The sequence below is a fragment of the Erythranthe guttata genome, chromosome 5 (genome assembly GCF_056151865.1).
Source record: "Erythranthe guttata isolate IM_541 chromosome 5, IM_541, whole genome shotgun sequence".
NCBI lineage: Eukaryota > Viridiplantae > Streptophyta > Magnoliopsida > Lamiales > Phrymaceae > Erythranthe > Erythranthe guttata.
In genome coordinates this window covers 13,889,675-13,961,763 of record NC_142537.1, presented here as the reverse complement: position 1 = coordinate 13,961,763, position 72,089 = coordinate 13,889,675, and the positions used below count along the sequence as shown (strand labels likewise).

At 34.6% G+C, this 72,089-nt stretch overlaps 2 protein-coding genes and 1 long non-coding RNA gene across 5 annotated transcripts in view; 1 reads left to right on the top strand and 2 right to left on the bottom strand.

The window, feature by feature from the left end:
* The first annotated feature begins 30,230 nt into the window (after positions 1-30,230).
* Positions 30,231-39,066, top strand: LOC105954503 (kinesin-like protein KIN-UB). 3 transcript variants are annotated; one of them, XM_088817719.1, is made up of 19 exons: positions 30,231-30,757; positions 31,493-31,593; positions 31,754-31,876; positions 32,259-32,444; positions 32,544-32,765; positions 32,880-33,036; positions 33,386-33,535; positions 33,697-33,785; positions 34,064-34,267; positions 34,507-34,566; positions 34,975-35,109; positions 35,211-35,342; positions 35,906-36,044; positions 36,154-36,246; positions 37,280-37,405; positions 37,501-37,626; positions 38,074-38,217; positions 38,431-38,559; positions 38,648-39,066. In XM_088817719.1, the coding sequence occupies exons 1-19, from the start codon at positions 30,538-30,540 to the stop codon at positions 38,809-38,811; spliced, it is 2,700 nt and encodes an 899-aa protein (XP_088673845.1). In that variant the 5' UTR covers positions 30,231-30,537; the 3' UTR covers positions 38,812-39,066. The 3 variants fall into 3 exon arrangements, 2 of the variants coding, with proteins under 2 accessions (XP_088673845.1, XP_088673846.1); XR_016031103.1 differs by having other exon boundaries at positions 30,377-30,757; positions 37,501-37,687; positions 38,040-38,217; XM_088817720.1 differs by having other exon boundaries at positions 30,377-30,757; positions 33,703-33,785.
* A 17,719-nt stretch (positions 39,067-56,785) lies between these two features.
* LOC105951104 (AT-hook motif nuclear-localized protein 24) lies at positions 56,786-58,446 on the bottom strand. Its single transcript, XM_012974494.2, has one exon. The coding sequence runs from the start codon at positions 58,070-58,072 to the stop codon at positions 57,143-57,145; it is 930 nt and encodes a 309-aa protein (XP_012829948.1). The 5' UTR covers positions 58,073-58,446; the 3' UTR covers positions 56,786-57,142.
* Positions 58,447-71,546: 13,100 nt separating this feature from the next.
* LOC148770691 (uncharacterized) overlaps positions 71,547-72,089 on the bottom strand; it is a 1,503-nt gene continuing 960 nt past the window's right edge. The window contains exon 2 of the long non-coding RNA XR_016031102.1: positions 71,547-72,089. This exon is cut by the window's right edge and continues 98 nt beyond it. This is a non-coding gene — a long non-coding RNA (uncharacterized LOC148770691).

Genomic DNA, 72,089 nt, shown 5'->3' with positions numbered 1-72,089 from the left:
TATATAGAGCTGCTGCCCCCCTCATCTATATGCAATTATGCACCAAAGAAAATAAATTGTTAAATAAAATAATAATATATAGTAATAAGGGATGATGAAAGGTCTCAATTCAACTGCTTTTAATTTCTATATGTAATTAATTATCTTATTTGGCTTCACAATTGAATTTTATACTACTCTACAAGAATTGGGATTTTAAGACTTGTTTGGGGGTTTATTTATTGCATTTAGTCATTAGCAGAGTCGGGATTTTAAGTTCAGGGCCGAATGCATAAAATTAATTCTGAAGTGAAGCATTTAATGCTTGTGTGCATATTTTTTTTGCTATATAAACTAATAGAAATTTGAGAAATGTTGAGGGGGCTACGGTCTCTCTGATCCTATACTGACTCCGCCACTACATCAGTATTCTGTGTTGTTTACTTCAATTGTTACAAACTATCCATTTTATTATTGTATATTTAGATGGTTTTGTGCTAGAAATGTACATCGTGGTATGAATAGTTTTGCTAATATTAATAATACGACGATTTTCTTAACAATTCCATATAACACAAGGTCACTGAACTCAATAACTCACTTTTCTCAATATATATATATATAAAACTCAGATATTCAAAGTTTCTGCTACTAAAAACCAAGGTTGTAAAAATCGGTAATCGGGTCCGAGTCGGTCAGACACCGACTCACGATTAATCGGTGCGGCGGTGATTAATCGGTGATAAATCGGAAATAAATCGGTTTTTAAAATTTAATATAATATATTTGTAGATATTATTTATAAACACTCAAAACATAGATAAAAAATATTTAAACATAGTTATATCTCCATCATGTATATATATTCTAAAACATAATAAAAGTTTAATAATAATAAGATCATATTACATAAATATCCTTATAAAATATAAATAAAAAGGCAATTTTTTTTGAATTTACATACATTCTTGGCATACATCATTAGTTCTTTAAAAATAATAATTAACATAAACAAAATAAAGCATAAACTCTTTTTTTTTATTAAAATCCCAACTTTTATTTTGATTTATAAAAAAAAAAAAAACGGATTTTTGACCGATTTTTTGCCGATTTGACCGCCTCGGACCGCCTCAGACCGCCTCGGACCGCCTCAGACCGCCTCGGACCGCCTCACAGGCAAAAAACCGATTTTTCAAACCTTTACACTAAAATCGTAAAGGTTTTGGACCGCCTCCGCCTCGGCGACCGATTAATCGGCCGCCTCGGCCGATTTTTAGAACACTGCTAAAAACATACAAGTTTATATTCAAACAATCTAAAACCAGTGGTCACCATGTGGATTCGAACCCGTGATATACAACTTGATGCGCATTTTTTTTTGGGTACGTTTACTGATAAAAGATAAAAAAAAATATAATTTGCAAAAATATATAATATATAATTTGTTTCTTTTTTAACTAGATTCAGAAGCTTTCACAAATGTAAAAGAAATCTCAATTCTCTTCTTCATTTTTTTTGCTTTGAGTTTGTGTGTGCATCATGTGGGGGTAGAGAGTGCATGAAATTAAAGCAGTTGATTGGTTCATGACTAATCCAGGATTAGTGATTGGTTTATTGACAATATGATTGATGTAACATAATGACGAAACCTTAATTTTGATTAATTAGTCAATAACTTTAATTAACTATATAGCTCAAAGTTTTGTTATCAACTTCTTTATATCCTTTTCTGTCACTAATGGAAAAGGTGTCTCTCATGAACTGAACAATGGCAAATCCGGTAAGGGTGTTCAAAAATTTATAAAAAAAAATATATTATTATTTTCTTTTTAGTTAATAATAATAATAATAATAATAATAATAATTATTATTATTATTTTATTTTTATTTTTATTTTTATTTTTTCAAGAGATACAGTCAAAGTCAAACGCATCCATAGTTACTTCCTTTGTGACTTGTGAGACGACATATTGGGAACTAAATGTTTTAGGAGAAACAAAATTTTGAGCCGACATATATCAAGCTTTTAATGCAACAACCAAACATGTATATGATGAATTTAGATGGACAGGGACAAATTAAATTATCCGTATTGACACATTCTTGGTATTTCAAGGTTCTTAAATGACATTGGTAGTGCAAGTTTTACTAACTTGATTCGTATTTATTTCATTTGTAGCTTTTTTTTAAAAGAAACTTGTAATTCTCTCAAACACTCTCAAACCCTTTTCAAACTCCCATAAATTAAACGAGTAATTCCTTCAATGATTTGAGGTAAAAGATTAATTCTTTACGCAAATTTAACGTTTTATTGTTGTTTAGTTAATAAACTGCATCGATTAAAAAAGTTTTTCGTTGAATCGAAGAAAAAATTCACCTTTGCTTCGTGCTACGAAGCATGAATTGGGCTCATGCATTTCGTGCTTCATAGCACGAAATGGAAGATTTTTCAAAAAAAAGATAAAAAATTGTGGGTATGTTTCGTGTAGATTTACACAAAACAAAAGCTACAAAGCAGAAGCTTTTGTTTTGTGTAAACCTACACAAAATGGTTCAAATTTTGAAGTGTTTTGTGTGGATTTGCACGAAACAGAAGCTTATGTTTCGTGTATATCTACACGAAGCACACCCTTTTATTTCGTGTAAATCCACACAAAACATACCTATTTTTTTTTATTACTTATTATTATGTATACATTGGACTAATTTGTTTAATATCTTATTTCACACATGACAGGCAAGTCGAAAGCACTCATGCGAGCAGCTGCTTCTGATACCGAGCAGTGAGCACGGGAGCAGATGACTATGGTTCGGTCAAAACTTGTTTTAAAATAAGATCTATTACAAATAATCTCATCATTGGCTACTTATTCATAAAGAGGTTCACACAAAATACTCTTTTACAAAAGACTAAAATAAGTACCGGGGGGCTTAAATAAAAGCGGGTAGAAAATTTCGGAAAACAAAAATTAAAAAAAGTCAATGCCGGAAACCGGCGTAAAAAAAAAGAAAAAAAAAATTAATAAAGAAAAAGTTAAAATTGAATTTTGTGTTCAAAATTGATGAAATTGAAGTTAAATTGGGGTTACAATTAGAAATTGAGTTTAAAGGGCTTGGGTAATTTTGTCATATAAATTAATTTTTATTTATTTATAATACATATTAAAGTGACGAGCTTATTAGCGAAAGTAATATAACCACTGAACCTAGAAAAAAAGATGATTGGTCAGGAGAACTTATGCATAAAACCCCTTAAAAATAGACTCGTGCTATTTCCACCTCCATATTATCGTAATTCACCACCAATATTATATAAAGTATCATACATACCCTGTAAATTTCTAATCTACCGCCTTCCCTTATACTCGCTTAATCCCCCTCCTTTATTCTAAGTTATTTTTTCTTCCTTTTTTGGCAATGAAACCTAAAGAGTAAAACAAGATTCTAACAATCATTCAAGTTGAATCAGTTTCTTGGCACATTGTGCTGAATGAAAAATAACTTATTTTTGAAATTTTAATCCACAAAAACTACAATATCAAAAATCTATGTTTTTTTCTTCTACAAAAGCGTTCTTAATTTATTTTTCCAAGAACGTGAATTCCTGCTATTTTGACATTCGGGTGTTTTTATCTGACGAATGTATCGTTCACATAAGGTGGAGAGGGTAGGATTATGTGGCAAAGATTCTTGTGGGTATATGATAAAACCCCTTGTTCAATTTTGACTTATTGATAAGTCCATTTATTAAATTGTTATTTGTCATAAACCCGATCAACCCAAAATACCTTATATGCCACAATTAATTGTTCTAATAAATTAAACAAAAATTATGTTGATATATTCAAATCATATCCTCAATCTACACCCAAATCTTCTCAAAAAATTATGCCTTCAAATCACACTTCAGATTTTATGCCCAAAATAACGTTCCCAAATCAATTCAAAAAATCTCGTTTTTATTTCTTTTCTTATTTTCAATTTTTTCATAAGAAATTTTTTTTGTTTTAAAAAAAAATTATTTTTCAATTACAAAATTCAATTACAAAAATCCATTATAAACTTATCAAAAATCACTACATGTCTTTGTGTTTGTTTATATAAATTAAACAAACCAAACATTTAAGGGGGAAAAAATGCAGGCCGAGAGAATTGGAAGATGGCCAAGAGAATCAACATATGGATATGTCCAGAACCCCAAAATTGATAAACCCGTCATCCGTACCACCACCACCAACCATGAATGTTCCTTCAGCCACTGCAATTATTTTCGATGCAAGGCCTCCATCGTCATGTGGTGTTGGACCCCCGCTTGAGGGCGGCGCATCTGGCGTTGGAGAGATAGAAGGGGGACCGCCGATAGTGTAGAGGAAAAGGGCTTGTGGTTGTTTGAATGAAAGAGATTAGAGAAGGAGAATCCTCAAGAGAGAAGATGATAAATGTGAACAAGAGAGATGGATAATAAATCAAACGGTGGCTAAGATTACACATATATAAAAAAAAAAAAAAATAGAGTTATTTCTTAGTTAGGGGTATAATAGTGATAATTAATTGTACTTAATTAATAAAAGTTGTTTTACATTTATCTTAAAAATAAGAATTAAAATTGAGTTCATTATAACGACACTTGTGTAATTGGGGGTTTCGTCAAATTTTCCCTAAATACTACATATGTCCAAATAAAGAGTATTTTATTTTTTTATAATCGGGGCGTCTAAAATTAATAGATATGTCCAAATTGTCCCCTTAATTAATTATAATTCCTAGGGCTAATTCCCCTAAAACAAATTGGCTTATTAATTTACACGCACTAATTAGTGAAGATTGAATTATCCATGTACTTGAGTACCATTGTTTATATTGATCCCCAATTAATTATTTGGGGTGACGAAATTGACACTGAATAGTGCCAAATTCAGGTGAAAGGACTACTTTTCATTACGTTACTGACATTTATATTTCAAATATTTACTGCTTTGCTGCCATTTGGGACCTATTTAATTATACGAATTTTCAAATATTTTGTTGTAGCATATGAATTTATTGATCTGAGAGTACTACTACATGTACATGGTTGGTGTTCGTAAAAAACATTGAGTAGTTGTAAGTACATGTATCTCAAAACTTTATTCATTATTATTTAGGGTGCAAATTTACACCGATGGTCTGTTTTAATAGGAAAATCGGATGTCATAGGATGATTGACACGTTGATACTTTAAATAAAAATATAATTAGTATTCTAATAATTGGAAGAAGAAAAAAAAATTAAAGAAAACCCTAGCATAACCCGTAACCCCTCTAACCCTAATTATAATCAGCATAATTTATTAAGAGTTAAGAATTAAGAGTGTCACATGTCAAAAAATTAAAGCAATCCGATTTATATTAAATATCGACTGATCCGCTCGGAATTTAATCTCTTATATTTAAATGGTGGTTTGCATCTCATTACATAAAATTCTATTAGTTCAACTTCTAATTTTCCACTTCACAAAAAAAAAATATATATATATATATCTGAGATTCTTCTATAAAACGAAAAAGAAAAATCATTTGAGATAAATCATCTAGTTGAACTCCTGATACATTTAATCTTCCTCAATTTTTATTAATATTGGTTTTCTGTTATTATAATACTTATAATTATATATATTGAATCTAATTTAAACTAATCTAATTGATATGAGCCATGACTATTAATGTGCCTCGATGCATCTGCGGCAAAGCAAAATTTACAGTACCTAGTTGAAGGATCATAAGTAGGGGTGAAAATTGGACCCAATTTTTCTGATTTTCGTCGATTCTGATTCGAAATTTTCCGATTTAAGAGCAGTATCTTTTAATCCGACTTCCGATTCTTTTTCAAAATTATTTGAATCAAAATCGAAATATATATAAGATTCCGATTTTCGATCGGAGTATAATGATTTTGAAAGTGGTCCTAGCTAATTAATGCATGGAATATCATCATTGATGCATGTGAAGTACGTCAATGCATTAGTGATTAAATCAATTCGGCAGAGTTGCCATTGTGCAATACACTTGATCACAAACCTAATAGAGGAGAGAGAGAGAGAGAGAGAGAGAGAGAGAGAGGAGAGAGATAATTTTTTTGTCTGGTTAGTTCTTAGAGTAAAAGAGTGCGATGTCTAATAAATTGAGCGTGATTTTCTCTGTCAATATTATTTAAATTGCGTTCGTCACACGAGGTCTGCCTAATACAGTCTATCTACATTCTCTAATACGATATGTGGATATTACACGAGAACGAAGTTTATCCAGTGCACATGTATTGTTGCCCCGTTCGTCTGTCAACAAGAAAAAAAAGAAAAGGAACTTATTAAAAATCTCATTTTCTCGTTGACTTTATACAATTACTCTCCATTTTCATAGAGGCATGATCGGTAGTACTAGCTAGTAGTTGTATTAGTAAAACAAGCCATAAGTAGCTAAAGGATTTGATTGATGAGTTATTTTCTTGCTCTTTCTTCAAAATTCCATTGATTATTAGATGAACCCATATATAATATATACGGGGGAAAGTTCACTCTGGATCCCTGAATCATAGGATATACCGTAAACACTCCCCTCAATTGCGAAATACACCATTATTATTTGTATTCCATTTGAATATGTTGACATCGCCTATTGACTTGTTGTCCTCTTTTTTGGACCTTTTTACCCCAATTGTGTAAGGGTTCAAAGTTTACACCTGCCTTATTTTTTTACTTTTATCCTTTCTCATTTTCTTCATTTGAAATTAGTTCATTTTGGTCAATTTTTTTCTTTTAACTTCACTATAATGTCCAACACTAGTTGTTATCATGAGCTCAATTTTATATAACAATCATAACCAAACCACATTAGCAACTTGATACATGTTTTATTTATTTACACCAAGTATCTCAAAATAGGAGGTTAAATCAGGGTAAACATCTCACTCAATGTAAGTCAAACCCCTAATATATTCAAACTCAGTAAATAGGTCTTCATAATGGATTTTAATTACAAAATAAATGATCTGCCATTATAGTCTACATAAAAATATGCTCAACTTAATAAGATATTAAAATAAGCTAAACAATTGCTTAAATAGTAATCCAAGTACTATTTGCTAGATGAGTTATGTTGGAAAAAAATGAAGAAAATAGTGACTTTAATTTGTATTTTTTATTTTGAATGAAATATTTCTAAGAACATAAATTCACATATATTTTCCAACAAAAAGTGGGGGTAAAATTGCAATTGCTCAAGAAAACATTACAAAATTAGTGTCTTTACATTTTTATAAATCTGACCAAAAAATATAGGAAGATATTGGTACGTTTCGTAATTAAGAGGTGTGCATGCAACACAACCCATAGTTCAAGAGTGCAAAGTAAACTTTGCCATATATATATATATATATATATATATATATATATATATATATATATATACACTAATTTTGTTTATTATGTTTGGGTGCTTTACTGTATGTATAAGTTGAAACTGCGATTTCTTGCTATTGATTGAGTATCTTGGAACCCACACAACCATTGCTTGATGAATCGACGAGAACTGACAAGGCAACGGACAAAGTAATAATTATGTATTTATTTATTCATTAATTATTAATTAATAAAAAATATGCTATACTTATATTTTTTTTTTGAGTAAATTCAAGTCCATTACAAGGGGAATGGGGATTCGAACCCTAGACCGTTACTTTAGAACTATTGGTATATTTATTGTGGTACAGTAATATATTAATTACAGTGGTGTAAAAAAATACAACGCCGCTACTATATGCTATAGTTCTAAGTACTTATTACCGTTCGATTGTGGTTACTACTCATTTGGTAAATTTTGTGGTATAAAAATACAATGCCGCTACTATATCCTATAGTAGCGCTAAGGTGCTAATTACCGTATCGACTACAATGGTTACAGATCTTTTGGTGAATTTGATTAGTATGCACTGGAATGGTACGTAGCACGGACACCGAAACGGCGATACGAGGAAATGGCATGTTCCAAAAATGGGGATACGGAAGCTTGATGGAAGTGTATAAATATTAAAAGTATAGGGGTACATAAATATGTTATTTAAATATATATATATATATATATATATATATATATATATATATATATATATATATATATATATATATATATATATATATACACACACACGCTTTTATTTATATATAATTTTTTTTTTATATATTCTCATACAAACATATTCAAAATAAATTATTATTAATTTGCATTTGATCATTAAATGATCATGTAAATAATTATGGAGACAACAAAAATATTTTAATATTTGCAATTCGAACTTGTTTCTAAACTTTTAGAAATTGCAAAATGACCCATGAGGTGTCCGGCGAGTGTCCTCGAGTGTCGGACACGGAACGTGTCCGAAACATGCGGAACATTAAGAAATTGAAGTTTTCGTGAAATATAGCTGGAAAGTGATAATTGGTAAAAGAAAAAAAAAAAAAAAAGTCCTACAATCTATGCCAAAATGACCAAATTTACTTCAAAGGACCAAAAACTGAAACTTAATAGGTTGGCTTAATTCTACTTTGTACCCTTGAAATGTAGCACATAGGCATTTTACATCCTTGAAAGAAATTAATAACATTTTGCACCATCGAAACACAATAAAATATTTAAAGTGCATCATGAATTGAATTTTAAAATTTAATGAAGGAAATTTCATTTTCTAGGGTTCAAAATAATAAATTAAATTTTCGTAATTTGACCATATCTCAGGGCTGGTTGTAATTTACCCTATTTGTATAGATCTACGGTTTAAAATCAGGCAGTGTATTTCACCGGATCGAGCAGCTAGATGTCTCGAACCGTTGGGCCACATACCTAATCTTTCTAGGGCATGGGCCGAATCGTAGGAAGAAAACGCTTACCATCGAAAAACAAATGATTCCCCAATTCAAGCACGCTTAGCAACAAGAACGTATGAAAAAACACAAGTGCATATAGTTATTATATCATGTTTGACATATTTTCCCCAATTCAAACGGCATTTGATCTACACAAATAGAGGATGGAAATAATTAGGTCCATTCCACTTAATTTTGTACCCACTCATCTACTTGCACAATTCAATTGAGTGCTCTACGAATTTGAGACTATATATGCTCATCTTCATCATCAACTCCTCAGAAAAAAAATTGCAATCCATGTTATAATTGTCACTTTGATACTCGAAATTTCATATTTGCTATTAAATTCAACACGTAGATAATGAGAATTGAGATAGAGATTATTCGGTACATACTTCGAGAGTCTATAAAATGACATATGAGTATACGTTGGCGAAACTATATTTAGGATGTGGTTAGGGGTGTAAGGTGGAACGGAAATTTCAATTTCCGTTGGTTTCGATTCGAAAAGTTCCGACTTTAGAATAACTTTTTTTATTCTAATTTCCGATTTTTTCCGATTAGAATTGAGATTATGTAAAAAGAATTTGTAATTTCCAATTTTCGATAGGGATGACATTGGGGCGGGTATGGGGCGAGCTTTGCAATGCTGTTCCCCGCCCCGCGCTCTGAAAATCTCCATCCCCGTAAAAATCCTCGGATTTTATGAATTGGTAACCCCATATCCGCCCCATAAAATCCGATCCTCGTACTCTCCCGCCCTGTAAAATCCCCGAATTATTTTTAAATAAAAATGCAATCTATTTATAATTTAACAACATGGTTCAATAAAACATACCAACAAAATACAAATGTAACTTCAAATCACAAAATTCAATAAATTATTTAGGGTTAGTAATATTTAAATATTATATTATTTATATTTTAATATAATAAATAATGAATATATATAAATAATATCATGCTGGGTGGGTCTACGGGGCCGGTACCTACAAACCCGTCCCCATCACCGTACCCGGACAAAAAAAAAATTTAATCCCCATCCCTGCCCCATACTTTTTCGGGGCGGGAAATACCCGTAAATTTCGGGGGAGGGATCCATCGGGGCGAGCCAAATTGTCATCTCTAATTATCGATCAAATTTAATTTCCAAATTAATTCCTAAAAAAAAATTCCGATTTTTTTTTTCGAATAATACACCTATTAATAATATATATTATATAATACTTATGTTAAGGTTCTTTTTTTTTTTTCCTGAAATAGTAATTTGATTTAAGTTTTGTTTTTGAATTTTGACATATTGAATTGTTGTTAGAATTTTTATTGGATATTATGATATAGTTTATTTTTATTTATTCTTAATTAACTGAAATTTAGTAGTTATTAGTTTTACTTTTATCAACGTGGATGTTCTTATTTTTTAAAAATTATGGAATTTTCAGAAAATTTCCGCTAATTTTGAAATTTTAAAATCAATGTGATTTCGTAAATTTTTTGAAATTCCAAAATTTCCAGTCGTTTTGGAATAGGAATAAATTTTTAAATTCCAAAAACTTGGAATTGCAATTGATTTGTATTTACGATTTTTTTTCCAGAAAAAACTAATTTCAATCATATCCATCCGACTTTCACCCCTAGCTGTGGTATTCTCAAGAAAAGGAAAAATATTAATACATTATTTTTCTTTAATTAAATTTTACATTCTTATGTATGAGTCCCTTCAAAAACAATTTTTTTTTTTTTACTATTCAACTTTCTATCAAATCTTATTCGATTAAATCATTCTTTCAGTATCTAAACAGCAAATCTTTCTTAAAGCCCATGAAACAAAAGAAGAAGTATATTTTTCTGTGATGACAATTTTTCAATTATATTTGGTTCTTAATCTATAAATTTCTATATGCTCCAAAAAAATTATTTTTTTAGTATACTAATCTAACTTATATTTCTTAATTATATTTTAAGAAATTCTAATAGTCAATAATTATGGATATGCTATCTTTTATTGTTTTGATTAAAGTTTACAAATATATACTTATTTTGTGCTATCATCAACAAATATTCTTCACAAACCGTAAATTTCATGTTCATCCTTTAAAATTCTCGGCACCCAAAACCAGAATTTCCTAGTTCCACCCCTGACGTTAACCTTGTCGTTGAGAGGTAACACTCTGATTTCATTTTTAAAGATGACGGCAATGAGTTTGATATAAAGTGTTGCAAAATCTATCGTAGATATTAATATTAAATGATGATTGAGGCAGTATGTATATATGTTAATACATTGGGAATGCTTTCTTTTTCTTTTTCTTTTTTTCAAATTTTAAAATATGCACACATGATTTTTGATCCTTTCAAACTCATCAAACATCAAAGATTCCCTCGTGTAACCAGGATATATCTAATTTAGTTATTGCACTTTTTCATCTGAACTTCTCATGATTTTTCAATTCCCTATATTCATTTGTTTAGAAAAACATATATTTAATTATATATATATTTCTATGTTATTTGATATTTTCTTTATAATGTTAGGACAACAAGAATAAGTTGATTACAATCATACTACTTTGGCATGGAAGCTACTTTTAGTAGTCGAGATAAATTAATTAAGTGAGCAAGGGTGATTTTTTAGAAACGATTATAACTCCACAACCATAGGGCTAAACAAACGTATAAATAAACGAAATATTTAACATAACTAATACTGAATTCTCTCTTAATATTGGTATATGTTGTATATGTAAATCCTAGATGTGAAAATAGGCGTAATTCAGTTCATCTATATCTACGAAATAAAAGGTTATAAAAAATCAAAAAGTATAGGCTATAGGCGGAAATCACTATGTTGAAAAAAAAAAGCCAATAAGATAGATATAATGAATCGTAATATAAATAGAGTTCAATTGATTCGAACTCCATAGAATATTTTTGAAAGAATTTATGGTCCCGAATTCGTTTAATACAGAGATGTTATATTAAGTGTTATGATACTTGTATAAACATGCAGCGGAAATATAAAAACAATACTCAGATTTAAAAAATGTTCACAAGTAAACTTGTGAACTTGCCCTTTAAAGGACGTAAAACTTATATTAAAACAGTATTACAAGAATACAAAGAGAAGAAGTACAAAAACTTCTTCGTTATGAATGAATCACTAGCTTGATCATTCTTACAATCAAATTTAGAAACAAAAATATAAATACTAAAAATTCTAGATTTCAAAGAATGTACTCGTGAGGAGTACGTACAACAGATTCTAGAAACACACTAAAACTCTCATGTATTCTTTTTAGCTCTCGGTTTTTGTTTCTTCGAATTCTTAAATTTCCTTGAGTCTCGAAGTCGGTATTTATAGACAATCCAAGCTTCCACTCCTCAGCCCATGATCTGCAAGAAAACCGACTACAAGAGCATTCAAGAACATGGGTTTGTGGGTTAGTTTAGTAGTTGAGATAATATCCACAATTTAGCCCACTAAGCACTACTTAGCCCACTAAGCACTTAACCATAACTAAAATTTAGTTTGAAAAATAAGAGAGTTAAAAACACATTGTGAAAATCCACGTGTTTCAAACTCCCCCTTTTTAACTTTCTGATCAAAACTAAATTTTAGCTTAACTCCCCCTGAGTCATTGCTTGAACTCCCCCTGAATTTGATAACAAACACAGCAAATAAAAAATATTGAAAGATCAGATTCGAAAACAAATTCAGCAAAGATAGTCCAACACAAATCAACAAATATAAACCAACAAAAGTGCAATCCTAACATAAAAGTTCAGAGGGAAAATAAAAAACCGAACAAAACCAAATATTGTTCATAAAAAACTTTAAAGTAGAATATCCAAGGTCTCCTCAGTATCAGCTGCTGTTTCTCCATCACTAGCACTGGACCCACTGCTTTCCTATGCTCCTTCAGATTCATCCTCATTCTTTTCTTCTTCTTCAATAACTCCATGCTCTCTGCCTCTGGCATCCAAAGGATGCGAAGTCCCTGCTTCAACTTCATGACTAGCTTGTTCTCCCCATTTTTTATCATAAAGAGCTTTCTGGAGCATCTCCACCATGGATTGATGATAGGTGATCTGAGCTAGGGAGTGAGTAAGCTGTCTTAACAAAAGATCTCGAGGAACAGAAACAAGAATGTCAGGGGTGTTGTCAACATGAGGAGCAACACCTTCAGTACCAAGATTATTTTGACCTGATTCAGTTGGGAGAAAATTATCTCCATTCCATGGAAGATCTTGGACATGAGGAGCTTTGAGAAAATTTTGAGAAACAGTTATCATGCCAAGTGGAGTGTGAAGATATTCTGATTCATCTTGGCCCAAATTTTGAGAAAGCGGAATGGAGTAGATGAGAGAAGGGTAGGGAAGATGAGTAGAGGAAGAAATTTTCTGGGCAAGATGACCTATGTTGTTGAAGAAAAGTTTGCCAAAATCAACAGGTAACCCCATCCCCAATTTGTACATGAGTACTGCATGAGGTTTAGTAATCACAGAGACATTTTTTGATGGAATCCAATTCATCACTGTGAGTCTGAACAAGACAGAGTAAAATGCAGTAAGTTGAGAAACTTTGAATTTTTTGGGGTGGGCAGGCCAAGAATTTAGACGATTTCCAGAAAGAGTCTTACAAACCTCAGTAAAATCACCATAATTATCCTCATCAATCACAGTAGGAGTTTGTAAGTGAGAGTTGATAATTTTGGGAGAAAAGGAGAAAATAGAATTTAGCACAAAAACTTTTCCAAAGTTTGGAGAATTTTTCTTTAAAAATTTGGTTTGTAAATTGGCATAAAATTCATTCACAACAGAGGGATCATAAGGACAGGCAATTTCAACTAGACTATGGATGTTTCTTTGATCAAGAAACGCAGTGATCCTATGTCTATCAAACTCATCTTTGGAAATTTTCTTTTCCTCAATGAATTGGCAATTCATGATTTGAGGACCCATGTTTAAATCAGATTCAAAATAAAATGTAGGACTGAAAGCATTGTTTACCTCAAAAGGAATTGACAGATCATTCCCATCCAAGTCTAGCTCTTCATCCTCTGAGGGTTCCTCTTCTTCTGAGTCTTCAAGCTCATCTGGGATGTATGCTGGCTCAGGTGATGCAACAGGTGGAGCAACATCTTCTTCCATCTGAGATGAGTCCTCAGAAGAGTCACTATCTGACTCTGAGGATGGTAAATTCTTGCGGAAAGAGGCAAGGGGCACTTCCCAGCTGTCATCACTTTTCTCTTCCTCTTCAACCTGGGAAGGTGGTGCATCCGCTTGAATAGCAGCCTCTGCCAGAGTTTCCATAGGATCTTCATTTGGAGCCGAGGGTGTAAGAAGTGAGGTTTCTTCTGTGGTGGCAAAGTCCTGGGCATCAACAGTAGGGATATCTACATACTCAGCAGATGATATCCCAGAAAAGTCTGGCATTTCCTCATCTTGGTAGGGAGCAGCATCCTCAGCAGCACTTTGAGGGGCATTGTCTGAGACAGTAGGTGCACCAGCATTTTCAGGAACATGTGCAGCAACATCTTAAAAAACAGGATGTTGAGAAGATGTTGCTGCCATGCTAGGCTGAAGTGTCTCCCCCTGAGTTGATGCTAGTGAAGTCGAGTCTTTGGAAGATGACTCAGTGGAGCTTGAGGAGAGAGCTTGGGCTTCTGGTTCTGCAAAGGTAGGATCTCCTTCTTCATCATCTGTTTCTTCATCAACCAAATGGAGACCTCTTGGTGGGTTTGGTCTAACTGGAGTACGACCGCCTCTGCTGCCTCTTCTTCCACCTCTACCGCCTCTGCTGGGAGAGTTTGCTCCCCTTCGGCGTTGTGACCTAGTAACATTCAGATCTGGAAAGGGATTCATGCGCTTAGACCGGCGAGCAGGAAACCTTCCTGCAGTGGAAGAGGGACCCAGGTTCTGGAAAACGTCTGGGTCAATCGGATTCAGCTCGTCGCCGGGCTCAATGAAGCTGATCGGCATGGCTTCAAGGTTGACAGGATGAACGATGATGGCTAGATTAGGGTCTGCTGGTTCAGGTGCTGCAGCATCGTTGTGCACATCATCAACGGCCGGAAGAGGATTTCTAGGAGGAGATGCCATGGTACAGTAGAGAGAAAGAAAAATTGAATTGCTTCTTGTGCTTTTGATTTTTGAGGGTTAGTTTTCGAAAAAGAAGCAAGAAATTTATAAGCCCAAATTTTTCAAAAAAAAATAATTGAAGTGAAGAAAGTGAAGAAGTGGCGTGCGTTTTTCTTGGAGAAAGTGTGATTAAGGAGAATAAAAGTTTATGTGGCAGTTTAAAACAAAACATAACACATGACACAATAAGGAATGGACTTAGTGGAAGGAAAAAGACTAACCCATGTACCCCATGACCCATATAAATAGTGATAATTCAATAATAAAAATAATAATAGTGATAATATTATTTAATACTCACGAAAATTTATACATAAATAATAAACACATCTTTTAGTGATTAATAGTGTGAGAAAAAAATGGCTAACATGCATATATAAAATATATATATATATATATATATATATATATATATATATATATATATATATATATATATATATATATATATATATATATATATATATATATATATATATATATATATATATATATATTTAATAAACTCTTATTTTCAAGTCAAACAATTCACATGGAACATGATTCAAGTGTTCAGTTTGAAAGTTCCTCAGTTACTAAGATATGACTATTCAAGATAGAGGAGTTGGGCTTATGTGATTATGATTGTTCTCAGAATGTTTACATGAAGCATGATCACGTTTCAAGGTGAAAGACTTCCAGTTACTTATTTAGAGAATAATATATCATAGTGAAGCCATTATTCAAGGAAGTTAAGCTTCAGTAAAGTATGTTGCAGCTTAAGATGTTTGATGAGGTGCTGCAACATGTTTCAGGACATGTTTATTGAGTACACATCCCGAGAGATTTTCTAAGTTTAGAGAAGCTCTCATAATCTAATGCATTTATAAAGATGTCAGCCAGCTGATCTTCTGTAGGAATTTACTTTAAGCACACTATATTTTTCTCAACTATATCACGAATAAAATGATGTTTAATATCTATGTGTTTAGTTCGTGAGTGTTGAACAGGATTTTTTGAAATATCAATAGCACTTGAATTATCACAATATATGGTCAAGGTGTCACTGGTTAACCCGTAATCCCCCAACATCTGTTTCATCCAAATTAGTTGGCCACAACATCCTCCAGCAACTACATATTCTGATTCAGCTATTGAGAGTGATACACAATTTTATTTTCTACTAAACCATGAAACCAGGTTATTCCCCAAAAAGAAACATGCACCTTATGTGCTTTTTCTGTCACTAATATCCCAACCCAATCAGAATCACTAAAACCTATCAAATTTGTATTAGTGTATTTGAAAAACTGAATACCTAAGTCTACTGTACCTGCAACTTACCTAATAATCCTCTTCACAGCTTTTAGATGAGTAACTTTGGGATGAGCTTGGTACCTGGCACACACACAAACACTAAACATAATGTCAGGTCTGCTTGCAGTTAGATACAAAAGGCTTCCAATCATGCTTCTGTATAGGGTGTTGTCAACATCCTCAGCAACATCGTCCTTGGACAGTTTTTGACTTGATCCCATTGGAGTTTTCATGTGCATGGCTGACTCCAACTCAAACCTCTTGACCAGATTGAGAGCATACTTCTTTTGGTTTACAAAAATTCCTTCACCTGTCTGTTTAATTTGGAGTCCTAGGAAGTAATTCAACTCTCCTATCATGCTCATTTCAAAAGTGCAAGACATAGAATCTACAAAAGACTGTAATAGGTTAGCACAAGTAGAACCAAAAACAATATCATCAACATATATCTGTACAATAATGATATGGTTATTTGTTCTTCTAACAAAAAGAGTCATGTCTGCCTTTCCTCTAATGAACTGTATTTCAAGTAAAAAGTCAGTGGGTCTTTGATACCAAGCTCTAGGAGCTTGTTTAAGACCATACAAGGTCTTCTTAAGCTTGAATACATGATTAGGCTTGGAAGAATCTTCAAAATTCTTGGGTTGCTCTACATATGCTTCTTCATTTAATACACCATTTAGAAATGCACTTTTGATATCCATTTGATACAATTTGATTTTAAGAAAACATGCTATAGCAAGAAGTAACCTAATAGATTCAATTCTAGCTACTGGAGCAAAGGTCTCATCAAAATCTATACCTTCTATCTGAGTGTAACCTTGTGCTACTAACCTAGCCTTATTTCTAACAACTGTACCTTTTTCATCAGTTTTGTTCTTGAAGATCCACTTAGTTACTATCACATTAACATGACTTGGTCTAGGAACTAAGTACCAAACATCATTCCTGATGAACTGATTCAGTTCTTCATGCATTGCATTGATCCAAAACTCATCATTCAGTGCTTCTGCAATATTCTTTGGTTCGACTGAAGATACAAAGCAAGTAGTTCCAGTTAGTACACATTCAGAAGATAGATTTGCAAATCTTACCATATCTCTGTAATTCACCCTCTCTTTTCTTCTGGTCCTTATCCCATCAAAGATATCTCCCACAACTTGAGTAGAGGGGTGATTTTTCTGGATTCTACTTGATGGTTCCTTTCTGCAGACATCATGAGTTGGCTGCGTTTCAGCTTATGTGTTCTCCGTAGGAAGTATTGAGTCAGATGTGGGAACACTTGGCTCAACACCCTCTTCACTTGACACTGGACTATTTATATCTGGAGCATCTGTGGCAGTAGTGTCTCCACCGGTTGTTTCTCCTTCAGGAATCAGATCATCAACTTCATCTTCAGCTGTTTTACTACGGAGATCAGCAAAATCATCAAATACCACATTTACAGATTCAATAATGGTTCGAGTTCTTAAGTTATATACTCTATATGCATGACTATTATTAGAGTATCCCACAAATAAACTCAAATCACTTTTTGAATCAAATTTAACTAGATGATCTCTGTCATTTAGGACATAGCAAACACATCCAAACACATGCATGTATTCTAGAATAGGTTTCTTACCATAAAGAATTTCATATGAAGTCATCATAGACCCTAATCTTAGATACACACGATTTGAGATGTGACAGGCTGTGTTGGCAGCCTCAGCCCAAAATCTTTTAGACAGATTTTTTGCACTCATCATTACCCTAGCCATCTCCTGGATAGTTCTGTTTTTTCTTTCAGCAATACCATTTTGCTGAGGAGTTTTTGGAGCAGAAACTTCATGATTTATGCCCTTTTTATCACAAAAAGTAAGAAATAAAGCATTCTCAAATTCTTTTCCATGATCAGACCTTATTCTTCGAATAGTAACTTGAAATTGAGTTCTAACAAACCTGTACAAATTTATGAAAACTTCAAAAATATCAGATTTTTCTCTTAAAAAATACACCCAGGTATATCTTGAAAAATCATCAACACACACAAATACATATTTTTTACCACCTAGACTTTCTACCTCTATAGGACCCATAAGATTCATATGTACAGGTTCAAAACAAATGGTGGTACCAACGTGTTGTAACACTTTGTGTGGCACTCTAGTTTGCTTTCCCTTCTAGCACATTCCGCATATAGGAATGTCCTTGATCTTGAGATCTGGAATTCCTCTTATGGCATTGTACTTGTTGAGTAGCTTCAGATTTTTGAAGTTTGTGTGCCCTAGTTTCTGGTGCCACAGCTCTACTTCACTTACTCTTGAGCTCTTGCATGAGATGGTGTCACCTGTTTGATAACAATTATCTATTGACCTGGAACCTGTCAGTACACAATGATTTTGATTATCAAACACAGAACAACAGTACTTATCAAATTGAACACGTAGATCATCATCACACAATTGACTAATACTGATGAGATTTGACCCCAATCCTTCAACAGGTAAGACATTTGAAAGTTTTGGAAGTCCCTCAATATTGAGTGTTCCACGTCCAACCACTTTGCCTTTAGCTCCTCCTCCATATGTTACACGTCCACCATTGAGTGTATGGTAGTTTGATAGAAACTCTTTAGTTCCAGTCATGTGCCTAGAGCATCCACTATCAACGTACCATGAATCTGAAATGTGAAATGTTAGCATTTAAAGAAGTGTATACTACTTTGCACATAAGTTTACCTTTGGGAGTCCATATTCTACACTCCTTTTTGGTAAACTCTACATTTTTCTTGGAGGTGTTTCCTGGAGTGATGTGACTCATTGTGTACAACATTTTGTCACTACTTAGTTTCTCACAAAATGGATGGATATGTCCTGGTGAGAAACAGTAATGACAAATGTATCCCATTATTCTGGACTCTAGGGTGGTGATTGTGGAATTTCTGCATTCTTTTCCATTTGAACCCTTCTTCTTTACAAAGACAATTTCCTTCTTCTTTACTGGCTTGTGTTTCTTCACTTGTTTTTTGAACCCTAGACCTTCATTTTTGTTGTACTTCTCCAGTGACACAATCTCTTCGAGTTTAGTTGTGCCGATATTCATCCTCTTGATTGCTAGAGTTGCTTCTTTGAGTTCATCTTTCACCTTTGCCAGTTCAAGATCCTTCTTGGTGATTCCAACCTCCAAATGAGTGATTGTTTCTTTAAGGGAAGAATTTTCCTTGTTGGCAGCATCTAGAGCATGAGTCTTCTTCTCCAAGTCGCTAAACAATTTCTTATACATTTCTTCATCATCTCCCACTGCTTCTTTATTGTATTCTGCAGTATTCAAAGAAATAGAGTTCAAACATGTATAATGACTATTATCTAACTCAGAAATTTCAGTTACTGAAAGTGTTTCAGAAAGTGTTGCAGCATCTAGAGAAACTCCCTGTGATTCTGTTTCAGGATAATTTTCAGTGATATATCTGACATAAAGAGCATGTTTAGTGGGTTGCTGCTCCTCTGTCTGTTCAGGTTGCTCTTCCTCCTCATCACTGACAGCACAAATCAGGCTCATTCCTCTTCTTCTCAAGGTATTTGCACATTCATTAGCATAATGTACAAATCCTGAGCAAGCCCTGCATTTAATATGATCCAAGTTAGGTGGTTCAGAATTTGAACAAATAAATGGAGAATATTTTAAAGTGTTTTGAGAGGATGTTTGAGGAAATGTTCTCTGTGGAATAGATCTGTTCCGGGGCTGAGTTTGTCGATTTTGTGGAGAGCCATCTGGAAATAACTGTCTCGGCTTAATTCCACTTCGTCCGTATGCTCTATTAAATTTCTGAATCTGAAATGCCACATTGTTGAGACATTCCTCTGCATCATCATCATACTCCGGAGCAACTTCTTCCTTTTCTAATTCTGCCTGAAGTGCATTTGAGATGGCCTTACCTTTCTCCTTTCTCTGATCTTCAAAGTGCATTTGGTATATGTTGTATATGTAAATCCTAGATGTGAAAATAGGCGTAATTCAGTTCATCTATATCTATGAAATAAAAGGTTATAAAAATCAAAAAGTATAGGCTATAGGTGTAAATCAATATGTTGAAAAAAAAAAGCCAATAAGATAGATATAATGAATCGTAATATAAATAGAGTTCAATTGATTCGAACTCCATAGAATATTTTTGAAAGAATTTATGGTCCTGAATTCGTTTAATACAGAGGTGTTATATTAAGTGTTATGACACTTGTATAAACATGCAGCGGAAATATAAAAACAATACTCATATTTAAAAAATGTTCACAAGTAAACTTGTGAACTTGCCCTTTAAAGGACGTAAAACTTATATTAAAACAGCATTACAAGAATACAAAGAGAAGAAGTACAAAAACTTCTTCCTTATGAATGAATCACTAGCTTGATCATTCTTACAATCAAATCTAGAAACAAAAATATAAATACTAAAAATTCTAGATTTCAAAGAATGTACTCGTGAGGAGTACGTACAACAGATTCTAGAAACACACTAAAACTCTCATGTATTCTTTTCAGTTATCGGTTTTTGTTTCTTCGAATCATTAAATTTCCTTAAGTCTTAAAGTCGGTATTTATAGACATTCCAAGCTTCCACTCCTCAGCCCATGATCTGCAAGAAAACCGACTACAAGAGCATTCAAGAACATGGGTTAGTGGGTTAGTTTAGTAGTTAAGATAATATCCACAATTTAACCCACTAAGCACTACTTAGCCCACTAAGTATTATACTTAGCCCACTAAGCACTACTTAGCCCACTAAGCACTTAACCATAACTAAAATTTAGTTTGAAAAATAAGAGAGTTAAATACAAATTGTGAAAATTCACGTGTTTTAATTTTATATAATATATAATATAGATGTAATTGTCTATAATGATAGACAAATGAAAAACTGTCAAGATTCTTATTCATCCACTTGAGATTTTCAAAACAGCTTGGTTGAGCTTTTAAATTCACTCATTTAAATTTAAAAAGTAAAAGTTGAATTAGATTCGATTGGATGGCACCAACGAAATCAAGTGTTAACTCCCATTTCTTATTGTAGTTAATATTAAAAAAAAAAATCTTAACGAGTGGAATCCAACTATTGTTTAACATCAAAATTTGATCACCGGTGATGGAAAAACGGCGCCAAGAAGCACTCCTTGCGGTCGAGACATAAATCTGAGAAAAACCGAAAAAGAGATAGATGAGAAATAAATTTGGAATGGAGAACATGAAGAACGATGAAGATTGAAAATACATGGGAAAATTAGGGATAAAAGATAAATTAAAAAATTGGATCATATTTATTTTTTAAATACCTGTTAGTGAAATGTATCATTGAATATTAATATCTCCAATACGCCCCTCATGTGAGTGCATGTTAGTGAAATGTATCATTGAATATTAATATCTCCAATACGCCCCCTCAAGTGCAGGTGAATTACATTTGAAGTCTTACACTTGAAATGTTTTTAAATGGGTGGCTGTGGGATTCGAATTCAGGACCTTTCATTTGGCCTGGCTCTGATACTATGTTGAATGACCATCTCAACCAAAAGTTTAAGCTGTTAGTGAAATGTATCATTAAATATTAATATCTCCAATAATATTAACCCTACTTTAATTAACCAATCCTATCTCAAAAATCAACCAAAGCCTTAAATGCAATTTCTAATATTTAATCTAATGCCACCAAATTGTTATTTGTATTTTACTTTAGAAAAATATCACCAAATTCAACAACACTAAAAGTTAATGGGCCAGACTGCACTTTAATTTTCACGTAGTGGAACGAAACAAATGGATGGGCCAATTTATAACTTTTCAACATGACTACGGCTGGTTAGTATTTTGCATAGGGGTGTGCGCGGGCCATAAACCCGCGGGTTCTATCAAAACCCGCCCTCGTCCCGTCAAACAACGGTTCTTGATTTTGAAGAACCGAACTTGTGGGTTTTTAACGGGTTTATGATAGGCGGGTCCATGGCGGGTTTGTAGTAGGACCACCCAACCTTTACGGGTCGAAACCCGTTATCGTCTAAACTATTTTTTTTTATATATAATTTATAAGTTTTACGGGAGAATAATTAGAAACTAAAATGAATAACCTAAAATTTTAAATTGAAACCAAACATAAATAATGTAAATTTCAAGAGTAAATAAAAATTAATATAAAACTAAAAATAACTAATTCATAACTTAAAAGACAAAATTTAAATAAAATAAATATAGTTTTTTCAAGCATAACCAACGCTATTCAGCTCCATTCAACACCATTTTCTTCCTTTTTTTTTTCTGCCGCGTGTTGACCGTTGTATATATATGCTTTTTTTCCTACATTTTCTTATAGATTTTCATAATCTTTATAGCTATTACTTCTACAATTATAGTTTAGTTGATTTATGTATTTGATACACTAGAGATACTTTATTTATTCATTAATATTATTAATTTATTATACTATATAATGTAAACAAAACGAAGTCGTTTTGTATGGCGGGGCGGGACGGGTTTCACGGGTATTAAAAAAAATTGAACCCGTCTAAGACCCAAACCCACGGTTCTTCACCATTTTAGGACCCAATCCTATGGATGGATCTATCCGTCCGGTCCCAACGGGGCAGTTTTTCACGGGTTTGACGGGTGTAGCGGGTTGATGGGTCCGACTTGCTCACCCCTAATTTTGCATATGATTTATAACATAGTATTTTGAAACAAATCTTTATTATTATTAACTTTATATAGTTTAAAAAAATAATTAACTTATAATGTAACATTTTATAATTAATTGTTTTGATCTAAGACTATTTAATTAGTCAAATAAAACGAAAACCTCTTGCAAAGAACTTATTTGGAGATTCGTCAATTTAGACGACGACGGGGACAACGAATGTAATTCATTAATTAGGTAGATTTATTATCATCCCTTTGATACGATCTCAAAAGTATCGACAGTGTTTTCTACGCAATTTGCAAGAAAAGACTAAGAAAAGAGTTTTATTATTCTGCATAATCCAAATAACGTAGGGTTTGAGCCCTTAAATAACCAAAAGACCTAATTACCTAATATGACTCTAACTCTCCTAACCTAATCCAATCTAAGTTTACGGCTGCACAAATGACTTGTTACTCAATTAACTATGAAAACTAGGACTCTTTAACTTATAAAGCAAACCTAAACACGCCTATACTAACCTAACTATAATACTATATTTAATTAATAAGTAAATATCAACTAATCTAATAATTAAATAATATATCGCAACACCCTTGTTATTTTTCTACTATTTATTCTTGTTGTTTTTCTATTGATGTACTATGTCATCTTGGTGTTTTTTTTATTGTTGCGTAGATTTGAAACTATTTCTTGAAATATTTGTATTATTATTATTATTAGGGTAAATTACATACACCCCCTGAGGTATGGTCAAATTACTAAAACACCCCTCTTGTTTGGATAATTACAACCACCCCCTCAACTCATCAAATTTAATGGAATCTTCGAGATTATATGGAATATTATCACTTTTGTACCCGTTTTATCCCATTCAAACGCTACATTATGAAGCAAGATGATCATAATATGTGATTTTTAACTTGTATATATATCAGTTTGTGGTGCATCGGAAACTGTATTTTTACACAAAACGAATACAAACTAGAGCACATTTCACGAAATCTAGATGATTATGTTGAATTTGGCACCATAAGGGTGGAGGTGTAAGAAAAAATTATAGTTGAGGGGGTAGATGTAATTATCCAAACAAGAGGGGGGTTTTGTAATTTGACCATACCTCAGGGGGGTGTTTGTAATTTACCCTTATTATTATTATAATTAGAGTCGGAGTGCGTGCGAAAAAAATATAATTCAAGGTCTGAAAGGTTGGAGACGAGATAGGGAGAAAGAGGCAACCATGGAGACCCCTCGGTTGGAAATACTATGAAGAACCAAACACTAGTTTCTTTTTTTTTTCTTTTTTATCGAAGATAAATAAATATATTAAAACTAGACGAAAAGGAAATTACAGGAGTCGATGATGGGAAACCACCATCACAAAATAGGAAGATAGTTAATAGAGATAGACACGTTACAATTTAAAGATTTTTCCAAATAGCAAGATTGTGAGTGGCGAAGTTTGCTTTTCTTGAGGGGGAGTTGATAAAATCAGTTCAATTTTATGAATACCGTTTCGATTTTTAGAAGCTTTCTCTCTTGTTTGAAAAAAAAATCATTTTATCTTTTGCCTATCCACGCCAAAAATGGTTGTGAATAGTGCGCTTCACACCCAAAACGGGTGAAAAAAAGTATGATCCACGCCCATATCGCGCATGTGAACCATAACTTCACGTCCAAATTAGGCGTGGAATCATGGTTCCCACGCCCTAATTGGGTGAATTTTTTGCTTCTTTTTTCTTTTATATTATCCACGCCAAAAATAATTGTGAAAGTGAAATTGTAAATATAATTTCAGTTCTTGAGACAAACTTGAATCTCTCTCCACATGGGCTAGAAAGCCCGACCACATGCTAGTTGAGGCCCGAACTTTAAAATGAAGTTTCTAAGTCAATACAAAGTAGGAGTAACTACAAATAAATAGTCCCCACTCTCTTATTGAGCAAAAGAAGAACATGACTACAATGGTAGATGTGAAATCTCTATCAATCAACCTATAACTTATCTTTCATCCAGGCTTCCTTTAAGGCTTCCCCACCTTCTCAACTAAAGAAAAAGGTGTACATATTTACTTTTTCAAAATTGTGGTTGGAAAAATTCATGAGTCCATCCACCCCCTATCAAAATAAAATAGACAACCATTTAAGTTATCTTATTTTAAATATTTTCAAGGATAAATTACAGCCACCATGAGATAAGGTCAAATTACTTAAAAAAATTATGTTTGGTAATTACAAGCACAGTCTGAACGATGAATTTTCTTACACGTCCATCATTGCGGTGTTAAAATTAGTGGAATCTTTATTAGATTATGTGGAATATTCTCCAATTTGTACCCGTTTTACCCCATCCAAGTTTCACATTATGAACCAAGATGATCATAAAATGTGTCTCTTGACTTGTAAATATCATATTGTGGTGCATCAGAAACTGCATATTTGCACAAAACAAGTACAAACTAGAGAACATTCCACAATATCTAGAAGATTATGTTGAATTTGACCCCATAAAGGGCGGACGTGTAAGAAAATTCATAGTTGAGCGGTGGTTGTAATTACCTAAACATGATGGATTTTTTTTTTCGTAATTTGATCTTGTCTCAGGGGTGACCGTAATTTACCATATATGTATATAAGCACACTCGTACAGTTTGTGGTAGACAATCCCTTTTTTTTAGCTACATAGCTGGTTTTTCAAGATTTGGAGGTCACATTGCTTGTGTATTTAGCATGTCTTTTAGGTGCAAAAAAAATATTTATGAAGTTAGGTAATATTTCATTTCATGGCTATTTATTGAAACAATGGTTGCATTAAACACTTAGAGTTGGTGACTTTGGTTATAAAAGAATGAAGACTGTTTTCCATTCCCTTGTTCAAAGGGCATTGCCTCAATTTCACCTAAATATTTTTGCATCTAACAGACATAAAAGCGCTTTTGCATTTCCAATAAAAGCGCATCTTTGTATTCCCGCATTTTATATCTGTGTTAGTAATATTTGTACTGCAATTAGTAAAAGTTATTTATATCCATTCATTTCAATATGAATAATCTTCTTCCTCTTCGTTTCTTTCTTCTTCTCTTATCAATGTATCTTGTCAATGTATAATTAGAATTGATAGCATCTTTAAAAATTGGAAGAAAGTTTTATTTTTTTATTTTTTTGGGTAAATTACAACCACCCCAGGTATGGTCAATTTATGAAAAAACCTCTCTTATTTGGATAATTACATCTAACCCCCTCAACTATGATTTTTTCTTACGCCTCCCCCTTATGGTGTCAAATTCAACATAATCATCTAGATTTCGTGGAATGTACTCTAGTTTGTACTCGTTTGTGTAAAAATACAGTTTCTTATGCATTACAATTTGATATATACAAGCCGAAAAACACATATTATGATTATCTTGCTTCAAAATGTGAAGTTCGAATAGGATAAAGCGGGTACAAAAGTGATAATATTCCATATAATCTCGAAAATTCCGCTAAATTTGAAACCGCAAGGATGGACGTGTAAAAATATTTATAGTTGAGGGGTGGTTGTAATTACCCAACAGGAGGGGTTTTTTGTAATTTGACCATACCTCAGGGGGTGGTTGTAATTTACCCTATTTTTTTATTTATATGATATACTCTAATTCATTACTCAAAAAACGGGACACTGCTTCGACTAAACAAGTGCAGCTTTATAAACTTATCGGGCCAGGAAATGGGGCCCCTGGGACGAAAATTTTCACTTTTGGTGTTGAGTGTAGCTTTTTAACGTTAATGCATAACGAAAGAAATACCTAGTCATTTTGATTGCATTCATCCAAATTCAATGCACACTAGCAATATTGTGTGACAAAATTGAGTAGAATGAAATCCATGACCCACCTCTATTATTTCCTTTGATTCTTATAAACATTGGAAAAATGAAATTTCATCAAAAGCATGAATTAGTACAACAAATTGCACAAGGTGGACCATTAATTCGAGAGCACTTTTTAGACGGTGGTCTCCTCTTGCCCTTTTTAATAATTGAGCTTCACAAATTACATTTATATCCACTCATTATTTAATATATAAACCTCCTCTCCCTATGTTTGTATTTAAGGCTACAACTAGTAATGCCACCGAAATTGGAAATAAATAAATAAAGCCACGTTAATTATAGTGTAATTTCTAGAATGTGGAGATCAAATGATACAACAATGAAAAGTTAGTTAATTTTATTTTTCTTCGATATATATGAAAATGGAATAATCTAGGCGCATAAATTTTGTAGGTAAGATTTTCTTAGTGTGCCTCGACCACAAATCTCATCTCGATCGATTGTTTGAATTTGACATTGTCGAGAGATTAGAGGTGTAAATGAGCTGAGCCAGCTCGTGGACCAGCTCGACAAAAGCTCGACTCGAGCTTGAGTTCATCCTTAGTTGTTATAAGATCACGAGCTTTTCTATATATTTTAATATAAATATAACTAATATATCATAATAAATATATTTATATATATTTAAATAATAAATTTAAATTCTATTTTTTATTCCATAACTTTTTTTTATGTTATAAATATTTTATAATAAAATATAATATTAATATTATGTCATAATGAACAAAAATGAAAAAAATAAAATAAAATAAAATGAGCTGAGCTCGAGCTCGATAGGCTCGACTCGACTTGAGATCGAGCTCTTATATTGAAAGCTCGACGAGCTCGAACTTGAGCTTGAGCTCGGCAAATTTGAGTCAAGCTCGAGCTCGAAAAATTTGGCGAGTTGGGCTCGTGTACACTCCTGGTCGAGATTGAACCATCAATAATATATATTTTTATATAAGATGCATTAGTTTCTTTATTGAGGTACAAAAATTAAATAAAACATGGTTGCACATTTTGTTTGAACACAAGTATATAAAAAATAAAATACGTGTAGTGGCTGTCAAGTTTGCTTTTTAAGTTGGAGTCTTGGAGGGGCCCTTCCGTCATTTGAACAAATACAAAAAACTTGAATGATGAGTGAAACTAAACACTCTATTGGCGCCATTCAACTTTCAACTTCTAAATACAAAACTCCTATTTTGCTTCTTTTCTTTTTCCCCTACTATTTCTCTACTTCACTTTTTCTTATTTTATTATTTGTGTATGATTGTCTCACTTTTGCATGTTAAGTAGGGTGTTCATCGGTTCGGTAAACAAATCGAACCGTGTCGAACCGAAAAGTGAGGGGTTAGTAGTACTAAGTTACTAACCATTTGTTTTTTAATTTAGTAACACTCATTAGTTCTAATTTTTATTTGAAATAAACCCAAAGTTTTATACCTCTTATTTTTTGAAACCATAATTAGGGATTTCTTTTCTTTTGAAAAAAAAATGATTTATTTATTTAATTTTTTTTTTCTTTTTTTTTTTTAAAGTTTCGTCGACAATGGAACCATGGAGCTCTGATCAGTTAACTTCATATTAATTGAGTTGATTTAGTTGACTAATTTTTCCATAGAGTGGTACGACGACTGGTTAACACATTACTCCTCATATAAAATATATTAAATGAGTTAGTTAATATGTGTGCCTAAACTTGTACCAAAAGGCGAAATCCCTCGTTCCCAAGGCTCTCAACCCTTGGTCCGACAAGTATTTGATGGAGGAATGTAAACCATGGTAACTCAACGGTCCGTCCGTTAAGGTAGTGGACCTGGATCTGGTGCCCACAAGGAACCAACCCTCCAGAACCAGTTGTGCGCCTAAACTTTAAACGACAAGTAAAATCACAAGAAAGGGTAGTAAATATGTAAACAGTAATTTGCATCCATCTCCCCTAAACGTCGACCATTTTATAACAACATCCCAAATATTTAAGCTTTCGACAACCACCTCTTCTTAACTACGATATTTTGTAACCGTACCCTCAGATATTTAAAATTTTGTTATTTACTTCCCTTAGACTATAATAATTTGACAATCACACCCCCTCCATATTATCATATTATTTTTCATTATTTATTGTGTTAGATAGTTATGCATGAACATAATAAAAATAATGAAAAAAGAGTAGTTTTTAAAATAAGGAAAAAAATAAGTTATTTATAATAATGTAAAAAAAATATGCTAGAATGAAAAAAATAAAAATGTCAAAGTCTGTAAAATAAAAATAAAATAAAATATGCTAGATGAAAAATGAAGATATTAAATGCATGAGAAAAAAAATAATCAATGTAGTTTGAATTTTATTTAAAATCATATTTCGAATTTGTAAGTGAAGAGCCATTTTTGGAATGAAATAACTCCCTCCGTTCCTAAGCCATTTTTGGAATGAAATAACTCCCTCCGTTCCTAATCTCAATAAATATGTCTTGATTTTAGAAAAAAATAAATATAGATAGACCAAAATATCATTGTTTAATAATTAAAGCAGAAAGAGTGTTGGAGAGTTAATAAATGTATAATTGTAAAATATGTAATTAATGCAGCATTGAAATTGTAAAGTGACAGATATTATGTATTAAAGTGAGTAATAAAATGTGAAACAAATGTTTAGTTTGACTTGTCATTTAATTCTAATAAGTTTTGTCATCAGTGATCTATATGTTAAGACTCCTAATTTGGAGGATACATTGAAAATCTAAAACATCCCTTTTCATTTAATGATGTGAAAAAAGAGAGTTAATAAATAGACTTGAATTTATAAGAGCAAAATAATAAGAACAAAAAAATGTATATAATGCAGTATTATAAACCTAAAGTGACATATAATATTGAACAAATGTATTTCTTAATATTGACAGTTATTACTTAAAATTGACAATTACCAAATGAGAAATAAAGTTTATGAAAAATGGATGTCAAAGACTCAACTAAATATTTTTTGGGTAGAATTGCCAAATAACAATAGTTTGGGGACAATAGATGCTAATTACCCAAAATATAAAGGGTTAAAATTCGAGTTATAATGGCAAAATAAAATAAAAATTGATGATCCATCACCGTTACTAATGATTGCTCACCCAATACTACATTAATGGTGAAGTAATATGTAGTTAGTGCTAATAAAAGACTTGTAGTTGAAGAATCATATATGCATTTATTTGTCTGTTTTTTTTTGTTTTTTTTGGTAACTAAGGTAATTTATTTTTCTCAAATTAAATTCTGTAGATACATGTATTTATTTATTTTTGCTGACGAAAGAACTCGTAGTTAACCATACCGTCCTGTATAGTAGATTGCAAATTTTACGAGATTTATGTGTTATAATATCGGGTGACCCTGAAATTAGAGTGTTTGAATTTTAATTGTATAATTAGAATAATTTTCCATAATCTTTGAAAATGAATTAATTAAAAAAATGAATTAAAAAAAATAAATTAATTAAAAAACAAAGCGACGTTTGAGATAGATAAATAATCCGAGTAATCCCACTATCTGCCCTTTTTTCGCATTTTCAGTTTTTATTTATTTATTTATTTTTGTTTCAACTGTCAGGAAATTCCAAAAGCCAAAACCTTTCTCCCCATTTTCGAATTTCTCCGATCACTTTTCTCTCAAGTAAACCATAATAAATGTGAAGAAAAATCGGTGGAGGAAAATGTCGAGCAGTAGCTACAGAAATGGCGGCAGCATATCCAGAGGCGGCGGCGGCGGCGGCGGTGGTGGTGGTGGCGGAGGAGCTGCGAAGTCTGAGAATTATAGTTCTAAATACTCTCCGTCGTCTTCATTCAAGTCAAAGGTGCAACATCAGTCAACGGCTTCTTCTTCTTCTACTCTCCGCCGCAGCAGCACTGGCTCGAGCCGAGATGATTCTACTGGTAATATACCTTTTGTGTGATTTAGATTTACGGATTTTTGGGTTAAAAAGTTGTGGTGAGAATTTTTGTTGTTTCCTGCGCAATGCGTGTGATTTTCATGCTGTTTTGATTAATTATCTTGTTGGATTTTCATTTTGATTTTGATTTTTTTTTTTAATTTTCTAATTTTTTTGTTTGTTTGTTGGAAGAATGTGAAGGTTTTGATCTTCAATTTCTTATACCGAGAGCATAATTGAAGATTGTGGTAATTTTTTTTGTTTGTGTTTTTGGATTGCAGTTTAGTTTATCTTCAATCAAATAATGGTAATGGCCAATTGCATCAGAACTAAATTAGTTGATTTATGGATAATGCTCTCGTAAATTGCGATTATTTGCTTTAATGGTTTAACTAAACCTTCTACATGGAAATATTTATTATCTCTGAAATGGCAGGTTTTGCAACAACTCTACATGTTTTTTTTTTTTTTTTTCTTAATTGGGATTGTGATGTAGTTGTGATTATTTATTTCCCTTTTCTCTTGGGTATTTACTCCAATTTTTCTAGTCCATTGGCAAGAGTCAAAGCTTCCGTATTTTGTTAGATTATTCCCGCTCATAACATTCTTTTCCTTGATGTGGCGCGTTTCCAAACAACGTGGTCACTTGTCCTTTTATGCATCTATCAAGGTAGTAAAATAATTTTATGAAAAAGGTTGAAGACTAATTGCATGCTAAATATTACATGGTGTGATATAGTGTCTGGGAGAGTGCGAGTTGCTGTCAGATTACGTCCTAGAAATTCAGAAGAGATGATGGCAGATGCTGATTTTGCTGATTGTGTGGAATTGCAACCGGAGGTACACAACCATATATCAAATATCATTGTATTCTAATGCTTCATCTGTCTATCACCAGGAGACTATTTTATTGCTTCGGCAATTGGAAATATACTCATATAGTTGAAGTCAGAACTTTTTTCTTGCATCTCAAATTGTGGTTTTCTTGGCTTTATTTCAGCTCAAACGGTTGAAACTTCGGAAAAACAATTGGGATTCTGATACTTTTGAGTTTGATGAAGTTTTAACCGAGTTTGCATCTCAAAAGCGTGTGTACGAGATTGTAGCAAAGCCAGTAGTTGAGGTAAACAAAATCTTACTTATTTGTTGATTCTATTTACTTGTTGTGTTCCTATTATTTCCAAAACCAGAGCTCTTATTCTCTATACGTGAAATAGTTCTTCATTCATTCTTTTTCCTTGCAGACATATTTTCTTTTTCCTTTAAACAAATTGATTGAATCCGTATGTATATGATTTTTGTATGAGTTTCTATGTCACATCAAAAACCTTTTCCTAGAGATTTAGGTACTAAAGGATGGGAATAAGTTGGTTCTTTCTTTTAAAATATATTGATATCTGATATCTGATATCATGAGTAATCAATATTGATTATTAATTTTTGCAATGTATGCTAAATCTTTTGTTCGATTTAATGAATAGATGCATTTATGTTGTTTTCTTCAGAGTGTTTTAGATGGTTACAACGGAACTGTGATGGCATATGGGCAGACTGGTACTGGAAAAACCTATACTCTGGGACGACTTGGAGAAGAAGATGTTGCTGATCGTGGAATTATGTTGCGTGCAATGGAGGATATATTGTCAGAAGTATCACCTGAGAATGATTTAGTCTCTGTCTCTTATTTGCAGGTTCTGTTAACTACGAATATTCATCGCCTTTTTACGGAATTTTGTTTCAATTCTGCAGTTGTATCTGAAAATTGATTTTGTTTATATATATTCTTGCAGATTTACATGGAAACGATACAGGACCTCCTTAATCCAGCTAATGATAATATATCTATTGCAGAAGATCCAAAAAGTGGAGATGTTTCTCTACCTGGAGGGACTTTGGTAGAAATTAGGGATCATAAAAGTTTTATGGAACTGCTACAATTAGGGGAAGCTCATCGTTATGCTGCAAACACGAAATTAAATACTGAATCCTCGCGTAGTCATGCAATTCTAATGGTGAATAAAATACAGTCTATTTGTGATATTTTTTTGGCATTAAATTATGCGGGCTCATGGTATTGATTAACATATTTTATGACTATTATATGTTGGGATCTGTTTCTTTTGCAGGTGCACATAAAGAGGTCCGTCAAAGGAAGAAATTCTTCCTTTTCAAGTGAAAATGGTAACACGACTCTATTGGGTAAAACATTGAAGCCTGCCATTGTACGAAAAAGCAAGCTAGTTGTTGTGGATCTTGCTGGTTCCGAACGCATTAACAAGTCAGGTATTTCTCTGGTATTGTAAGGGAATATGCATTCAGTTTCATAATTATGGAACTGATTGACCTATCTATGAATTTTGCATTGTTCTTGAAAAGAAGTTATTTGCGTAGCTGTGGGTTAAATTAATCAGTTTTTTCTATAATATCCGCCTTATTCTGTAGTTACTATAATTACTTCATGTGGTTATGGCATTTATCTTTCATCTGTAGGTTCGCTAAACAACACATTACTTCATAGTATACTTCCGTTACTTATTTTGAAAGAAGATATTGCTTTGGCATTTATAAGCTCCAAAATGTAGTCCTTTCTTCTTCCTACTTTTAATAATCATTTGTTTCCATCTGGCGGCAGGGAGTGAAGGTCATACCTTGGAGGAGGCCAAATCTATCAATCTCTCTTTGAGTGCACTAGGAAAGTGCATTAATGCTTTGGCAGAGAACAGTGCCCATGTTCCTGTCCGTGATTCAAAGCTTACTAGACTGCTTCGAGATTCTTTTGGAGGTGATAATTTATGTAAATGAGGCTGCTATCATCAAATTATTTATATGCAAAGAACCAATTATTATAAATTGAAAAAAAAAAACCAGGAAATAGTAGAGTAACTAAAAGATCCAATGAAACGAAATGTTTATTTAATACAGTGAACAATGTCCAACTCGTAGGTACAGCAAGAACCTCATTGGTTATTACTGTTGGGCCATCACCACGTCATCGAGGGGAGACATCTAGCACCATCATGTTTGGACAACGGGTGAGTTCAATTTTTCCGCTGCATTTCTTTGAAATTTGAGCATTAAATATCTAGACTTATCTAGTTACTCTTCTTTGTATTTACTAGGTTTCATTTGAAGATAACTGTGTATATCTAACTGTCTCTATATAACATTGTCTTAGATCCTCAAAATGATAAATGGAAGTTTTAAAAGTTATTATGAAACACTGTTTATTGGTTCCAAAAAGAGTCTAGTAATATACTTATTATTGTAGTTGTTGTTGATTCATTCGTTGTTACCATATTGATTTATGCAGGCTATGAAAGTGGAAAATATGCTAAAAATCAAAGAGGAATTTGATTACAAAAGTTTATCAAGGAAGCTCGAGATACAATTGGACAAACTAATTGCAGAACATGAAAGGCAACAAAAAGTATTTCAGGACGAGATTGAAAGGATAGCTTTGGAAGCACAAGAGCGTGTTGATGAGGTGGAACAAAACTATGCAGATGCATTAGAGGTATGTGAATGCACTACATGCATATGATCGTGCAAAAGTATATATATATATATATATATATATATATATATCATGTTATTTTTTCATCTTAATTTCGTTTGTTATAGTTCCATATACTTTTTTGGTAATATGTAGAAAGTCGTTCGTAAATATGAGTCTTCTATGAGTTGATATGATATAAGTCCATATGCGTGGTTAGACTTGCACTTCAAATCTCTAAGTATTGTTATCTTTTTCAGAAGGAGAAACTGAAGTATCAGAAAGATTACATGGAATCCGTTAGGAGGTCAAACACAGAGGTATGCACAATAAAATCCCTCACGTGATGCTTTTAGTTGAGGATTGGTATGTTAGGCTGCTAAAGTTTGCATACAGTGTAACTAAGTAGTTGGAGATAAAACTATTAATCCAGTCGCAATATAGCACGACGCTTACACAAAACTTTTCATTAGTTCCTAGGGATAATTTAACTTTCGAAAGACATGAATTAATTTTTAGAATGAGTAAGCCAGTTTGAGTTTCTTGACTCTCTCAGATAGATTTTTTTTTTGTTGAAGTTTCTCCTAAAATATGTCAAATTGACTTTTGGACTTGTCTAGGCTTCACAAGTATTTTTAATAAAGATGGAGGGTTCACTAGTTAAAATTCCAATTTTATCTCTGTCGGAGTTTTTAAAATGCTACTATTTTTTTTTCTATTTCCTGTAGCCTACCATGCTATTGGCTTTAGGTGAAGTTGCGGAGATTAAACAAAAGCTTCACAATGAAATTGCCTTGCGCAAAGCTGCAGAAGCTGAAGTTGACAATCTTGAAAATCAATTGATTCATTGGAAAAACACTGAGGTGTTTTATTCGTTAATTTCTTAAGTTATTATCAGAACATTTGTTATTTCTTGTTAAATTTTGTATCTTAGGGTTTTAATAGGAATTAGTTGTGTTACCAGAATGCCAGAAATGCCGAATTCTTGAAGCTTCGTAAGATGCTGGAAGATGAAGAACGACAGAAGGCAAAACTCGAAGACGAAATAGAATTGCTACAAAGTCAGCTACTGCAAATAAGTTTTGAAGCAGATGAGGTAAGCCCTAAGCAGTTTGTCATACCAATTAAACAAAAACAAGTTCAATTGATCCCTTCCGTTCAACATGCATGGCAACTCTTGCAGTTTCCGCATGTCAAACACTTTCCAGTTTCAGGAATGAATTTTTTGATACCTGCCAGAAAATAATTTTTGAAAACCAAAAATGCATTTCAATGGCAAATTCCCAAACATTTTTGTTGCTTCCTTAATTATTAATATTATTTGATAATTAATTGTACATTGATAGTAATATTTAATTGAATATATTTTATAAAGATATATGAAAATTATAATCTATAAATAAACAGAATAAATATATGTATATAATTTTATGAATATGCCCTTATAGTTTTAGTATTTTACACGTTTCCCCACGTTCCTATTTTATGGATATGTTACTATTTCATGAATTTAACTTCATTAGTCTCTAGCAATGTTGTATGAGCTGAATTTGGCCGGTAAGTAATACATGAATTTCCCGTTTGCCAATAAAATAAGTATGTAATTTCCAAATGTCGTGCATGAGAAATTATCAACATTCATTCTTAACGACTTTGTAGTCAAGAAGAAATCTTGATAGAGGTTTGAGTGGAGAGATACCTAGTCCCGTGGATTCTCTCACCCCCGAGTCCAACCATCAAGAGCCCAGAGAGTCCGGCAATGGAGAGAAAACTTCGATGGTGAAACTTTTTGAACAAGGTGGTTGACTGATATCCTTTGAACTTTTTTTTTAATTTTCTATTTATTGTAATTATTATTTTTTCCCTCTTTTGTGTTCTGTTTTCTGATATCTGACATATCGCAACAGTGGGATTGCACAAAATCTTGTCATTACTTGAATCAGAAGATGCTGATGTACGCATTCATGCTGTTAAAGTAGTTGCAAACCTTGCAGCGGAAGGTAGGATCTAAGTCATTTCCTATTCGTTTGGTATATATTGTTTTCCATGTTTCTTCTGCCTTTGTTTGGTTTTGATGATTTAAATGATCCGTATGAAACGAGATTGTCTTCTGTATCTTAAGAACTTATTGTCAGTTTGATTAGGTTCGTGTCAGTGGCATATACAACGATTAGTTCCGATTTGCTAATATTGGGAGTTAATCTCTTCATTCTCTGCTATATTAAGTGCTGGATCTGGAATTCGAGCCTGGGTTCCATTGGAGCTTAGATGCTTTTTTCTCTGTGAACATTTTCCCCTTGCCCTTACAGTGTTATGGCTAACAGAATCTTTAGATTCTAGGGAATATTGTTATTTTTCTAGTTATTCATCCTTGCACGTGTCATGTCACTACCTAAATATCCTTAGTGGGTGTAATTGTAAGATTTTTCATTTCCGAGGGGGTTTATTGTAATATTTTCGAATAATGTGAAATTTGACCTTTTTAGCCATTGGTTTAGACTTAATTTAATCCCAAGATGGCCTTTATCTATCGTTGCTCCATTCATAATTTCTCTCATTATGGTTTTATGGAAACGAAGGAAGATGAATAGACAAATGATTATGAACTCTTTTACATCAAATATATCCATTTTTTTTGGTATCGGGGTATAATAAATATTTTGCATTAAGATATTTTAACCAGTTTTTAATTGATGGACGATTTAGACATTTCACTTTTTTTTTGTTATTTCTGTTATTATTTTAACAGGCTGCCGGTTTGAGGGGGTAAATAAATTTTTGCTAAGTAGTGTATTTTTGCAATTTTGGCATGCATCAGGGGATTATTTGTAATTTACCCAAAAAATATATATGAACTTGGATGGAAAAGAACCATTTTGCTAAATCATTGTGAAGCTCTCTCTATATAAAGCTGGTGTTTATCTTTTTTCATGGAGAACTTCCATGTCCTACAATGTTCATTCGATTGTTCGATCCTTCAAACTGGGGTTGCTTATGAATTTTACAGCTCATTATTATTTCCTTAATATTCAGAGTCGAACCAGGAAAGGATTGTGGAGGCCGGTGGACTTACATCTTTACTTACACTCCTGAGAAGTTCCACTGATGAAACCATACATCGCGTTGCTGCTGGGGCTATAGCAAATCTTGCAATGAACGGTACATTTTTCCATTTCGAATTTATATATTTACTCGTGAAGATATTCTGTATTACATTTGAGTTTTGAAGACAACTCGTTGGTTAATATTGGCAGAAACGAACCAGGAGCTTATAATGTCTCAAGGAGGCATAAGCTTGTTATCACTGACAGCAACCAAGGCAGAGGACCCTCAGACTCTCCGTATGGTCGCTGGAGCCATTGCTAATCTTTGTGGCAATGGTAACTTCTCATTTATTGCTACTCTTTTTTCTGTTATTTAAATATTTTAGGGCAAATTACTGCCAACCTCCTGGGGTATGGCCAAATTACGAAAAAACCCCTCTTGTTTGGGTAATTACAGCCACCCCCTCCTTTTAAATATTTTTACAAAAGAAATTATATAATTCGGTTATTTACCGAACCAAATCGTATATTCAGTTCGGTAAACGGTATGAAATGTTGGCGTACCGAAATTTTGGTTCATTAAACATCCCTAAATTTACCTCTGGAGGGGTTTTTTTCGTAAGATAATATATAGTTGAGGGGGTGGCTGTAATTACCCAAACAGTAGGGGGTTTTTGTAATTTGGCCATACCTCAGGGGTGGCCATAATTTGCCCTATATTTTATGATAAAGGTCGTTTGTGTTAACAGTCACTTTGATAAACATTTGCTGTTACTCTCACAGATAAGTTACAAGGGAAGCTAAGAGCTGAAGGCGGTATTCGGGCTCTGCTGGGAATGGTTAGATGCAAACATCCAGACGTCCTCGCTCAAGTTGCTCGTGGAATTGCAAACTTTGCAAAATGCGAGTCTCGAGCATCCACTCAAGGTCAACTACTTAGTCTCGTTCGTATTACATGCTTAACCAATTTATCTCATCAAAAGACAAATCCTTACTGATTTGAGGAATGATGTCTTCACATCCAGAATAATTTTACCTTACTGATTTACTATTCGCATTCGCACTCTATACAAACTCGTCTTAAACATGATATAAACGTAATTATCTGTAAACTGATATTTTTTTAATTTTTTAATACAGGAACTAAGAGTGGGAGGTCAGTACTAATTGAAGATGGAGCACTCCCCTGGATTGTGCAGAATGCTAATAACGAAGCTTCTCCAATCAGGCGTCACATTGAACTAGCACTCTGCCATTTAGCACAACACGGTGAAAGTTCATTTCAATATTTTACCCTTTTAAAAAAAAAACTCGATCAATGGTATAACTAAACTGCCAGAACTTTCTTTAATTACAGAGGTGAATGCAAAGGAAATGATTAATGGTGGGGCCCTGTGGGAACTCGTTCGTATATCTCGAGATTGTTCAAGGGAAGATATAAGAGCTCTTGGTCAACGAACACTAAAATCAAGCCCTAGTTTCCAAGTTGAGTTAAAGAGGCTAAGAATCGATTGTGGCTGAAGTTGTGAAGAATCAAATTTTAAAGTATAGTTATTAACTTAGGTTGACAAAGATTTGAATTTATATAGCCTTTAAATAGTTGGAAAATATGTTAAATGTTTGTTAGTAAGTTATGTACCAATTTTTAACCATTGTTTCTTCCTTAGTAACTGGTACTGGAATTGTACATAGAACGATGAGTGAATAGTTTGTCTTGTGAATCATTTCTACGAACACATTTGTTTCCAAATATGTAAATTGGTATTTTTGTTGCAATGAGGCTGTTAATTTGAATTTGGATGTCGGTAACTATATTGTTTTTTGTGGACATAATCGATGTTCATGTTGATGCTACATCGGGTAAAATATTCACGTGAATTTATATGCTAGTAATTTCACTTGGATCCCCTGTGAGATAGTGAAATTATAGATTCTTCCTCTCTCAGATAGAATGTTAGGTAGGCTTTCAGATGTTTACACCCTTGATGTATGCCAAAAAAACTTTAAGGTCCCTGATGTATTGATAATTACAATCAGACCCCTAAAACATTGTTAGAAATCCTAACAGAATAATGCATTAGATAAGTTATTCCGTTAAGGTTATAACGGACTATTAATTTCAGGCAGTGATGGAGACAACATAGAGCTAGTAAGTGACATGACTCTCCTAACAATTCTTAAGTCCTTATTATTTCATATAAGATTTATAAATTTTCGTCTATGGTAGCATTAACGGCTCCGCGGGAAATAAATATAGTGCATATTGGTCCCTAGGACATGAAATCTTGGCTCCGGTAATTGTTTCAGGGATGTGGCAGTAACTACCAATACCACAGGGATCTTAAAATTATTTTAGTATACCTCATGGTTGTGGGGTGAACTCCCTATTTAACTTTTTTTTTGGAAAATATGCAATACCCTTCTCAAATGGAAAATATTTTGAACTAAACCCAATTAACTTTTAAATACTTTTTTCATAACCCAAATGTCAATTTAAATTAGTGAGACCCACCCTTAAAAATATGTTATTCCTATTTTACCCCTTTAATAAACATCCCAACCTAAATCTCAAACGCACAATCTCTCTTTATTTCTCGTTTATTCTTTCGTCTTTGTTCTTCTCCCAGCCTACCATTAACATCAAACCCACAATTCTCGTTCTTCTCTCTCTCTCATTTTCCATATCTATCTCATCTCAATCTCTCTCGACGTCAGCGACAGGAGGCCGACGACGGCGACCGGAGAAGGTGCGATTGCTAGGCAAGTGCACGCAAATCGATGAATGGTGGAGAAACAGTGACGACGCGGGAGGCAATGGAGGAGGCGGTGACGGTGGCGGTGGCAAAATTCTGATATGAGGGCACAACCGCGGTTGTTGAGTCCTCCACCGCCGGCGCTGCTACCACTGCCGCGAAATTTGCAAAATAATGGTATAATTATCCATCTAGCTATACTAAATTACTAATGCAATTTCTAATATAGAAATATATTACTTTTAACTCCCCTAGACATTGAAATTCCTAACATTAACATCTCATGATATTACATTTACCTCCCCTATAAACAAATGAGTGCAAAGTGACAGTTTACTGCCGCAAAGAGAAGCCGATTTTACATTTCTTTAGCAAGCTTTTGAAATTGGAAAGCTCCACTTGTGATTGCCATTGATTTTTCTCTAAATCGTCGTTCTGATACCATTTTTGTTGGATCGTTTGCACAATATATATACACAATCAAAGTAGCGGAATAAATCAAAGTAGAGAGCTATATTATACACAATCAACAAATTTACAACTCACTCAAATTTACAACAAATGTATCTAATCTAATACATGAACTATAATTAATAACATTCTATTTCTAGACATAGATTCGTATGTGAATCTTTCTCAGAGGAGTCACATTTGTGTATCGTTCCATATTCAATAATTCTAGATAATTCTATAATCTTTAATGTTTTGAACTTATCTACATTAGTAGAATCTAGTATATTCATTTTCAACATAACTTGATTATTTTTTTGTAATTGAGTGGTGATGTAATTAAGTTTTAGATCTCATCAAACAAAACATATATGTTCAATCATCATTTAATTGTTATATTACAAACCAAATGAAATAATAAACCTTCAAAGATTCATATGGAGTTTTTTTTTTAAACTCAAAAAGTAGATATACATTTTCCTTAACAATTTAGAGAGTTGTCATCCAAGGCGTAGATATTTCTAGGAAATCGCTAGAAACCTCTCTATTATACTTACATGCGGAATATACCTAGAAATCTAATGGGTTGCTCTAGAGAGCCACTCTAGACCATACGATAAAATCACTCTCCATCATCTATTACGGAGGTAAATTATAAATAGAAGTATATGATTCATTTGTCATCATTAACACCTAAAAGTCGCAAATCGAACATCTTGAACTATTCTTATATAAGTATGTTCACAAGACTACAAAAATACTGAATAACACATCTAGCATTTTTTTAATAAGGATGGGTCCAACCTCTTTTCACTTATTAGTGATAGAGTAAATTTGTGTTAACTTTTTTTTGAGTAAAAATTTGTGTTAACTTATGAAAGAGTAAATACATACTTACAATGGTATTCCAAACCTATTAGGTTTCCATCTACACAATGTTGTTGTAAACAATACATGAAATCATAAATTAACTCTCCAAATAAAAAAATATATTAAAAATCATCTATACTTACAATGGTATTCCAAACCTATTAGGTTTCCATCTACACAATGTTGTTGTAAACAATACATGAAATCATAAATTAACTCTCCAAATAAAAAAAAATATTAAAAATCATCTCTAAGATCAGGAATACAATCACGGTTGAGCTGACGGATGATCTCGTCTTCGAAATCATCAAACTACTACCCCTGAGGAACGCACTCCAGTACTCATGTGTCAGCAAAAACTTTAGAAGCTACATCCGGTCAGAGTTTCATGCGTGAACACGCGCTCCTATCATCTGAGTCGGCTTCGGCGGCGCCTCCCTCCGGCCGGATTATCATCTTCCACTGCTCGGCCTACCAGGCCATGCTTTTCACCGTACTCAATTCTCTGGCGGAGTCGAAGCCCGTAACCGTAGCAGCCGAGGCCTCAATCATGGCATCGTGAAACGGGTGTTTCTCCTCCGTCTGAAACCCTACCACTATTTCATCCTCAACATATTCACCGGCGGAAACATGTTTCTCGGCTACTGTTGGCCGAAAACCTACACGCAAGTGCACGTATCGTACAAGTAATATAGTGGACAATTAAGTCCGGATATCAAACCCATAGGGAATATTTAATTACTTAATCCTAGACGCTAAATTCTACCAATTATTATCAAGCCCACCCTACACCAGTCGACTTTAGAGAGAATTAACTAAAATAAACTAAACTAACTAAGCAAATTAAAAAGGCAAAAACAAGAAAGCAATTTAAAAACGAAGATTAATCAAAGTAGACAAGCCTAGGATTTTATTCTCCCCCCTATGTGATTATTACTCCCCCAATTCCTTGAATTATGCAAGCAATTAACCGGGATTATTAACATGAGATGCTAAAATAATCATAACCCGCTTCCGCGTGTATTACGATTCTAATACTCTAGATTCAATTACTATATTCCTATGCAATTAATTCTAGAACACATCATTAAGCACAAATCTCAATAATGGCTACCTAAGAGATTAACTATATTCCTATGTTAATACCACAAAGGCTCTTCTACCACAGTTCTAATTATTAACCCGATCTTCCAATTCATGCGATTAACAATAACATAAAAGCGCATAAAGTGGCCAGTTTCATGAACTTAATAAAACAAGTAGAAGAAATAATCCGGAATTAAAACTTGCATAAAATCATAGAAAAGGGTTCATAAATCCCACTTAGGGTTCCAAATAAAATCCTAGAAATAAAGACTTAGCTACTCGTAATTCTTATGATAAATAAAATAAAATAAATAAATTAAATAAGAAAAACTATGCTTGAATCTTCGTTGATCTTCTTTGCTCTTGAATTTGCGTCCCCAGATGGATCCCTAATTGTGTGCTTGACTTGGTCTTATATAGGGTGGAAAAATTGGGGAAGAAGGTAGTTTCCTTGTGCAATTAGGATTCCTTTACTGCGTTTTTTTCGTCATCTCAGACGGCCGTCCTGAATTTTGTACTAAGACTCGGACGGCCGTCTCACAACCAGAGACAGCTTCTGGTTCTCAGACGGGGGTCCCAGAATTTGAACTAAAACTCGGACGGGGGTCCGAGCTTTAAATCTTCAGAATTTTGATTTTTTTCACTTTTGGCCCAAATTTTCTCCAAAATTGCAGTTTTGACCCCATACTTTTCCAATTCTTCAATTTGTATCTAAAATACAATAAATCAACTTTTTAAGCACCAATTATCGTTAAAACACACCAAAAGCTCAAATAAAAAGATACGATAAAGTGTAAAAATATACACTTAACACACCCCCAAACTTGAACTTTTGCTTGTCCTTAAGCAAAATCTACCAATAAGCAAATAACTCAACTATTACATCTCATCACATAGATCAATGATCAACTTCACGTTTTCAGAACTTGTAATTATAATGACAATTCTTAGGCATTCGCAAGCTCAAAATTCAACAACACTTAGTCACTCACCATTACAAAAAACCACAATTCATACAATTCCTTCAAGCATCCAATATTTGCAAATGAAAGATAGAAAGAATTTATACTTACATGCATATGCTTGACTCCAAATACTCACCAAATTATTCTACTCTACTAATATCGAACATTAAGCTATTGGGATCATTGGGGCTTTGTGGCTTTCAATTGTTAGGCTTTTTGGTTCGAGGTAGGAATATGGGTATATGTGGCTATTCTTCTTGAATTTAGGTGATTACGCCAAAATTTGAAAGATAGGCGTTTGAAACAATGAATTCACCTCTACGGACTTTAGTAAACTCGATTCTCAAAAGTTCAAAAGTCTCCACTTTTACTTTTGAGGCAATGGATCGAGTTTTCAAAGATAGTTCAACAACTAGTCCTTATTTCTCCCTTCTAGTCTCTTCTTCTTATTTTTCTCTTTTTTTATATATATATATTTATATAGAAGCATAGATATTTGTCTTTTTTTTTTCGAAGAAGAAGAAGGACCTTATAAAATTTTTCGACCGAACTCCAAGGGGTAATTTTCAAGAATCTCCACCTATTCTACCTTACACATTGGCTAAAAGAAAGAACACCTTTTCTCCGAGGCTCAAATCAAGGTTCTAAGGATAATTTCGATAAAAAGGTCGACTTGAAAGGCTCAAACGGTTCAACGAAGGCCCAAATCATATCCCAAATCACTCACTACTCAATACTTCGTATCATAAATTTCCTAAGGTGAGTCTTAAAACCGAACATAGCATGATCTAGCACAAATTAATTCCAAATTTAAAATACAAAACATTCAACCAAAGCAATGCACAAAATGTGATTCCTAGCAATAATTCGCTTCTAAGTACCGTTGAATTGAAAGCTAAACAAACATCAAATCCTTATCACACAAAACAAGCAATCTCATCATCAAACATTGATCATCTCTCATCATCACAAATCATCGATGCATTCGACTCATGCAAATTTTTTTTTTTTATATTCCGGAAAAAAAAAACGATAAAAGCAATTAAAACAATAAAAACAAATAAAGCCTAATGCATGCAAACTAAAACAAATAAACATAAACATATGTTTTTTCACCCCCAAACTTAAAATTTTCGTTGACCTCAAGGAAATTAGCACAAAGTTTAAGGATAGAAAACACCTGATTTAGTCGGAGTCGATGTCTTCGGGGTGTGAGAAATTGTGGGAAAGAAATTTGATTTTCCTCTTGCGAAGATGCCCTCTCTGTCTCACGGATGACTGTCCCGATCGCAATTCCGACCTTAAAAATAAGAAATCAAATAAATTAATTAGAATGCATGCCTATGAAAATAAAAATAAAACATAAAATTAAAGAAAAATATAAAAAAACAGTAAAGCTCGGGTTGCCTCCCAAAAAGCGCTAAGTTTAAAGTCTTCAGCCGGACGTTGCTTCTTGAAATTTTTATGTCCAATCCAAATCCTTGTAGATTACGCATCCATCCATTGGCTTTATAACTTCAATTGGAACCAATACATGAATAGCATTGCAATATGTCAGGGTCCACTTTAGCTTGTAGTCTTTCTTGGATGTAATCATTCGGTACGAAGCCAAGATGGGATCTTCATCACCCGCTCCCTCAAATCAATACACAAAAGCCTCAAGTCTTCGTATAACCTACACTTCAAACACATTCGCCTTCTCATCAACCTCTATTGATGCCTTCAAAGCCACACCAGGAACAACGATAAGATCCTCAATTTGAATATTTGCACTAACCACATCCATCCCCTTCATCTCTTGTTCCGAGATATCTTTGGAGTTTAGCTCGATTGCATTCTCAGATTCATCATCCTTAAGCGTCTTCGTAATTTCTTTTTCCCTCTCATCGACACTACTTTCTAGGTCTAACGGATTTTTCTCACTACAAGTTTCAGACGGATTTTCTTTGTTGCAACCATTCTCGATATCGTCTGAAATATTTTCAAGAGACCTCTGGCGCTTGAATTCTTCTAACTGTATCTCCAGTCTTCGGATAGATGCTTGAGTGGATTTCATAAATTCTTCAAGGATGGAGTTCAAATAACACTCCTGAACAGTGGGTTCTCGTGGCGTGTTGGTGTATGTGTTCCAATAACCGCCGTTGGTATTATCAATAAAATTATTCGCCTTCACTGCATACCAACATTGGTTAGTGTAATGATCTCCACCACATATTGAACAAAGTAACTGCATATCATAGGTATTTTGGAGGTATTCGCCAGACGGAAGCCATTCATATCCCGTTTGAGGTGCGCGAAAATTGTAACCTGACATGTAACCAAAGAAACAAAATATATAAAAAAAATTAAAACGAAAAGATAAAATAAAAAAAAAAAAAATTAATTTGGGTGAATCGTGAAAATTGTTCAAATTTAGAGCTAGAATAAAATAAATAATTAAAATATTCCCCGGCAACGGCGCCAAAAACTTGTTGGCTGAAAACCTACACGCAAGTGCACGTATCGTACAAGTAATATAGTGGACAATTAAGTCCGGATATCCAACCCACAGGGAATATTTAATTACTTAATCCTAGACGCTAAATTCTACCAATTATTATCAAGCCCACCCTACACCAGTCGACTTTAGAGAGAATTAACTAAAATAAACTAAACTAACTAAGCAAATTAAAAAGGCAAAAACAAGAAAGCAATTTAAAAACGAAGATTAATCAAAGTAGACAAGCCTAAGATTTTATTCTTCCCCCTATGTGATTATTACTCCCCCAATTCCTTCAATTATGCAAGCAATTAACCCGGTTTATTAACCTGAGATGCTAAAATAATCATAACCCGATTCCGCGTGTATTACGATTCTAATACTCTAGATTCAATTACTATATTCCTATGCAACTAATTCTAGAACACAACATTAAGCAGAAATCTCAATAATGGCTACCTAAGAGATTAACTATATTCCTATGTTAATACCACAAAGGCTCTTCTACCACAGTTCTAATTATTAACCCGATCTTCCGATTCATGCGATTAACAATAACATAAAAGCGCATAAAGTGGCCAGTTTCATGAACTTAATAAAACAAGTAGAAGAAATAATCCGGAATTAAAACTTGCATAAAATCATAGAAAAGGGTTCATAAATCCCACATAGGGTTCCAAATAAAATCCTAGAAATAAAGACTTAGCTACTCGTAATTCTTATGATAAATAAAATAAAATAAATAAATTAAATAAGAAAAACTATGCTTGAATCTTCGTTGATCTTCTTTGCTCTTGAATTTGCGTCCCCAGATGGATCCCTAATTGTGTGCTTGACTTGGTCTTATATAGGGTGGAAAAATCGGGGAAGAAGGTAGTTTCCTTGTGCAATTAGGATTCCTTTACTGCATTTTTTTCGTCATCTCGGACGGCCGTCCCAAATTTTGTACTAAAACTCGGACGGCCGTCTCACAACCAGAGACAGCTTCTGGTTCTCAGACGGGGGTCCCAGAATTTGAACTAAAACTCGGACGGGGTCCGAGCTTTAAATTTTCAGAATTTTGATTTTTTCACTTTTGGCCCATATTTTCTCCAAAATTGCAGTTTTGACCCCATACTTTTCCAATTCTTCAATTTGTACCTAAAATACAATAAATCAACTTTTTAAGCACCAATTATCGTTAAAACACACCAAAAGCTCAAATAAAAAGATACGATAAAGTGTAAAAATATACACTTAACAGCTACAACATTCCAAGCCAACACGCAAGCGTCGGCCTCGCCGTCGAGTTTCCGACGGACCCCTCCTCCTCCCCATCCCTGAAGGTAGTGATCGCCGAACACCGCGAAGCGGTTATGCGTTTCACGATGGTTGTCCCCTCCGGGGGCGAGATGGTCAAATCGGCGGTTGAGTTTACGTGCACGAGCGCGCAATTCACAGGCGTCTTCGACGTAGAAAAGGTACGAGCGAGAATCATAAACAGGCCGATCCGAAAACACAAACCCCATGAGTTCCACAAACGGGTCGACAAGTGGTTCGGGTTGGTGAAGGGGTCGCTCCACTACGTGTACTTATTGCTCGAAGAGATCGTGGTGCACACGCACGACCACCCTAAAGGCAAGTGGAGGCTAGCGCATAGGATCTCGAACGTGTGCGAGCGCGGGAAGAACAACGTGTTGAGGGACGGGATGCCGGTGTACTTCGATGGGGAGCAGTTGTTCCTACACCTGAGGGTGATGGTTAGAGGAAATATGTATTTACTCTTTCATAAGTTGTTCCTACACCTGAGGGTGATGGTTGGAGGAAATATGTATTTACTCTTTCATAAGGAAACACAAATTTACTCCATAGCATTGTGGACAAGAGTCAACACTACAAAAATTTGGGAATATTCCTTGCTTTATTCCCAAATTTACCCTCCCTCTATTCACTACCCATTCACCATATTAGTGTTTTTTTCTTTTATTTTATTTTATTTTTGTTTATTTTTTTAAAAAGGATTAAAAAATAATAATAAATAAATCAGTTTTTCTTTTCTTTACAGAATTAACAAAAAAAAAAAAAAATCTGAAATCAACTATAATATTCTGAAATCACTTATAATATTTCCTACATCAACTACAATTTAATTTTTTCATTTTTTTTATTTCATATTTTTCCATAATCAACTATAAGATTATCGTAAACACCTATAAAATTGTGGTGTTCAACGACAAGTTTACCAAAAATTGAAATGAAGTGTAAAATTACTATAAACAACTAATTTGTTTGTTCATATTTTCCAGAATCAGCCATAAAAAAACTGTAAAACAACTACAAAAAATAGTTGTTTTCAATAACATGTTTACCAAAAATAATAACTACAAACTGACGAAAGCAACTACAAAAAATCGAATCAACTATAATTTTTTTTAAATGAACTACAAAAATTTGAAAACAACTACAAATGTATTGAAACTACAAAACAACATCCCCATTTCCAGCAAAACTACTATAAAATTAAGTAAATACAACTACAAAAAATACGATCTTCTCCAATTCGCCTTATTTATCCCTATCTCTTCAACATAACACAATTCTTCATAAATTACGAAACTATGATTGATTTCACCAATTCAACTACGAAAACACCACAAAATCACCTACGAAAATCACAAATTCAACAGTGAAAAACACCAATTCAACTGGAAAAACCACCAATTCAGCTACAAAAATATTGTATACTTTAGAAGATTCATAGATCTAGAGAAAAAAAAAGGCAATAAGCTTAAAGCATAATATTCAAGTCGGTAAATCATTAACATAATTAAAAGAATCCATAACAATCTCAAACACAAAATCTAAAATTAGCGTGCTCGTCTAATCTAAAGTAATATTCCTAAAATTCGATTCCATCAACCAAAAAAAAAAGCAAAATTTACGTACTAGTAAATCGTATACACAACAGATTTTCGTCTAAGTTAGATTTTGAAAATCTGAGGTGTAAATTACTCTACATCCCACGTTGTACCTTGATGGCTGCAAATCGCTCTCCAAGCGTCGATATGCATAGAGGTAGAAAGGACAAACGGCGGTGGCAACAGATTGACGGCGGTGGTGAGGAGGAATATTCAGAATCTAGTTTGTAGTTAGGTTAGTGTAGCTCGTTCTTAGCCTAATTTTATCATTTTTTCTATCTTTTAATCTTTTAATCTTGTATTCTAACACAATTCTGAGCAATGGATTACTGTTATTATGAATCCAATTGGATTCATAACGGGGGAGAGAGACGATGTTTGGGGTTGGGTAGGGAACGACTGAATTTGAGATTTGATTAACCAAATCTAGGTTTAGTATTAACACAAGGGTAATATAGGCATCACACATCTTGATTGTTTAAATTTTGATTTTAATTATTAGATAAGAGTGATTTCACTAATAATGGTTGTGGGTTCATCCTTATTTTACTTGACGAGGGATGGGATTTTCACTAATAATTTATATAAAGGATGGACTTATTGACAAATGAGAAATAACACCTAAACCTAGAAAAATAAAGATGGTTGGTTAGGGACTTCCTCACAAAATCCCTCTCTAAGTTTTAAGTCTTTCAACTCTAGGCCTTTTTATCATTTTACTGAAATCAAGCCACATTTATTGTGTTTCTTAGTACTTATGCAAATGCGAAAAGAGACAATTATTTAGAGACACAAGGAGTTTGTAAGTGTTCTTTTTACCAATTATTAATTAAGTTTTGGCCGAGGCTATTTGGAAATTGCAATGCTAATTTCAATAAGTGTAAGACCAAATTAAATTTTTTAAGGGGTCATTACAAATAAGTCCATCAATGGGTATTTATTCATAAAGAGATCCAGACAAAAAACTCTTTTACCAATAAGTTCACACATGATCTATATTTTTGTCAAGGACTAAAATAACCCCTCATACTTAGGACCGGCAATTGAGCCGGGCCTAACCGAAGCCCGACGGCTCGGCCCGATTATATTTGAGCCGAGCCTACTTTTTAGTGAGCCGGGCCGAGTTTGAGCCATTTTACTAAACCCGATTTATTTATGAGCCGAGTTTGAGCCTACTATGGCTCAACCCGAATAAGGCCCGACCGATTAGGATAATAATAATATATAATATATTTATTATTATAATGTTATGGATCAACATACAAGTTATGATTGTATAAGATTATTTGATTTTGTAAAGAAAAAAGTCAAAAAAAGGAATTAACTAGTAGTCGCAATAAGTTAAATATGAATCAAATGCAACATATCACCGAGATTTGACAATATAAAACGTTTCCAATAATAAGAGTTACTAATTTTTTTGTTTTTATTTTTTTCAGTCTTATTTTCAAGTTTTTCGAATAACATGCAAAGATCGTTTAGGGTTTTTTTTTTGGATTGACTTCATTGGAGGTAAATCTTGTTCATCACTTATTTTTATAAATTTTGTTACTCATTACAATTATATAGTATTGGGGCCCGATATAAACCCGAAACCCGAAAAATTACATGAGCCGAGCTTGAGCCTATACTAGTGAGGCCCAATAGTATGTGAGCTTGAGCCTATAGTAACGAGGCCCGATGGTATGTGAGCTTGAGCCGACCCAAGCTCGGCTCACATGACCCGATTGCCAGCCCTACTCATACTTTAATATGCTCCAACTTCATCATTAACTTAATTTAACTTCAATTTGACCCCAAATTTCACAAATTATTCAATTTTGACCAAAAACTTTTCTTTTTTCCAAAAAAAAAAAAGAATTTCAATTTTTTTTTCGGCGGTCAACGCCGGTAACCGGCGAAAAAATCTGGAAGAAAAGAAAAGAAAAAAGAAAAAAAAAAGTCAATGCCGGAGACCGGCGAAAAAATCCGAAAGAAAGAAAAAAACATGTATATTGAAAAGTCAACGCCGGAATCCGGCGGCAAAAATATTTTTTTTGAATTTTTTATTTTTTTTTTGCAAAAAAAAGTTTTGGGTCTGAATAATTTGTAAAATTTGGGATCAAATTGAGATTAAATTAAGTTAAGGATGAAATTGGAGCATATTAAGGTATGCTCCAAAAAAAAGTGAAAATTGAATTTATGTGGTCAAAATTGGATTTTTGTGGACAAAATTTATTAAATTGGTGCTACAATTAAGAATTGGGTATAAATGGTTGAGGGTAATATTGACATATACATGAATGTTTTCTTTATTTATAATAAATATTAAAGGGATGAGCTTATTGGTGAAAGAGATATAACCCTAAACCTAGAATAATAAAGATGCTTGGTTGGGGACTTATGCATAAAAACCCCATTTTTTAATATATAAATACTATAATCCCCTTGTTAAAAAAATTGAAAAATCAAAATGATGCAATACCAAAAACTAAAAAACCACAAAAACTCTATCACAAAACTACAAGACCAAATTCTCATCTTCTCAATCTTCCAAAATCCACCAAAACCTTACTCCTTCCTCCTCCATAAACCCACAAAACCTAAACATTCAGAATCCTCAAAACTCAACAAACCTTACAAAGATGGCAAGTATGGAGTTAGAAGACATTAAAATGGAATATTTTACGGTGGAAGAACCCAAGAAGGTAAGCATTTATGTGTTTTTTTGCTAGGATATCGTTTTTAGAAAAAAAAAAACCACGCAGACGCCGTCGACATGTACATATTAAATTTTATAGGTGAAAATTGACATTACAATGTCGAATTTGTAACATAAAATTCGACATTTGGATTTGTCGAATTTGGTGCTACAAATTCGACACTGTAATGTCGATTTGTTCCAGAAAAATTCAACATATCCTTGATGTCGATTTCTAGTCTTTTTTATGTGACGCTTAAGATGTCGATTTGAAGCATAGTTTTTCGACATCTTGGTGTCGATTATAACCAGTTTCAAATTTAATTATTTTTCCTCTTTTTTTTTTGAAGGTTGAACAAAATAATGAATTAACAACGGATTAGGTTAATGATAAGGAATGTTAAATTGGATTCGAGTTGCAAAATAACTATTTAATTCGGAGAAGAATTATTAATGGGCATTGGTGGAAATATCGAAAGAAATTATGGAAAAATAAGGGTTTTCTACAAACTCAAATTGTATTTGAGTACGAAACGAACTCCATCTCATGTGAAACGGCGCAAGGAACAAAACTCATGACCAAAGCTCATGAAAAACGTCAAATTTCAGCAATTCAACGTCGTTTAGACTCCTAAAAGTTTGTTTTTGCTATTTTAGGAAAGTTTTAGAAAATTAATATCAAATCATAGAAAAATCGTGTTAGGATTCCGTAAATTGGGTTGTTCCCAAAATTACGAGATCTACTAGAATTAGGATTTAACTCGTTTTTGCCGTTTTTGGTAATTTTTAGTATTTTCTTAGTTTAATTAGGGTTTTCAGTTTTTTAGTATAAATAGTTGTCTTAGGACTTTTATTTTAGGAAGAATTTCGAATTTTTATAAAATATTGAGAATTTTCTCTATTTTTCTGGTGGATTCCAGAGTTTTTGGTGGATTCCGAATGTTGTTTTGTTCTATAGGATTAATTCGTAGAAATTAATTCTTTATCGTGCTTCCGTTCTGCGTCAGTTTAGATCGTTGTTGGGCGGGTTTATGTCGCTCATGGTTGTACCGTGAGCGGTGGCGGTCGGGCGACGAGCTTGCGGCGGTACTTGAACGGTGTTGTTGCGGTGGCGCGGGTGTGGACAACGGGGAAGGGTTTCAACGGGGGAGGGAGGGGAGGGATCTTTATACAAATAGAATGTTTTATGATTTTTTTTTAATGGGGTTATTTTACATACCCATAGCCACCAAATAAATTAGGGATAAACCGAAGCCCAAATCATTCTTTGATATGCTCCACTGGAAAAGCGAAAGTACTATACTATCCTTATATGCAATTTTCGGCCAAACTGCATTCAACATTTTTGGTTCTGCCTTTATCATTTTTGTTGATTTTTTATTATTATTATTTTTTTTAAATAAACTTGTTTGTTATATATATATATATATATATATATATATATATATATATATATTATATATATATATATATATATATATATATATATATATATATATATATATATTAATTTAATTTTGTTTTTTTAATTTTGAAATCAATATGTTTACTGTACTAAAAATAACTACATATAACTGTAGTAAACTATAGTAATTCGTAGTTATGTTCTTTTTGTTTACCCCATATTTTTAGTTGATCAATTATATACACACACGAATACTGGATTATACAAAAGAAATTCATAAACCCCAACAACAAAAATTTACAAATTTCAATATTTATATTATAAATCAACTCAAAACCAATAAAATACAAATCGAAAATAACAAATATATGCATATGTAACTACATGTTACTAAATGTAACAAGTACTGTACAATAATGTATACAGTCTATCGAACAAAGCAGATGTAATTTCGAACAAAAAATTTGACACTTTCATGGAAACGATCAATGGTCTTCATTAAGCTGCAATTGCAAAATAAAAAATATTTTAGTGCAAATCAACAAAAAATAAAGAAACATCCTCAAAAAACAACAAACACTAAGAGATCGAGAGAAATAAATATGAAAATATAAAAATAAAATAAAATATAAAAAGTATAGAAATAAATCTGAAAATATAAAAAATGAATAAAACCGACATAAAAATTATAGATCACGACGAGAGGAATCCAACGGTGGGTAGCCTGTCAAATTCGGACTGGCGAAAAACAAATTACACCTCTGGTAAGACCACCGTCGTCGAAATACGCCGACTAAAGCAAAAATTGCATAAACAGATCCCCCAGCACTCCAAACTGAATGAAATACCCACTAAAAGAAAGAGTTCGACGAGAGGAACCCAAGGATAGTTGAACCATCGAATTTCGACCGTCGGAGAGAGAGTTATGACTCTGGGAAGCAATATTGCCGGTTAGAGACCTTGGAGGGTAGGATTTGGATCTGGGAATTGAGAGAGGAAGATAAATACCGATATAGGTTGGCTAGGGTTTAAAACTGATTTAAAAGGGTATTCTGGGTACTTCAGGGTGAGGTAGGAGGGGTATGTCAAATTATTATCCAAATGGATGGGGTTCGCACTAGAGTGTAAACAACATGATAGTTAATTATATATATTTTCGAAATGAGAGGGATCTCTAAAATAATCTCTTTTTTTAATTTGGTCTTACACTTATTGAAATTAGTATTGTGACTAGTGGCGGCCTTAAGTTTTTTTTATTTGTTGTGGATAAACATTGTAATAAAGTAAATGATCACAGATGAGAATCTGCTATAGTAATCTTAATGAAAAATTTGATGGTGTCGGATCTACAACCTCAAAATCTCTCTCCAAACCCTACTCTTTGAGGACCGTTGGAGTGCACACCAGACCTTCGGCCTTAGGCCAGCGGCGATGAAAACAACGAACGGAAATTAGTAAAAAGTGAGAGAATTTGAGAAGAGAGTATAATGTGTTATTGATTGTTCAAGAAGGAACCCTTAATCAGGTCTTTACATTCATTTATTTAGAGGGTTTCTCACCATACATTTCCTATTTTAGAATTTCTTTATTTGATCGAGATTTAGATTCATTACTCACTCACCGATTCTAATTATCTACATGTTTTCCTTCTTTATTTATAGAAAATATCATCGAATCTCAATCAGCTCGTCACCTACCTCCTATTTATCTTTTACACATGTGCGTTGGGACTATGGATGAGCAAAAAAACCTGGAAACCAAAAAACATAACCGAAAACTAAAAATACCGAGCCAATGTGTACCGTCCCAACTTAAAACCAGACAAAAAACTGAAAAAACCGAGCTAGTATCCCCGCTCCGACTTAAAACCGCATATACGGTAAACAAATTTTGAAAAGCCGAAAATATCAAAATTACTTAACCCAACCGATTTATGACGTTGTTTTGATATAGCATAAATATTTACCGTCTTCCCCTAGCGCGCCTCTATCCTTCGACACCTCCATGTGGGATGTTTTTTATTAATTAATTTTGGGTTGTGAAATATTTTTTATTAGTTAGTTTTGGATTGTTAATTGTTAATTTTCTAAAACAAATGTAATAAAGTACAAATTCAATGTTAATCAAATATTGGTTTTATGCCGAACGGATAGATGAAACTGAAAATAAACCGAATTGCTACCGAAACCGTTAACCGAAAATCGAAAAACCGATTAACACCGAACCGAAATAAACCAATATGTTCGGTTCTTAAAATATGAAAACCAACATTATCGGTACTTGTTTGGTTACTGCAAAAACCGAGCCGTACCAATCCGTGTTTACCCCTAGTTAGGACGAAATGGTGGGCTCATTGTTCACACGCATCCAAGCGAAGCGAACTCCATGCCAACAGACTCTCTATCGGCGAGCTTCCCAAGAGGGCCCATCTTCAGCTCTTATTGGGCCTTTGGCCCAATAAATCCATCCCAACTCACATAATATGTTCACATCTTATAAGTAAGCCCAATATGAGGAGTTCGGCCCAATCTTGCAGAACTAAAGTAGAATATAATAACAAAAATTAGTAAATACATACTTATATACAATATATCTATAAACTCTAATGAAGAATTCAAAACTTATTCCCATGGGTCTATAGTGTTGCATAAAATGGAAGCAATTATATATTATGAGTATCATATTTATTATTATTTAAAAGGGGTTTGCTTATTCAGTTCAAAGAATCTAATAACAAATAAATCTTGAAATTCTTAACTATATACAAATAAATAATATGAATAAATAAATAAATAAATGTTGATTCAAAGAATCCGGAAAAAACGGTGTCAAGGCACTTTGTCCCTGCTGGTTGTTTGCCTTTACAGTCTAAGTTTCATCTACTTTGCCTCGAAAAAGAGCTTCTCCTCACAACTCTTCACGTGTATACCAATATATACATATATTTGTATGTATATATATGTTTGTGGGGTGGGGGTGGGGGTGGGGGTGGGGGTGGGGGGTGGTATAGGGGGTTGTCTTGGAAACTTATTATTACAGATAAGAAGAAGCCCATACCTCTTAGCATCTCGTAAAATGCATGCCTTTGTATTCAAACCGTCAATGGCTTTAATGACTCTCTCTCTCTCTCTCTCTCTCTCTCTCTCTGCTCTCTCTCTCTCTCTCTCTCTCTCTCTCTCTCTCTCTCTCTCTCTCTATATGCATGTTACTCACATTACACTAATCTCAGATTCTCACTGATTACTATGAAAACTTTGTTCCCTCCCATTTCATTTCTACTTGCTTTAAGGTTTCTTTTTAATTATCGTTTAAGGTTAATGCACACCGATTAAAAAATTATTAAATAGTCTTAATTTCAGAAGAAAAATATTCTTATTTGACAAAACTACCCCTTTTGTGTTTTTCGGCCAAGTTTTCTTTATTACTTCATTAATCTGTCATTAATGCTAAGTTAAATTGAAGGAAAGAAATTATCGTATATTAAAACTCTAAAGTAACACTTAATATGAGAAAAAAAAATTGGATGAAGAGACACTTAAAAAGAAACGGAGGCAATAATAAATATGCATGAATTTTAGAGCGAATGTACTTAATGGACTAAAATCACCATTCTTATTGTTTCTGTTTCGATTAATTTTCTCTTCATTAATTAGGAGCATAGGGAAAAATTAAGCAAAACTTAATAATTTGAAACATAAAGAGAATATAAGAATCTTTTTCAAGTGATTATTGCGATTCTAGGATCATATTTTTTACGATATGTTATGGTATAAGTAATCGGCTTAACCCTAGCTCCGTCTTACATAATCACCGATGGCGTAAAGCATGATCCAATTTAATCGAAATGTTAGTACGATCATATGCATATATCGATCATATATATTGCTAATTAATTCCCACATAATTATAATTAGTAGTGTTGCAAATGCAAAAAATTAGTTAATCAAGCTCGATATTCATCAAGATAAAAAAGTTTACATGAATGAAAGTCTTGTAATGAAAGGCTACTACAAACCTTGATCAACACCTCATCAAATTCGAACAATCTGACGAGACGAAAAACACAAGAAATCGAAAACAAAGAAACCTAACTCAACATGAAACTCATAGGTTTGCTACTCGTAGCAAGGAAATTAAACAACAAGAAATATTCATGATCTAATTCTATTAAGTTTCATGAGCTAGCATTTGCGAATTCTTGATAATCACTTAATTAAGCAGATAAAAATTACCCCTTAAATTTCGATCGGTATATATTAAATCGATGCTAAAACGGGGGCCTTCCCGTTGCCCAAAAGGCCTCGTTCGGCATTTGGATCGAGTTAAAAAGATTGGGCGGCATTCCTTGAAACAATGAAGGGTCAGCCAGAACTTGCTGCTGGTGGTTTTGCGGTGGCTGCCCGCTGCCGCCCAAACCGCCGGGCGGCGATCCGAGGGAAGAACTTCCCGGAACTTGATTATTATTATTATTAATGGCCGCGTTTTCATCTTCTTCCAATGGCAATCTTTCGTATGCGGCGTTGCTGAATGAAGCCGCCATTATAATAACCGGTCCCGATGCTAGCAGCTGCCCGACCACGCTGCCCCCCAGAACCTGCCCCTGCCCGCCGGCCAAGTATATGGTCAGCCCGGTGGCCGCCGGAGGAGCCGGTGGCGGGAGGAAGGAACCCGCGAGGGACAAGATCTCGAACCTGCCGTGTAGGGTCATGACCGCACCCGGGGCGGCCGGTTGTCGGAGCGTTACGTTGGTCACGTTCCCGGTGCCGCTCATGACGCAGACGCCGCGCTGGCGGCGGCGGGCGAAGCTGGCGACGCTGTCCATGATGTCGCAGCCGTCGGAGACTTCCATCACGTGTGTCCTCAGGGCGTTGGCGCTGTCCCGGGTGATGATGATGGGCGGCTTCGGCTTGTTCTTCGAGCCGGCCGGGCGGCCCCTCGGCCTCCTGTTGCCGGACATATCTCCTCCTCCTCCTCCTTCCCCAGAGCCTCCGCCGCCGCCCCCGGCGGGGCTCCCGTCGTTGCCGCCGTCGAAGTCGCTCCTGCCGACCTCGTCGCGGTTGCGCTTCTGGCCGCCGCCCATGTTGCTGGTCTCGCTCTGCTCATCCTCTGAGTTGTGGGTCTGGTGGTGGTGGTGGAACTGGTGCTGCAAATTGAAATCTCTGGTGTGGAACGGCGGCGGAAGTGAATGCCCATCCATTTCTTTTTTTTAAGATTTCAACTTTTTTGATATGGGTATTCTTTCTTTGATGAAAATCAGCTCGGGTTTCCGCAACCACCGCATTATTGAGCTGAAACCACCATCTTTCCGCTTTCCAAGAAACTATCTGACGGCGGCGCGTTAGGTTCTGACGGAGAGTTTCGCTCAGAGCCTAGTTGCAGGCAGATCTGCTTGGTTGGCTTATTGGATTTCAAAGGGCTGGTTTTTTGTTTTTTGATTAGGGTTTGAATTTTAGTAGTGGACTACTATTTGTTCATAAGCGGTGGTGGACCTCTCTCTCTCTCCTCTCTCTTTCTCTCTCTCTCTCCTCTCTCTCACACACACTAAAGTGTATCTATATGTGTATGCTTTTTTTTTTTTTTTTTTTTCACACATCAGCAAAACTCAGATTATAGTTATAATAATCACGTTGCTCCAAGTCCTCTTTCACCAAATTCAACTTCTCTTTGTCCGTATGTATCACAAGGTCTCAATCAACTAAAATAACAAATAATTCTTTTATTTTTTATTTTATTTATTTATTTATATAGATAATTCGAAATTATACTCCTTACACTTTGCAATGTTGTGAATTATGATATCTTGATTTGATCTTATATGTGGGAGTAGTGATAGAACAGTGGTTAAGGTTTTCTCTTTCTTTGTAATAATCAATAGCTACATACGAGAGGGTTATTAAGGTAATTTCACATGAGTATATATATAGTCTTTTTCACCGGACCACTAGTAGTTATCAGGATAAGGTGGTTTTTTTTTTAAATTTCTTTATTTATTTTATTTTAACTGAATATCTGCTCCTAAAAACCAACAGCCTGGAAACTTTTGTATGCAACCGATATAACTACTTCAAATCCACATGACTTATTAATAATTAAAAACGAAAAAATATTAATTAGTGTTTTTTTAATTAGAAGAAATGTGTTAACCTTATCAGGTGTAAATATATATATACTTGGGGATTGGCATAAAAATTAACAATATGTTCGGTTGACAAGATTCAAACTAATTCATTGGAGCAATAAAAGTTGAAGCTCGTAATTAAATACTACTATTGAATAAGTAGTAAATACTAAATACCCTACCACCTCTAGAGTGATTAGTTATGTGTTTTCTTCGTTGTCGTAGTTTAAAGTATGTTTCAGACGTTGATGAATCCTTGAAAAATCTGTATTTTTTTCCATTAAAATTGTAATAACATTTAACATAAAAGTCGAATTTTAATTATGTGAATCGGACTGTTCTTAGAATTCTAAGTTATTGTAGGACTAGAATTTAATTAATTTTGCCATTTATGGTAACTAATCTATTTGTATTTATATGATTTAATGATTAAGATTTACGATTTTCGATTTTAATGGAATTTTATAGTTATCTTTTTCTAAATCCGCACGCACACTCAAAAAATGAGAGTAATTTTGAAAATTATTACTTTGTAATAAATTAAATATGATGATAAACTTATTGAAAATTGACAGCAAACTTTTGAAATTGGCAGCTGATGATGCTAAAATATTTATCACCTGGGGTTGTGTAGAAAATGAACTGGGAGAGCAAAGCAGATCAGTAGCTTGACAATTTGATGATCCTGAGGTACCTGCGAAATGAACACACGTGAACTACGCCGGGGGTTGATCCGGCGGAAACCCCTCCGACGCTCAAGTCAGACGTGCTGATCATAGAAATGGTCCAGAGAATACGTATTGTAGTATTGCTCAGTTAATAGGACGTCCCTTAATAAAATGAGGAAAACCTCTATTTATATGTCGTTTATTGGGTTGGGTTTGCTTTGTTGGGCCCAAACCTTACTTGAAGGTGTTTGGACCTCGGTGATATTAGTCTTCGATATTGGACTCGTAGCCCAGTAGGTAAAGAAATTGTAGGCCCATTGGGTTGGCCCAATTAGGCATATATCATTAAGCCCCCCACTCTCGAGTCGATGTGGGGGCCATGTTGTGATGGGTCTCAAATCGTGTCGAGAGTAAAAATTGGAGAAGTCGATCATTGGCGTATGGCCTAATGGTATGCGAAAACGCGTTGGAGCGTGTGTCGGAGGGGTGTGAATGCGCGTTGGCGCATAGCGCGACAAAGTTGCCGCAATATAAATTAATCGAGTCGTCGGTTTTGTCCCGCGACGATGTAGTAGCGATTTATCTCCTCGTGGGAGCTATCTTGTCGCGGGGTGATAGTGTTGATCGAGTTATCTCCTCGTGGGAGTTGTCTCGCGATAATGTAGTAGCACGGATCAAGTAATCTCCTCGTGGGAGTTGTCTCTGGGGTAATCGAGTTGATCGAGTTACGTCTTCGTGGAAGTTGTCTCACGATAATGTAGTAGCACGGAGCTAGTATTCTCCTCGTGGGAGTTGTTATTTTTCGACATTTTCAATGTTTTGACGCGTTGCTTGTATGTGTTTACATATAGCTTTCTGCGTGATGTACTTGAGGAGGGGATCAGGCTCTCAAGATTTTTTTTTATATGGGGGTCGTGCCCCTTGTTAGACCTCGTGGGTCTTAAGTATGTTTGGACCGTGGCCACGTTTTAATGAATGACCCATCGAAAACAAGTAGATAAATTTGAGTAATCAAGCTGGCCAGGCTATATAGATTCTCATAATATCTCTAAGTGCTTCTAGGATTGTAATCGTGCTAACTTGAGCTTGCGATTATATGGTGAATTTCGGGCGAGTTGTCTCCTCATGGGAGTTGTCTTGAGCGAAGTTGTAGGAGCATTTGATGATGGGCGATTTAGGCGCGTGTGGATTGAGGTTGCTCTGAGCGAGTTGTCTCCTCGTGGGAGTTGTTTCGCAGCGAGTCTTATTATCGAGCGAGGTGGTTGCACGTGGGAGCTGCCTTGCAACGGATTTGTAATATCGAGCGAGTTAGCTCCTCGTGGGAGTTGTCCCGCTGCGGGTTGGGATACCGAGCGAGTTGTCTCCTCGTGGGAGTTATCTCGCTGTAGGTTGTAGTACCGAGCGAGTTGGCTCCTCGTGGGAGTAATCTCGCTGCGGATCATAGGATGGAGCGAGTGGTCTCCTCGTAGGAGTTATCTCGCTGTGGGTTCGTAGGACCGAGCGAGTTGGCTCCTCGTGGGAGTTTCCTCGCTGCGGATCGTAGGATGGAGCGAGTGGTCTCCTCATAGGAGTTATCTCGCTGTGGGTTCGTAGGACCGAGCGAGTTGGCTCCTCGTGGGAGTTTCCTCGCTGCGGGTCGTAGGATGGAGCGAGTGGTCTCCTCGTAGGAGTTGTCTCGCTGTAGTTTTGAGACTAGAGGGGGTTAGCTCCTCGTGGGAGTTGTCCCACAACGGCCTATAGGACGGAGCGAATGGTCTCCTCGTGGGAGTTATCTCGCTATGGTTTCGTAGACCCGAGGGAGTTGGCTCCTCGTGGGAGTTGTCTCGCTGCGGGTTGTAGGACGGAGCGAGTTATCTCCTCGTGGGAGTTGTCTCGCTACGGGTTGTAGTTCCGAGCGAGTTGGCTCCTCGTGGGAGTTGTCTCGCAACGAGTGTGTAGGGCCGAGCGAGTTTGCTCCTCGTGGGAGTTATCTCGCTATGGCGTTGAGACCCGAGGGAGTTGGCTCCTCGTGGGAGTTGCCTCGCAACGGGTTATAGGACAGAGCGAGTAGTCTCCTCGTGGGAGTTAACTCGCTATGGTTTCGTAGGGAGTTGGCTCCTCGTGGGAGTTTCCTTGTAAGAGGTTGTAGGACCGAGCGAGCTGTCTCCTCGTGGGAGTTGTCTCGCTGCGGGTTGTATTACTGCGCGAGTTGGCTCCTCGTGGGAGTTGTCTCGCAAGCCCCCCACTCTCGAGAGGATGTGGGAGCCACGTTGAAAAGGGTACCGGATCTTGTCGAGAGTAGATCGGTGTTGTAGTCTTGCGTTAATCGTTGGCATGGTGTGGCGAAATAATTTTTTTTTTTTTTTTTTTTATTTGATAGCGAACGCAATTTGGTAGGTGCGTTAAAGAGCTCGCGCAATTTGGTGGAGCGCGTTGAAATTCTCGTGCGATTTGGAGAAGCGAGTCAAAATCTACGCGCAATTTGGTGGAGGACGGTGAAAGTTGAGCGCGATTTGATGGGAGCACGCAGTCCAAGGGCTCCCTGGAAAGCGCGCGCGCGTGCTTGCGCGCGCTCCAATTTTTTTTTTTTTTTTTTTTTTACTGCTGATGCGCGCGTGCTGTGCACGCGCGCGCGTCAGGCGCGTGTCGGCCAAGCGCGCGTGCGGTGCACGCGCGCCTCTTCTCTCTTTTTTTTTTTTGCTGAAGCGCGCGTGCTGTGCACGCGCGCGCGTCACGCGTGTCTGCCACGCGCGCGTGCGGTGCACGCGCGCCTCCTTCTTTTTTTTTTTTTTTTTTTTTTCTCTCGGTGTGCGCGCGCACAGCTGGCTTGGAGGGGCGCGCGCGCGGCGGCTTGGCCGGCTCGGGGGGCGCGCGGCTTGGCTAAAATATATATATATATATACATATTTTTTTTATTTTTTATTTTATCTCCTTCTTTTTTCTTCTTTTCTTTTTTCTTCTTCTTTCTTCTTCTCTTTTTTCATTCTCTTCTTTTTTCTTCTATTTTTTTTTTTATTTGGTTGATATTCACCTCCTTGGGGATGTTTTATTTTTTGAATAGGATATTACCCTCGTTCCTTGAGATGGAATGTGCACCCCCTTGGGGATGTTCTATTTTTTGAGTAGGGAGATTATCCTCGTTCCTTGAGATCGGATGTGCGCCCCCTTGGGGATGTTCTATTTTTTGAGTAGGGAGATTATCCTCGTTCCTTGAGATCGGATGTGCACCCCCTTGGGGATGTTCTATTTTTTGAGTAGGGAGATTATCCTCGTTCCTTGAGATGGGATGTGAACCCACTTAGGGTTGAAAGGTAAGGGTGATGCCCAACCTTAGGATGGGGATAACTGCCCACTGTAGGATGAGGCGTTCGAGACCTATGGTCTGAGGTGGATGCGCATGGTTGTGCCATTGGTTCGCGCGTGCGCGTCATACCATTTTTTCTGTTTTTGAAGTAGGGACGTGAAACACTTGATGGGATGTGAAACCCCTTGGGGTTGAAAGGTAAGTGGATGTACCACCCTTGAGATGTGATGCCCAACTTTAGGATGGGATAGCCCCCCATTTAGGATGAGGCGATCACGAACCACTGGGGTGAGATGCCCCACCTTGGCGATATATGGTGCCACTGATTCAGTGGCAGCACGAGTTGAATCTTCCGTGATCATACGCTGAAGGTCTTCTTTGGTTATCTGAACCGTTCGAGAAGTAAGTAGAAATTGATCATGTTGAGGACCCAGTGGGGCCTCACGAGGAGGAGCGTTGGTTCCTGCTATGACGAATGAAATGTTTTGGGGGCGATGTGACCCCCAGGGAGTCGATAACCCTTGGCGAACGAAATATTTTGGGAGCAGATGTAAGCCCCCAGGGAGTCGATAACCCTTGGCGAACGAAATATTTTGGGGGCGATGTAAGCCCCCAGGGAGTCGATAACCCTTGGCGAGCGAAATATTTTGGGGGCAGATGTAAGCCCCCAGGGAGTCGATAACCCTTGGCGAGTGAAATATTTTGGGGGCATATGTAAGCCCCCAGGGAGTCGATAACCCTTGGCGAGCGAAATATTTTGGGGGCAGATGTAAGCCCCCAGGGAGTCGATAACCCTTGGCGAGTGAAATATTTTGGGGGCATATGTAAGCCCCCAGGGAGTCGATAACCCTTGGCGAGTGAAATATTTTGGGGGCATATGTAAGCCCCTAGGGAGTCGGCGGCGGTGGTGCCATAGGTGGCTCCACATGTGGAGCAGGTGCTGGTATCGCGTTGGGAGCATTTGCTCCCCTCGTGGCGATATATTGGGTCACGGCCTCTATGGCAGCGCGAGTTGAAGTTTCTGCTATCATGCGTTGAAGCGCATCCTCGGTTATTTGAACCATTCGAGGAGCAGGGAGCGGTGGATCGGCGAGTGGTTGGTCCCCAAGGGGGATCACCTGAACCTCGCGAGGCGGATCCATGGGATGTGGAGGAGGTGGCAAGCCAGAGCCTCCACGAGGTGGGAGGTCATTTGCTGTGTCCTTTTCTCTCCGAGCAAACGCCTCAGGAGGATCTTGTTGGCTACGTGATCTGGTTTGCATCGTTCCCACAGACGGCGCCAAAATGATGATGCTAAAATATTTATCACCTGGGGTTGTGTAGAAAATGAACTGGGAGAGCAAAGCAGATCAGTAGCTTGACAATTTGATGATCCTGAGGTACCTGCGAAATGAACACACGTGAACTACGCCGGGGGTTGATCCGGCGGAAACCCCTCCGACGCTCAAGTCAGACGTGCTGATCATAGAAATGGTCCAGAGAATACGTATTGTAGTATTGCTCAGTTAATAGGACGTCCCTTAATAAAATGAGGAAAACCTCTATTTATATGTCGTTTATTGGGTTGGGTTTGCTTTGTTGGGCCCAAACCTTACTTGAAGGTGTTTGGACCTCGGTGATATTAGTCTTCGATATTGGACTCGTAGCCCAGTAGGTAAAGAAATTGTAGGCCCATTGGGTTGGCCCAATTAGGCATATATCAGCAGCAAACATCCAAATATAAACTGAAAGTTGACATCGAATCATTGAATTTAAAACATGACATTGAACTTCTGAAAATTACAAGGAATTTTGAAAATAGTGTGCTTTAACAAAATATGGAGTGAACTTCTGATAATTGGTTGAAAAATTAACGATGAACTTTTGAATTTGACTGAGAATCGACAACACGCGTGCTTCTAAAATTGGCTGAAAAATGAAGAAATGTTTGATAGTGAACTTTTAAGAATATAGACAAGACAATATTTTCGAATATTTGACATGCTCGGCGTTAGCCAGGGTCGTTCCTGAGATTTTGGGGGCCTTAGGCGAGATTTGAAGACGGTTAAAATGGAGCGCTTCTATAATCTACAATAAAACTCATTTTTTCTAAGAAGGTAAGTTAACTCGTTTTTGTAGGATATATAACCAGCGGCGAAGTTATAAATTTGTGATACAGTGGGGTTAAAGTTTCGAAGATTTGGGGGCATCGCCCTATCTAGTCCTCAATGTTCATAGAACAAGCTCAACTTGCTCACATATACACCTACATTGGTGTAATTTTTGTAAAATGAAAGAGCCAAAGAATTTTATCGATTTATTTAATTGTCTTTTTTTTTTTTTTTTTTTTTTTTTTTATCTTTGTTGCTAATGAAATTAGATTTAATTAAGGAGTTATAGCATATTTCTGTTTAGTTTAAAATGTGCCAATTACGAAGAATAATATATATTGAGTCAATGTAAATGTGGAGATGAATGAAGTCACGCAAAGCAATATAATATAATAAAGAACAAGTAGCTGGCAAAATTAAATTAGGTCGTGGCTTCATCCTTCTTGAGATGCAACAACATGTGGAGAGAGAGAGAGAGATATCTAGAGAGAGAGAGAGAGAGAGAGAGAGAGGAGAGAGAGAGAGAGATCCACATGCACCACTAATGGGTCTGCAAAACTAATGTCTATCTTTGGTATTAATTCTCAAGGTTGAAGGAGACAACTGTAGAGTGGGTCCCACATGCCGGGACACGTGTCCTCTCCCCCGTGCTTTGCGGGTCTATTCGTTGAACAATTCCTGGTTAATGGTCCTCACCTGGCCATTGATGTATAAAGACCAATAGAATGCATATACATTTATATATATATATATACATATATCTCTTTATGTATCCTCGTTATCTTTCCAATGATTTTCAATTCGCTTTTTCCCCTTTTGTTCTGTACTCTTTTTTTTTTTTTTTTTTTTTTCACTTATCGTAAAACCAATTGGTTAATTAGTTATGGAGTCAAATATATGTAAATATTCAATTCCGGACAATATATATTATAATAATTGAAAACAATAAAGAATTTGTGTAGTGGTTGAATGCTATATATATGTTAGCTCCACCACTAATTATTGGGAACCTGTATATATCCCAATTAGGGGTGGAAATGCAGCAATCACTATCGTTTTAATCTATTCTGAATCCACTTTTATTCGTATAAGCCTTATTTGGTTGTCAATATAAGATGAAATAATCTAGTATTATTCATGTAGATCGATGTGATTTTTTTATAAGGATCCAAATTAAATGAATCTATCCAACATAATTTTGCCATATTTAGAATCGATATGTGATGCATCCATACATTAGTAAAAAAATGGTTTTTTACTACAACCATTAACCGTAGCAAGAGGTACTAAATTCGTAGTAAAAAGACATTTTTCAACTAGTGACAATCGATCAAAATATTGCATTCCAGTTTTCCACTGTGTAGCATGTAAACTTCAACTTCTTAACATATTCACTTTTTCTGATACAATTCGTGTCAGACACCGGAGAATGTCTGATGGACTCCTTATGGGCCATTTTACAAAATTCTAAAAAGTTAGAAACATGTTTGATAGCAAATTTTCGCTTCTTTAATTACTTACATGATTTAATGATGAATTGCAAATTAATAGTTGAATATTATAATTTTAATTTTGAATATATTTGCATAGAATTATATAGAACAATTATATATAAATAAAAACTTATACATGTTTATATAACATATTTATAAATATACCCTTATACTTTTTCTCCAAGCTCCCATTTCGTCATTTCTGGTACATGCCGTTTCCCCAGGTCTGTTTCCCCGGATTGCCGTTTCCATGTCCGTGCTAAGTATGTTTTGCGTATATGTTCGTATTTAAGTCAATTTTCCCAATTCAATCCATTTGACCGATTTTATATAATTTTTATCGATTTTAATGATGATTGACTATGTTAATCTACTTTTATTCTTCAATTTAAGCTATTCAACCTGCATTTTGTTTTTCCAATTTCATTTGTCTGCAAACTTAACTTGTTTTGGGCCGGTTTGAGAGCATCTCCAAACATACGTGGTTTTGCAGTGTTAATTGCTACACTTTAGCCGTTGTATTATTTGCCAACCAAAAATTTCACCCCAAAAAGTTCACCCTTAATGAAAAATAATATCAAACAAACATAAAAGATATCATTTTTCTTTCTTTAGTGCCAACCACGCAAAAATCTCACACCCATCTCCTCATTCACAAACACTCTCCGTCTTCGTCACAAAACCTCCAAAAAACTTAAAATTCAAAGAAATTAAAACCTCACAAAGCTTGCAAAACGGGGTCACAATACAACAAAATGGTAGTTTATATGAAAGGAGAACACATTAATGCTTGTATTCATGTCTTTTTAACTTGAAAGTGGATTTTAATGTGTTTTTTTTCTTAAAATCCTTAGTCTATTTTCGACATATTCAGGTCGATTTTTTCCAAACAAAAAAAAAAAGTTTTTTTTTGGTTGAAACAAATGGTTTTTCGACATTTACATGTCGAAATTGTTTTAAGCATTAGTGATTTTTCGACATATACATGTCGAATAAACAAAAAAATGACCTGTAAGTGTTGAAAATTGGGACGGCGTTTAAAAAAAAATCTTACAAATTAACTTCCAAGATCAAAAAATACATGGATACATATCTTAATGGGTTATCCTCCAAAATTTCGGTACGCCAAATTTTAGTTGGTAAATTTAGAAGTGTTCATTCGGTAAAATCGTACCGAAATTTTGGTAGGCCAAATTTTCATACCGTTTATTGTACGGTTCGTTAAATAACCGAATTTTGTTGAAGTTTTATTAAAAATATATAAAAAAATTGTTTTTTTATTGTTTAATTAATTTTAGTTTAAATACTTATATTTCATATTCAAATATATCTATATATTTAAAACTGAATATCGAATGGAATTATCGGTTCGGTTCGGTCGGTTTATCGAACGGATGAATTCCCGTATATAAGTTTGACAATATAAAGGTGAACTTGGACAGAAATACATAATTGATGGGGTAACTATAATCACGCAAATAATAGATGTTTTTTGTAATTTGACCTTAACTCAAAGGGTGACCGTAATTTGCCCAAAATATATTAGTGCCCATACAAATGTTTAGCAAATTGCCTTTTAAAACACCGATACTATTTGGTTTAATAGTGATCAACACATAGAAATTGGTAATAAACATTGGGGATTATTAGGGAAAACCCCTCATTTGGAAAATATATAGAAATAACGACCATGGAAATTACACCTTTGGTGATATCCCTGATTCTTTTTTTTTTCAAAATTTGACATACCCCCTCGGCGACATGAAGTACTTATTATACCTTTTAGAGAATCAGATTTAAACCCTAGTCAACCACCACCGTCTCTTTGTATTTCATTTTTCTCTCATATCTAATTTTTTGCCTCATAGTTTTTCGGCCGATAATGTGTTTCTCGAAGTCATAACTTTCTCTTCGCTGGTAAATTTGTCAACTCTTTCTTTTTTTACTGGTAATTTCGTACACATGTTCCTATGGTTGTTTTACAGTGCACGTCTATTCCAACAACGACGATTCTTCCGGCAGACAATGGTGTTTCTCGAAGTCATAACTTTCTCTACGGCAGTTGGACTTTGACATATTACCCACTGTTGGATCTCTCTCGTCAAGCTTTTTCTTTTGATAGTAATTCGTACGTTTTGGATCTGTTCATGTGGTCATTTTACAGTGTGCATCTATTTCGACAACGACGATTCTTCCGGCCGAAAATTTCAATATTGACTCCATATTAATGATTCAATATTGACCAAAAACACAATTTTGATTACAATTTCGTCCGTCGCCGCCGTTGACTTTTTCGATTTTCTTTTTGTAACATCCTTTTGCCCCCCCCCCCCCCCCCCCCCCCCCCCCCCCCCAACCCCCCAACGTTTAAACAACAATATTGATGTGGTTAACAGTAATATTAACCATATTACTGTTAAACAAAGTAAAATTAATTGTACTACAATTTAACACAGTAATATTACTATATTAATCTCTAGCACATTAATATTAACACAACAACAGTCATTATTATTGTGTAATAGAATATGTAGACCGTTCAACAAAGGTAAATATTATAAAAAGCCAAAAAAATTAATATTACTGTGGTTGACAGTAATATTACCATCAACCACAGTAATATTATTGTGTTTACAGTAATATTACAATAGTAAACAATAATATTATTATGTTACAGTTATTTTACTGTCAACGACAGTAATATAATTACGTTGACTTGTCAACAAATCAAACAAAATGAAAACAAAAGCCAAGAAAATAATAATATTGTCGTTGACTCTAAAAAAAATCAATGCTTGAAACCGGCGGCGGAAAAAACAGACTAGAAAAAAAAATGAATAATAAATGAAAAAGTCAACGCCGGAAACCGGCGCGGAAAAAAACAGACTAGAAAAAAAATCAAAAAGTCAACGCCGGAAGCTGGCGGCAAAAAAAATAATTTCTAAAAGAAAAGAAGAAGTCAAAATTGTATTTTTGTGGTCAAAATTGATTAAATTGTGGTTATAACTAAGAATTAGGTGTAAAGGGTTGGGGGTAATTTTGTCATATAAATTATTTTTTGCTTTATTTATAATACATATTAAATGGATGGGCTTACTGGCGAAAAAGATATAGCCTCTGAAGCTAAAATAATAAAGATGGTTGGTCAGAGACTTATGAATAAAAACCCCATAAAAATATTTTTTTATAAAATAATAAAAAGATATATACCAAAAAATAACAAAATGAACAAACATGTCTTTATAAATAAAAATAAAAAATCAGCAAAAATACTAAATGCAAGACAAAAAATGCTAAAACAAAATGACGAAAATATTGAATACAGTTAGACGAAAATTGTATATAAATTATAAAATTAAGACGGTATAATACTTTTACTTTTTTCAGGGATATCTTATTTATTATTTTAAGTTAAATATTACACTAGATTAATAGTTTTACAGAGATATCTGAAATGAGCCTAACTACCTTCTAAACTAAAATGGGGTTGTCTAGGGTCCGAGAGGGTTGTACTTCTCGAACCATAACCAACCAATAAAATCATGCCACGTATGATTAGTACGTACCCTATAATAAAAGGTACGAACCCTGTGTTACAGGTAAAATTACATAAAAACCCCTTGTAATTAAACTTAAAAATATTATCAATCGTTTAATCATTTAACCTAATCTCCCCAATCGGTTTCTTTTCATCATCCTCACCATCATCGATATTTCCTCTTGAAAGAACTATATCGATCATTCATCTCAAAATAAAAAAAAATCATTAACGATCTTTTCCTCCATTAATCATCAATCAGTCAAGGGACAATGTTTCTTCTCTGTGAAACAAGAAAGTTAAGGACTAAACTTTTGATTTTTGTTTATTTAGCAATTTTCTCTTGCGCAACTTTGTTGCTACTTATTATTATTCAGAGATTTAAACTTCAAGAAAGAAATATGATGTAATCTTGTTCCATATGCCACATAAGTCAGTAGAGAGGGTAACTTTGAACCCAAAACTGCTCTAATTGATAAGAAACTGGAATATCTTCAATATATGATTAGAAAGCTCCGAAAATCTAGCTTTTCACAAAAAAAGTGGTTTACAAAAAAAACAACTGAGGAAGAAGTTATGATTATTTTTCTAGAGTATGCCAACTGCAATCGGGAACAATGACATCTTTGTGTCTTTTGGTATTTCTAAATGCTTTACTTGTTTAATTAGTCTATGTTCGAAGTAACAATATTGTTATGAGATGATAAGGTCATGATTTATGTGCTGTCAATTTGATATTCACATTGCAAGTTTCACTTGATTAAGATGTTTAAATTGATATGTGGGGATGAGATAGAGAGAGAGTGCTGACATTTAAGAGATACAAAAATTAGTGTACGAATTTTAGGTTGAATTTTATTTGGTATTGCCTTAAAGTTGTTTATTATTTCGCGCTTGCAGGTGATCGAGTCCAAGAAGAATTTCGTGAAGAATGGTGGTCTAGTTTGAAAAGGACAAGTGACAACCAATTGTTGCATTGAAAGAGCCTAGAAAGATCAGCAATCATCTCTAATATGTGTTTCATTCATTTCCACCACTTCCATTTTAATTGTTTTGAGTACATGAATTGGTGATCTTCCATCATTTTCTTTTATCTATTATTTCTTTCTTCAAGAGTATTGTCCTAATATCAGATGTAAAAATTAGAGATTCTTGTTTGGTTGATATGAATACTATTTGTAAATAGGTGTATAAGAAGTATTAACATTGGTCCCTGGCCAAATGAAGTGTGGCCAATCTCAATCTTAGACAAATTCTGTCTTTTGATACCAAGTAAAAAAATTAACATTTTTCAGTGAAAAAAAGAAGAAAATAATCAAATAAGAACTAGCTCTGTTTCTTGCAACCAAAAAAACCATCAAGGCAAACAAAACTGATACATAACTGATACTCCGATAAGTTTCGTTATGTTGAATCAAAAAGAACAAAACATGAAAACTAAACCTGCGTAATGTTAAGTTCATGAACAATAAGGCATATACTAAAAAGTAAAAACAAACCAGGCCAAAAAACATTCAAGAACAATGATCAAACACATCATCCGCCCACGGTTTAATCTCATCGTTAATTAAAAATGGAATAAAAAACAAGTTAAAACTCTGATAAAATGCTACCTACTATTACATAAGTTTTTTTCAATAATAATAAAAATAAATAAATAACCAAACTTGCAACTTTCTCTCAAGTTTAAAGGAGCACGTGAAACTGGACGAGGACGATCAATACCCCTGAATATACGGAAACCCAAAAACTTTGCACGCATGGCACATATAATATTTTTTCCCAAAATCCTCCTCGAAATGCAATGTGAATGGAAAACATGATTGCACAAAGGGAGCACCGATATATAAGTCCGCAAAATCGGGCCCATTGAACAAATATCACAAACCAGCATAATCTTCAATCTGGGGCGGCTTTGTTGCATATACGGAGGAAAAGTAGAATACGCGATGTGGGGTTTCTATGGCCATGTGGCGGACTTAGATAGGACAATGATGTTGGACTAGCGTGGTAAGGAGCAGGGC

Coding starts and splice junctions, on each gene's coding strand:
- LOC105951104 (XM_012974494.2), bottom strand. CDS start 58,072: ATGGATGGGCATTCACTTCCGCCGCCGTTCCACACCAGAGATTTCAAT.
- LOC105954503 (XM_088817719.1), top strand. CDS start 30,538: ATGTCGAGCAGTAGCTACAGAAATGGCGGCAGCATATCCAGAGGCGGC. Junction 31,594..31,753: donor GTGTGGAATTGCAACCGGAG/GTACACAACCAT, acceptor GCTTTATTTCAG/CTCAAACGGTTGAAACTTCG. Junction 33,786..34,063: donor CCATCATGTTTGGACAACGG/GTGAGTTCAATT, acceptor TGATTTATGCAG/GCTATGAAAGTGGAAAATAT.